Here is a 72089-nt window from a genome sequence, read left to right as displayed (position 1 = left end):
CCATTGGTGCTTCCTTCAGCCGGCACAAGCTATAAAAGAGAGAAAGGAAGGAATGCAATAAAGAGTTCTGACTATAAAAATGTATACAGGTATGCAAAAGAGAACTAAACATAACAAAACAGTGATGACCATGCAACTTACATTGTAATTCTAAAAAGTTGGCATTATAAAGACTGTGTCTGCTGCAAGAGAATCAGAGGTTTGCAAAAATAGATCATTGACTCATTCAATCACACATTTCAAAATGATACACATATTTATCATTTTCTTTGGGTGGAATGGGAGCAGGCGGAGAGGGGCAAAACTACAGTCTTTACTCGTCCGATTAAATCGAGGACGTTTGTCACTCCAATGAACAATGCAAGATAACAAGGATTTACAGTGAAGTAAAGCTTTAAAGGAGGGTCTTTGCTACAAGCTTTTCATCCCACTTGTACTATAGCATTCAGTCTCGAAGAAAATATCGAAGGGATGATGCTCAGAAGTTGCAAGTTACATTTTAAAATGAATGGGTTAATGTGTTAAAGCAAATAGCAATAAAACTGTTTGGAAGTATGCATCATAGGGTAACTGTAGACAACTACTGTATCTGATGGCAATCATTTTCTAAAAGATGTATGTTCCTCAACTTACGAGCAGTGAACTCCCCGCACCTGACCTTTAACCCACTGAGGATGGACTGATTTTGCTATAACACACATTTCCAACAGACATCCGCACGAGTATTCTCGGGACTCGTCTTCAACGGGTTGAATGCCATCACAAAGGTTGCGGAAGATATAAGATATCTATTGCTTCAAAATTTCATGCAAGCTGCGCATTATTATTTCATCCTCCCTAATTTTTTCTTTCATCCTGAACAATCCTTTTGAAACTACATTGTACATGAATGCCTTCTGAAGATGAAAATGCTGAATAGACAGAGAAATGCACGCATCGCCACGGAACAAGGAAGTTCCTTTATAGTTGTATTATATAAAAAGGTCAATCTTCTTCTTGTGTGTTTCTCAGTATAAAGCCATCTCACAAGTGAGTCAACACACTGTATCCAGTGGAAGGGACTACACAGATTTTCTTCTCCCCTTTTCTCATGTATGCACTGTGGTCACTTGTGGATGGTGGCTCCACAAATGCTTCCTGCTGATTATGCAGCATCCATTACACACTCTAAGCCAGTCCTAGATTCAAAGGAGTTCATACACCCAAGGAGCTAATGCCTTTCATCTTCTCCCCTCCCTCGCCCTTTGTTAAGCTTTGAGGGGCTCTAATTACAGGTTGGCCTAATCCTTCACACCAAGTACCCCCTCTTTTGAGGTCCAGCATTGTCCCTGTCTGTTGACCATTAGTGGGGGCTGAACAATCCTCTAGCAGAGGGCAAGCCATTGAAACACTTGCTGTACCCTTCTGCCTCAAAGTTGACAGTTAACCAATGTGTATAACCCCGTAACACTTTGAACACAGACCATTTAGATTCAGTATGTAATGGAACAAATGGGAGAATTTCATCTATGAAACAAGTTGTTCAGAATGAACTCTTATCAAAGCAGCAGAGAAGAGAAATCTGTATGAATCAGACTTGTTGATAACATTGTCCAAGGGATCGTTCTGGTTAAGACCTAACTTCAGGTTTCTAATATTTTTTGGTGAGATAATAAGAAACTCCTCAATAAGTATGAAAGAGCATGCAATTCCAAGAGGGATTCAACATTTATTTGATGAAAATTGGTTTTGAAATAGCTGAGATATCCAAAACAGTACAATCCTAATAAAAGGTGGGTCCCACCTTTTATTACGATCGCTTTGTTTTACTTTATTTTTGGATGTCTCAGCCATTCCAAATCCGATTTGCATCTAATAAACTTTGAATTCCTCTTACAATGGTATGCTCTGTATTATTTCATAAGTGGTTTCTTGGTATCTCGCAAAAAGTTAAAAGACCAATTCTCATCTCCACCAATACTACTGGTCATCCCTTTAAGAGCTATGACTATAATGATGAAGCCATACATTGCAGATATCAACTGACACTGTCTTCAACTTTGCTGTACATGTTACACTTTTAATATTAAACAATAACAATAATTTGCATATAGCGAAGAATGATCTACAAGATTCTCTGTGCATTTTACAAAACTTCCATCTCATACACTGTACATCAGAAAAAAAAAAATCATTTGCAAAAGGGATAACAAATTTCTAAGTTCCATAAGACTATTCAGACCTCTATTGTATACATACAAGAGGAACACGGCACACCATAAACTTAAAGATACAAAATTCATCAAGACCAAAGCTATGGAGAAAATGTAAATTTAAGTAAAAAATAAAAAGGGGATGACTGATACTATGATACTATGGTATCATGTTATATCAAATCAAGCTGAACATATATATGCATACGAGCAGTGCACCATACACATCAGACAATGGGGGAAAAGGCAAATATACTCGAATGAGATTTACGATGCAAACATTGCCACATTAAATTTTACATTATCTGGTGTATAATATTCATGTAAGACTTACTTTCTTGAGTTTTCTAACAACATGTATGTAGTTTCTCAGGCTGCCTGCAAGAATGTATTTTGAGCGTGTGTGTGTGTGTGTGTGTGTGTGTGTATGTGTGTGTTACTCCACTATGACCATTTAAATAATCCAAGATAAACAGACATACACTTGTATTTTGTGTAATCAGATTCAAATCATAATTTCATTTTCCATCGCATGCAAGCTATTTCAAGCAGAATCAGACACAGCTGATTTGTCTGACAACCAAGGTAAATTTGAGAGAGAGCAATCATCCTGAAAAAAAATGAATGCTCTCTGAGATCCCCCCCCCACCTACCTTCAACAGAATCTTCAGTCAAAATGCTGTTATCTAAGAAAAAAACATACACCTATGCCAATGATAAACACATGCAAATTCTGCATACCTGACCACCTACAATACAAGTGTCTTCTCTTTCCTTGTGACATTCGGTCTGCAATTAAGACACAATTGGGACTTAGCCACGCCTGGGGGCACGTCTACACCGCTCGGCCGCCAAGCATTTTCGCCACTCCAAAAACACCAGCAGCCATTCTCTTTGACGGCGCGGCGGAGTAAAGGGCTGTTGTGTCTCACACTTTACCCTTATTTGGCGACGCAAAGACTGCACCGCCATCACACCTGCGGGACAAAATAATTACCAGCGGAGAAATCAAGACACTTGTCACAGGGACGGACAGAATGAAGAACCGGTGGTGATATAATATCACTCTCACTTGGGAGACCACACTCGAGGATCTTGTGCAAAGTGTATGCTGCATAGTGGGGCTGAATATTAAGCAGCTGCTGTACATACTGTACGACTGTACATACTGTACGACTGTACATACATACACTGTACATACATACATACATACATACATACGTACTGTTGTACATACATGTACACACATACATACATACAATGTACACTGTACATACTGTACGACGGTACATGTACATACATAGAGCTCAGTGAATGCTGGCAATAGTTTAACATCGGAAGAGATACATTGCGAAATCTCGCGCTATCTCCATAAGTTGGTGATACACTTGACCCCTCCAAAGCATCACTGCATGATAATCAGTGTGCAGTCTATCCATATCTCTCTGCTCCTTTGAACCACAGTATTCTCTCAACCTATCAGCCATGCACTCCTCTTCTTGAAAGCTTGCATCACATTTACAATTTGTAGCATTCATCTCTCATTTCTTCAGATACAATGTACTATCCCTTCCTATGCCCAACTATATCTTTTTAATGTCATATTTAGTATATTTTCTGTCATTACCCAAGGAGGTAAGAACTAGAGGTAAGAGGAAAAATTCTAAACTGATCGGGGGGAGAGCTTCAAATAAAGGTACTATTAATATATTGACACATTAGTTAACAATGCATTGATCTGAAAAACATTGCAATCACCTCATTTTTAGATCATGCATACTCAGAAATATTGAGAATGGAATGGGTTATTGACGGAGCTAATGAATTACAATAAAGAAGTTTTTTACTCTATCTACGATGATCGGTAGATGCATGCCACAGTCCTGTGGTACAGTTGGATGCTTCGATTACAAACGTGTGTGCCACTTCTGCTATACAGAAATGTAAGAATACAGAACTGCAATCAGCTAGAAATGCCCACAGGCTTGGCTGACGTGACGAATCTTGGAGACCACGCTTGCTCTCCAGCAGACTCCTACAATTTTTTACTCGACGAAAAGAATGTGGGTGACAGCAAAGAACACAATACAGTATCCCTCCAAAGAGAGAGAGAGAGAGAGAGACAGGCGGAAAAAAAACGCAAAAGGATCCAATGCATGACTCATTTGATGACACCTTGCGCTGTAGTTACTGCACCTGAACTCCTCACACTTGCATCAATATCCCAGCCTGATGACTTTCATTAGCGCTGATGGAAAATCAATTGCGGGAAGTACAAAAGCCCAAACGTTCCCCCCTCGAATTACGGGGCTTCCAAATGGGGGAAGAGCTCAGAAATGGCTTTGAAAGTGACTGCTTAATTTTGCAGATGACATTTTGGCTGCAAACATCTGGATATCAAATTCCATCACTGCTCAGTGATGCACACTTGAGACTCCAGTGGCAACAAAATTTCAAATACACTTTATGTAGATCTATCATAAAAACAACACTCTCAAAGTTTTTCAATGTACCAGGTACCTCCACTACATCAGATGGATTCTTCATAATCAATTTCATGTAGAATTGTCCTACAAATGTAATATACAGGACCACAAAAAGGTATTCACCATTATAAATGTCTTTTAGAAATCTATTCATGATTCCATGTTGTTTGAAACATACATTTATATATAGTTTTGATTCAGACAAATACATTATTACACACGTTATAGAACATATCCCACTTTCCTTCTTTACAAATGTACATATTTGGTTGTTGTTGACTTCTTTTTGCATTCCATCTGATTTCAAAAGACTGTATACATGTGTATATATACAGAAGAGGCAATTTCATGACACAACAATAGATGAGATTTTGAAACTGCTGTCAACTGCAATTACATGCAATTTCTCAATCTATTACAACAAATTATTGACAGATGTCACATTTTATAACATACTGGTACCCATGATCCCTAGTAAACTAGTCAATGAAATCTATAATGTATGCTTTAAAATGATCAGTGAATTGAAACTTACCCATGAAACCACACGGCCATTGAAACAAGGTAATTTGGCATCATCGTCCACTATTTCTTCCTTCACGACCCTGCAAAAAACAAACAACAAACAAACAAGAATAAACATTAAACGTCCACTATCATGATTTAACACAATCAACACTGAATATTAATCATAATAAACAATGCAGAAACATTAAATAGAAATTTGATACAGTAGGTTGCCAGCATCACAGACCACATAATCGCCTTTCTCCTGGCCGATTAATTTGACACAATACTTTGAAATCATTATTTATAAAAGAAAATTGAGAGCTCTTTGAACTTGCCTATCAAACTGAATGCACTGAATGTATACTGATACATTAATGTACATTGTACATCAATTGTTCTACGTGTACATCAAACACGGGAAAATTTTACAGCTTAACTTTTCAGAATGGGGAGGTGGGGCATCTTCAGCAGTAGTGTAGAATGGATATATTCACATTGCAAATATGTATTTTAAGTCTATTTTGGAGCAACCAGTAGAAACATTTAATAGGCATCACATGGTCATCATCTCATGGTGTTGTATATTCCGGAGTGTTCATGAAACAATGGCAATCAACTGTTGTGAACCCTTTATAAATATTTGAGCCTATGAATGCATTTGTGTGTGCTTGTGTGTATACTGGCACATGCTTCTTCAAGAGGATACTAATTTTCTACCATATAAATTTTGAATACAGTAAGAATGGCCTCACATATATTACATTAGTTGTCATTTTCTCCTTTCTTTTTATTGTTTTGTTTGTTTTAGAAATCAGTAATTCCATTGTTATTAAAGATAGTTCTGTACTTCATACTACATTCCTTCATCCCCTGGGCACTACAACATTTGAGAAAAAAACAGAATATACTACTTTCCCACCCATTTATTTATCCCCTCTCCTCCTATCCCCAAGAGAAATTTGTGGTCTACTATTTGGTATCTTCCCAGCCAAGCCATGACTATTCAGTCATGCAATCAGTCAATTCATCTGAGACTCGCGATAGGAGAAACTTCAGTTCCCTTCCTTATCGTAGTAGAGAAAAGGGAGGAATGAACTTCCATGGCAACTTGCATCATCTTTGAGGACAGCATCTTCTGCTTCCACACCCCCCAAATTCCATCCAACTCCGCCACAATAGACTTGCACTTATTGATGAAGAGCATGATCACACGCAAACTAGAGCACAGTGTGAACCTTAGGCAGGGGCAGATCTGCACGCCTGCATGCGGGGGCATGGGCCTGGAATAATTCTTTCGCACGCTGGTACGGGGAATTCATTCATCTATGGCTGTGACTCATCTTCATGTTTAAGGCTGGATGTCAAGGCTAACAGTTCCGGATGGTCTTTGGGAATATGGAGCTGGTTCAAACGTATTGACCAGCAGCTAAGACACACTGAGTGAGTTTACACTGTACAATAGCTCATCACATGTCAGTGCATGCAATATATGCATTACATACAATTGTATTGTCAGCAGCTCGGCTCTATCACTGCAACTGACAATGCCAACGGTTTTATGTTCATCACATCTCATTACAGTCATGAGAGGGTACATGTACAATGTAGGCATACAGCGATGGACTGAGAAGTAAAATAGTCGTCTCCATGAGGTCAAGCAATAGCACTGATACAAGAGGCATCAGTTTTGCCACTATCAATCCACTTACAAAAAATCGTGAAATATTAACATCAAGGAAAGTTGTACGGCATACATGTACCACTTGTACATGTAGATACAATGTACGTACAGAAATAAAGAATGCTTTCAGGTCATGTGCCAGTTGCCTCTACAATGTACACTCTCAGCTAACTGCAAACTACAGATTGAACAAATTTTAGCATTGCATTGCCAGGAAGTGCATTCAGTATGAACTAAACTGTAGACGCAATTGTACAGTGTACATGTGTACCTTTACACATATTCTTGTACCTGCAGCATCATGAAGCAGATACTTTGTAACCAAACATGATATAAATTCCCCCACAAACATTTGGACATACCCCCATAATTGTCTTATTGTGTTTGCTCAGTACACAAAAGTATGCTGAATTGATTTACAACTGTACTAGCGCACAAATTTAACAACATTCATACAAATTATAAGCAGGTTTGTATAAAAATACAGATGTACTGCTTCATCTTATGATATCTGTAAATCCTTATATTTCATGGAAGGAGGCACAGGGAGGGATAAATGAAAGATAAGAAACAATCATTACGGACCATAAATTACAAAATGAAAGGGGATGAATTTACAATCTGGCTGGCCTACTGGGCAATGAGGTCGAGAAACAGTTATAAAGAGTGTTGTCATGCTGCACAATTTGATAGACCACCCTTACACATTGTGCATTGTACATGTAGGTTTACAAACAAAACTATAAAATATCAATGTCTGAACATCTGCAATAAATGCAGGTAATAAATAATAACACAATAACAGCATAGTGTGCATTTCAGGGGGGGGGGGGAAGCCTGATGCCATGGGCAAGCAAAAAATATGTTTTGGCATGCAATCTGACAAAAAGAAAGAAAGAAATAGATCACAGTCTACATCAATGAATATCTGAACACAGCTCAGGAATGGCTCTTAAAAATGGTTTGATGGGGAAGACTAAACAAATGCCTGCAAGAATCAATGTTAGGACAACTTGACAGCATTTATAATCAGCCATTTTCAGACCTCCTGGCAATATACTGTAAAAGTGGATATTTTCGCGCAACTAATTTTTCGCGCTTGGCCGGGTCAGAAGAGTTTGGCATGTTTTTTAATTCCGCGGAATCAAGACATCACGCACAGGAACCTATGGCCACAAAAATATTCGCGGGCTTTTATTTTCGCGCTAGTTTCTGGTTGCGCGAAATGCGCGGAAATTTCAACACCACAAAAATTTCCACTTTTACAGTAAATATTTCCACGTTTATGACACTCACATGATCATGTTATTATGATGAAATCTACCGTTTTCTTCTTTCATAGCTATGAGATATTAAGTACAAAATTGTACAGTTTACTATAAAGGTGATGAATGACCTTTACTACATTGTAGCACTCCTTCAATTCTTCTAACCAATTTTCTATAAATTTTGTAATCTTTCAAGTACCATGGTATTGGTGAGCCAAGCAGGTATACACTTTACACTAGCCAAATACATACCAGGTACATTGTACATGTACATCCTTTGGAATTGCCTGTGTCAGTTTGATACGTGTATTGAGTGCTTTTGCTGTTTACACTTGTATAAACGTCCAAGGTCTCTTGACAACTAGATGCACAACTAGACATCGGTTTACTCACATGCACACACTCTACAGAGTTAATAGAAGGCTTGACACAAACTTTTTTGTGTCAGCTGGTCCCTTCGGGCCACTAAAATCTTTAAATCTGACATTTTGGTGGCCCCCAAAAGATGTAGAACATGGCTGAGATATCCATAAACAAAGAGGTCCTGGGAAAGGGGGAGGGGGGGGGACCCACCTTTATTAGTACCACTTTGTTTTTCTTTGTTTTACCATGGATACCTCAACCATTTCAAAACCAACTTTCATCAAATTAACTTTGAATTCCTCTTAGATAATATGCTCTTTAATATTTCAGAAGTGGTGGTTCATGATCTCATAAAAAGTTAAAATCTGAATCCCCCATCTCAACCAAAACTATAGGTACCATCCCTTTAAGGCTGTCCCAAAAGAAAGTCTTCCCAACCACTGCAAAATATTGTAGTTTGGAGTTTAGAATCAGTAAATTTCAAAATGCATCTGTAGCTGGGCAAGAGCTCCTTTGGGACAGACCCCCTTTAAGAGTTCCCTAGTTGTCTATCGTGATGTCGGCATACGTTTCCGTGGAAACCGGCGATGGGCGGACATTTCTCCTCTCTCAAGGCAGCAGTTTCTTGTGCGCACATATGTGTATGTGCCCTCCACCACAAACAGAGCAGGTCACCGGAAGTTTGTGCCGCGTTCACCTCAGAGCCCGTTTAGAATCCCCACAAAGTACAACTCTCGGAGGTTGTGCTAGACTTGCACTGGGCGTGATCTTTAGCTCAGGGTCACCCAGACGCTTTGTAACGTGACCATTTAGAGACCCTATATCATCTGGGGTGAACACGCAACATCTCTCAGAGGTTATGCCATGGTTTGCGGGACTCTTTAACGGGGTACTACTCCACAAGACTACAGTACTGTACCTCTTAGCAAATGTGTGTGCGTGCATCCATGCGTAAGCTCACAAGGCCAAGGGTAGGGCAGTGTATAACTTGGTATAATAAATCAGTTGCGGTGGCTTGTCAAAAAGGAACTCTTTTCATGTACATTTTGTAGCTGTTTTTTACTCTACTGACTGTAGACTGGTCAAAGTGTTTGTAAACTTTATACTCAAATGACCAAAAATGACCTCCTTCTCTACCTTAACACACATTTTAACATTAACCATCTAAAGAGCCCTCTAAAGTTTTCTTTACTTTAACTAGATGTAAGTAGTCATGAGTCGTATACTGTAATTTCTGTGTAAATCGAATGCAAACTGCAAATTCAGAATCAAGTGTAAGATTTGCCTCTTGAATACACACACCCAGGGCAGGCTGCAGGCGGCATTCGTGATTTGACTCGCGAGTACACAGATAGTCTATTCACCCTTCATATATTCCCAGTGTGTTACAGTGGTCTTTACTAAACATACAAAAGGAAAAAAGTGTGGAGCAGACGTTAGACGCGATATAATAATTCATTGCAACTAAACATGTGAAATGAGGTCACGGCAGCTCCGCAGCCTGCAGGCAGCAGCAAGGGCCTATAAACGTTAGACAGCAGCTAACCCCGGGACGCTCCGTATACACAGTTACACACTGTGGGAGCGTCCTGAGTCAATAGAGTGCTATATCGGTAAGCTTGAAAAACATACACAGTCTGTCACAGATTTTCGCACCTCCGTAGGTTTCGAATATCACGAGGAAAAAACGTACTTTTACAGTATACATAAGATTCTTATCTAATTAATACCCTTCGTTCACCTTGTTCTTGTTCACATTGGTCCAATGATCTTGAAAAAACGTTTTTTTTCACGGCCATATACGGGTCCGTAGTCCTAGTTCCCCATCCCATTCACCATTTTCGAAATCAGTATGCAGTACACTGCGCACGTAAATATTCATGTGCTGGCGGAGTCGCAATGCGTTTAGCCTTCTGACAAGGCGTGCGCGCGCGCACCCACCCAGAAAGCAACGCAATATACAGCGAGAGGGTTTGCCAACAGTATGATAAGGCCTTGCCACAAAGCTACACGACTTGATGGCCAGCGCATGCGCACAAATCTCAAATCCATTTACTGTATAAGATGTAGTTCTCCCGAGTTCCTCTCGACCGAGTCGCATTTAACTCATCAAACCGAGCAGAAAGGGACTATTACCAGAACCAAAAGTTGAACGCAGTCAGTCTTCAACATTACATCTTCACCTGTAAGTCTTCATATTGCGGAATTTTTGCGATTTCATATTGATTTTTAGGCGCTATACTTCGCCTGTCATGATCATGTCTGCTACAATGCGCAGCCCCAACACTGCGTGTTGGGGCTGGTCGCAGTTAGACAGCAGCCAGCAGCAGCGTATCACCATATCGGTGCGGGACCGGACTCCTGCGTAGAAATTGGTCTCCCACTACAACACCTAACTTCAGATTTCGTTCTGTTTTTTTCACTGCTGACAATTCCCTCTCTGCTATAATAATCTTTGACATCATATCTAGCCACAGCATCGTGACAATATTCCTCTGCACATTCCAGGGCACGTCTGGCGAGTTGCGGAGCCATACTGACTCAAATATAACTCACCCGAAGTCATCGTCCATAGATTTGAAGAAGAATTTGTAGTTCGGCCGATTGAGAACATTCTTGAAATCTCCGAGTGTAACATCCGCGGCAGGTATCGGCAATTTCACAAGATATGGAGTGTCTTCATCGTCTATATGATATATAATCTTCGTCTCCTCCATCATCGGAGGGACCTCATAGGAATCAGATCAATATCAATCAACAAAATACTGCTTCTTTTCCAGATATTTCCACAATGTTTGGCCGGCGATCGACTTCGAGCAAGGCACAGTCCATGAACAACCCGCAGTTGTCGTATACCGTCCCACTAAACACACACAGCAAACCGTGGAGAATAACCCCGCATACGAAACGCTGCAATCTTGTGTGCAGCGCTGTATGGCCATAGGTTCACTGTCATGCATGTAGAAACGTAGAAAGCACTCACTGTGCGTGTGATGATGCATTACAGGAGCACCGCAGTTGGTCTGCCAAGTGTTTGCAGGCGCCATGTAAAACTCGGCATACAATAGCTCGGCCAATAAGCAGTTCGACCTCGTCCAATTGCTTGTAAATCTTGCAATTTGCAGCTTGTCATTTGAACAAGCAATCAGTACAGAAGAAACACGATATAAAGTAGGCACCTAAGTATAGCTTTTTCGATCTCGAGGATAATAGTGACAGATATTCAGCTACTTGAAAAATAGAGAACCATACGCCACTGCGTTTCCAAGGCTCATATCAGGGAGGTGGAAGAGACTCTTCCACCTCCCTGTTCGTATCATGCACAGGACCTGCCAGGGACGTGGCAGCCCCAGCATTTTTTTTTTTTAAATAAGTGCTGTCAAAGCGTATCTCTGAATGTATCAGAATTTTGAATCAATGTACTTGACAGTGTGTTCCAATTGTTGTTCTATGAAAAATAGAACCAAGTATACTGTGGTCTGTAGTACATATTAATCGTGACCTCTTTTTGAAATAGAGTAGAATAGACATCAGTTTCTAAATATCTGCCTCTCACCTCCATCGTGTTATTAAAGCTGCACACTCACAGTGCTAAGTATACTCTGTTTAGAGTTTTTCAACGTATTTAATCCAGATCCAGGTCCATATCCAGATATCGACTATATATATATACTTTTTTTTGCCGTTGTTTATATATATGTGGTTTCACTGAGCCAGTGATTGATAATAGGCTACCTACTCTCTAAAAAAATCGAGTGAAAATTTTCACTCTTGAAGGAGTGAATATAAAAAAGAGTGAAGTTAGAGTGAAATTGGAGTGAAGTTAGAGTGAAATTGGAGCGAATTTCGAGTGAAAATATTCATTTTCACTCATTTTAGAGTGACGTCAGGGATCACTCCAAAATCTTCGAGTGATCCCTGAGGTCACTCCAAAATGAGTGAAAATTAACATTTTCACTCGAAATTCACTCCAATTTCACTCTAAATTCACTCTTTTTGATATTCACTCCTTCAAGAGTGAATATTTTCACTCGATTTTTTTTAGAGAGTATATAGTATATATAGCATGACTGGAGCCGGGAATCGATTGATAATTTAATCAATTGAAATGACTTTATGTTGATGTGTCTATTAAATACAAACAGATTTGTATCTAAACAGTTCTATGCTGTGCAAGGATTTATGGTGACACTGGAAGAAAACCTAAGAATGCCAAGTTATCTGAAGATGCACTTGAATTACATACCGGTAAAGTATCCGCTTCAAGGGTCACTGTTTTTGTATGTTAGTTATCGGGGCGAGTTGCTAGCGATAGCTCGATGGTACTATGAGTATGAGGCGCATTAGATTGTCAACGAGTTGTCCCGACTGTTGGCTTCTCCAGCTGAACAAGAACGGGCCATTGATAAACACTGGAAGGCTGTTCCGTTGATCAGACATACTCCACCACGTCAAATACAAAATGTACAATACTTTATACCGTCGGACCGTGCGGGCTCACCGCACCACAATACTTTCTTAGCTTACGTTTTACCAAGGCCTTCTTTGCAAAAATATCATTTCACTCATGGATTGACCATAATTTTAGCCCATTTCTGTTCAAAACTGACGAGAAATAAATTAAGTAAACCAAACGTCTTCTTGAAAACCCCTAGTTCACGAAATCCACCGAAATTTTCGCATTTCAAGGCTGTAATTATTCTTTGTACGGTTTTAATGAAATATTTACTATTTATATTGCCGAGGTCAACTTGCAAGATAAAAAAAAAAAAAAATCTTTGAATGGCAGTCAAACTGTTTAGGACAATGTCTCGAAGATTTCAATTCACCTCCCCCCCCCTCATTTTCCAGTTGAATATCTTACGAAAATACGTGGCTCTTTAATACTCAAGAAAACGAGGTATAATCAACGCAAAGCATGTAACAAATCTCTTTACCAGCAAAAATCATGCTTGTAAAATATGGGTCCCTCAAAGGAGATATTTCGACTATGAATGATTGAAAATAATGATAACAGTAATTAAGAAGTTAGACGAGAAAAATGTTATGTGTGATATCAATTTGAGAATCGATATGTGATTTATCTCAGAAATGCATGTGTATATATACAGCATACGTTAACAACAATGAAGAAAAAAAAAAACAATAACAGAAGTGTAGGCTCTATATGGCTGGGTGGTAGCATTATATACCGCTACCGCAAAATATAATGTTTTCACTCACCTATATGGCTTGATTTCACTACTCCTGTATCATTCTCTTGACTAACGGTTCTGATTTATCAGAAGATCTCTCCGTATATTCCTTATCACATCAGTTACAAATTTAATTTGCTATTAGGAATTTGTTGTTATTCCACAATGATTACATTCCAGAGTATGCGTATTTTCATTCACGTCTGGCTGATTTTGGAACAATTTCTTCTTTTCATTTCTTGTTTATCTTTATGAACCCAGTATATGTGTACATGTATATGTAAAGTATATTCGAGGAGCATTTTGTCTGAGATTCTGTATTTATCAACACCATAAGTATTCCGAAATATGAAAACGCATCTACGATTATAACATCATAATTAATATGTATGATAGGTGATAGGACATTTACTGTGTCTGCTTCAAAGCACTGGAACAATTTACCACTTACCGTTAGACAGTCTCCATCAGTCAGTGTGTTCAAAAAAGCCTTGAAAACACATCTTTTCAGTAGCAACTATAGTTCGTAGCTGTAACATTTATCCAATTATACATATACTGTCATACATGTTTTGAATTGATTGTAAGCGCTTTGGGCCTTGTGGGAAAAGCGCACTATAAATAATAGTAATAGTAATAATGATAATAATAATAATAATAATAATAATAATAATAATAATAATAATAATAATAACAATATGTCCATAAGTCACCCGAGACGTAAAGCATTTGGTTTTTATATAAACCATAATATCTTCTTGGTTAAAATTTGTTTCAATAGCCAGATGGGCGTTCTTTTTGATCATGGTGGTTCCATTTTTATATAGTGATATATATATATATATATATATAATTGTATATATATATTTATTTATTTATATATAAAATAAATGAATAAACTGGTAATGCATATTTTTGCCGATAAAGAATGAGTTTTTTTCGACTCAAATTTTCAGCAGCCTCTGCCTTCTTCAGGAGTCTTGACTTGACATTACCAGTTTATTTGAAGAGTTTGTTCGCAAAAACCGATAAGTCCATTTTTGAAGATTTTGAAGTACGGTCTCTGTCATAAAGTACAAAACAATTTTTAGTAAGGCACCCTGAAAAACATTTTATTTGATTCTATATTTAGGTTTACATTATTCTATATGGAAATGTCGTGTTACAATTTCAAATCAATGACAGCTTTTTATGATACCTATATACTCACGTATGAAACAAGGTGTCTTGGCTCATCTGCAGGTTGAAATCTTGGCTGTACATGGAAGGGTGCTGTTCGTTATTCCGAAGGTTCTTTATTCCGAAGGTTCGTTATTCCGAAGGTTCCTTAATCCGAAACACACAAATTCCCTATACCTAGAGGTTGGTTAATCTGAAAATGAAAAAGGGTTCGTTAATCCGAACATTTTTGTAGCGTTATTCAGAAGGTTCGCTATTCCGAAGATTTTGTTAATCCGAAAATGAAATTCGGAATAACGAACCTTCGGAATAACGAAACTTCGGACTGAAGAGCCTCGGAATAACGAGCCTTCGGAATAACGAGCTGTAACCGTATGGAAGACGATGCCGTCAAGCAAAAACTCTTGTCAATCTATCTCCACAAGCAAAATCTATAACATGCAGTGACCATCATATCACAAACTGTACAGTGTTTCAGTGTTCATAGATGTGTTTACATGTGTATTTGTTGTAAATTTTGAACACCGCGTGTATTCGCGTGTCTTTTCCCATTCTTCAGAATAGAACTGGAAATTTGAGTAATTTCGAGACAGTTTTACGTATATATATATATATATATATATGTGTGTGTGTGTGTGTGTGTGTGTGTGTGTGTGTGAGTGTGACGGAAGGAAAACTTGCAGTATAGACGTTGCAGTGATGTTCAGTCTTGCCTTTATTCCCCAAGCTTTCGGCTGTTTCACCAGCCTTTTTCAAGGGCTTGATGAGACATAAACATAAAAGCAAAATAGCAACCAATTTGCATGCATTTGAACAGAAATAGAAATAGTAATAACAAGAGGCCAATATATATATATATATATATATATATATATATATATATACAGAAATGTAATAAGAAAATTGGTCTGCTCGGCATCTTGATAATAAGTAAAAGAATTAGTAGAAGAAGAACGCCGTAAAAAAAAAAATTAATCATAGATCTTGAAGATCTTAAAAACGGAGCACAGCTCTCAAATACTGAAAGGCAAGGTCACACTCTTGACCTGACGTTTTTAAGATCTTCAAGGTCTATGATTTATTTTTTACGGCGTTTTTCTTCTACTAATTCTTTTACTTTATATATATATATATATATATATATATATATATATATAAATTATATATATATATAATATATATATACATATATATCTGTATATATAATAAATACTTGTGTACATGTACCTACGTAAACCACACCACATAATTTTTTTTTTCAATCACAATTCTGACAGTGCTAAACAATGTATCTTGTTTGATGCGGAAAGGTAAGTAGTATAAGAAACAAGCCTTATAATAAATAATGATAAATCTGTTGATCTTATATACAATAACATTGTAATATTTAAAAAAATGCGTGTATTATGGTAAATAATTTTCACATAGTATAAAAATATAACGATAGGCCTACAGACTGCAGCAAGTCTCTTTAAATTAAATAGCAAGACTCTTTTGGGCTATTTTGGAGGGGACAACTATAAAGTATCAACATGGAGACAATTCGCAAACCATAATACAGATGAGACATTGGTGTGAACTATAGATACATGTATCATTTTATAGAAATTGTATACATCACATCCAACTCATTTCGGGCATACACAGATACATAGATGTAAAAGACAGTGTACCAAAATTTTGTGTAGGAATAAGATGTCAATATATTCCTGAAAATCCGGAGATCAGGCGGTCGTAGGTTTGAATTCTTCTCGATTATGTACATCCATGATTTATTTTGTCAAAGATACTTCAAAAACACTGATCAGATTTCTAATGCTTATAAACGTCGATGTATAAAAGGCAATTTTTCAATCGGATGCAGTAAGACGAGGGCTGAAAATGTGCGGCAGCACACCTCCCCGACCATGGATTACATTCAAATCTTTTCCGACAATTCTGATGTAAAAACTGAAACAAAACAACACGGTAAGCCTGAAACTAAGGTCAGAAAGAGAGAGAGAGAGAGAGAGAGAGAGAGAGAGAGAGGGAGGGAGAGAGAGAGAGGGGATATCTTTCCGTTCACAGTTCCTTGCTAAAACATGAGGTCGACAAAGCTGTGAACTTGACGAACATAACGAAACAAGGTTGATCTTGTCAAGGATTACAAACTCGGTTCTAGTTTAGTTCAGTCTAGTTTTATTCACCATCATTCAAGTACAATGAAGTGCAATAAAAAGACACTAAAAAATAATTGAATTACAAAATAAATAAATTACAACAAAACAAGAAGAGTTTATCTTGAAGGTGAACCCTTGTATATTTTCATATGCTTTATATTCCCTGGAAGAGCATTTCAGTGGTGGTTAATCAAGTTCCCTCGATTGTTTACAGTTAGTTTCTCGTCAGTGTATAAAGTAAGTGTATAAAGTAAGTATATCTTGCAAGTGCTCTGGATCGGCATCTCGCTTTAAAATTATCCCTCTTGAAGCTAACCGAGCTAACCAGTATCCACGATTACTGCACATTATGACCTCGGACAGAACCGGAGATGGTGATATCGGACCGTACATACCAACATTTCAAGGGAAATGTAAGTACAATTACAAGACGAAGTGTCAATCACTTTTGAAAATGAATATTTCTGTGACTATTCTTATCAACTCGTATAACAGCTAATGAGGCCAATGTGGTTGCGTGAAGTAATTAATGCACTTAACTTTTTTTTTTCATCAATCACAAACACGCAGTTCGTGGTATTAAAAAAAATCGAAGTTATATCTAAACAAAACAGCTAACTCCTGGAATTGGTATTGCCGCTTGAAATTGTTGCCTTTGTTGTTACCGTTTTTTTATACCATTGTAATGATTATCATGAATACTGTACTATTATCATCATCACATATAATTTCATTCTCTATATAAGTTGTCATTACAAACCTCCTGAGAACCTCTGTTTTGATTGAGGAGAAAATATGTTTTGTCAAGATTATTTTGACGATGCTCATAACGCCAGAGTACGTGGAATCCGTTCCAGTTAGTGCTAATGCTATCGACAATAATTATCTGATATCATTTGGCTCCCAGCCATTAGCCTCTTCACGATTCGCGAGATATAGGCATATAGCACACATACAAAAACAAAAAACACCAATGACCAATGACCTGTAACAGGAACAACAACGATGGCGAGACATAATACTAATAATGTGAATATTATACAAAAATGAATTACACTGATAATACTGAGCAGTAAAATGTGAATTATCATTATCTTCGGTTCGACAGTGTTCTTCCCAGTCGTATTCAATATATCACCTATAATAATTCCACGTCAAGCATATCGCTGTGCTTGAAAGCGCAAATTTAAACTTCTCTCTGCCATTATTTTAAAGAGGTGCGAACATTGCCTCTTTGTTAATAGCAAAATATACATACTTACCGATGTAATAGATTATCTATAAGAAACTTACGGTCGAGCCACATATTTGCAAAGAAAATTCATCCAGGAATAATTCACAGGGATAATATGAGAAAAGGAAGAGAGAAAATATACCTTCGACATAAAAAAGAAAATGTCTGAAAATCAAGGTTATCCGAGGTACTAAAAAGGACAGATTACGAACATCTTGTGGGCATTTACCAGCAGGCCTGTACAGCGTATTGCACTACCAAAGAAAGTAACCAGCATACATGTAAACATGTGTGTATACAATGTGTGAACTAATGATTGATCGTTGAGTCAATGTTTTAACTGTTTGAACGTCACTGTACAGTGTAAATTAGGCCTTACGTCCATGTGACGGGGGATGGGCATTCAGGGTAATATCTTTGGAGTGACTGTTGCGTAATGTATACCGAGTATAATATTATTATTTTGTATCGTAATTTGTTGTTTTGTTGAATATGACAAGGGCAATAATAAACAAACATACAGCCTAAATAAACATGAAAATAAGTGAAAACGCGCTGGCATTCATTACCCATCTATACACGCCTATAGGGGGATTCACACGTATAAAAATTACTGGGTAACAAAACGAGAAATTTGTAACCCGCTAGTAAACTGAGTTCTTTGCACGAGTGGACAAAAACCCAACAAAGCGCGGTCAGCAGCGCAATGGTAAACCCAAGAAATCTTGCTGTCATTAGCGCGCTAATCTTTGTCCCGCAGATACGTGTGAACGGTCGACCACAAAAACTCGAATCTTTCATATCCCATCATTCATAGCGCACGCCACAACGGCGTGCACTCGACAATGTATGTGAGGTTCAAGAACAACGCTTGTAGTTTTATCGATTTATCGATAGGCAATTAGCGAGTTACTAGTATTTCTGTAAGGGAGAAAGGCTGCAAAAATAAAAACAGACAAATAAAGAAACAGACAAAAAGCCCAACAAACTCTAGTTTCCGAGCGCATAGTATACTCTACTAACCAATTAATTTGGAGAGTGTCGATTAACGGTTTCAACAAAAACAAAGAAAACAAATAAAACAAAACAAAATAAAAACTCGAGTTTCGGGGAGCTTGGTAACCCGCTATTATGGTACGTACAAACGCGGCTACTAAAGTAACACTCGTGGACCTTATACGTACAATTTCCTTCATAATACCCTACTGCAGTACAATGATACAACATGCGCTTGTTCACCCGGATCGTTCGCATTCATGATCATGCATGTCTTGATATTGTGTTTACTATCTTTCCAGTATGTAGAATATCTACGCGCCATTAGCCGGATCCACACGTATAACAACATAGCGGGATGACGACCCAGGATGACGATTGAACTCCAAATCTCGAGATTTTTCCCCCTCTTCACGCGTTTGCATGTACCGACAATATTTACGCAGCTGCCACACAGTAGTGTGATGTTGTCATTTACCCATTATTGTGATGCTCGTTTGAATGATGGAATATAAAATCTGGAGATGAGTAAAGTATTTTCGGTCAGCCGTTTACGCGGTCACCGGGAGCAAATCAGCGCACTATTTCAGAAATCAAGTGCAAGATTTGTTGGGGGTACCGTCGCGATGCTAATCGCGAAAATTAGTGGGATTTTGTGTGCACATTTGCAAAAATCTCGAGATTACGATGGTCACGTAAATCTCGAGATTTGTATCCCGCTTTTTGGCATACGCGCGAAACCTAATAGTGGCTCTTGTGTTTGTGGGGATATAGTTGTGTGCAAAACTTAGAACAATGTACAGTACACTGTATTAAAAAAAAAAAAAAATACGGCCTAATAGTACACCATGATATAGTCTACTGCCGATTCCACAGCAGAGTAGATTACCAAAGGAACTGTTCACACAGTTTGAACAACCACCGTGGATACTCGCTGTGATGCAATCAACGTCGTTCCCCAATGTTCAACTCTTTAGACAGGTGGGCAGTGGTAGCAGCGGGCCAGATGGAATGAGGGCTGGGCATGGTTTTCGCCAGGAACGTTCAGGCTGTGAAGGGGCTCAGCCGAACTTCGGAGAGGTGGATGAAGAAACTTTTCAGGAGAAAGACAGATGGATAAAGCGACTTGTCTCTGGCGATACTTCGTGGCCGGGAATAGAAAATCGGCATGTCCGAACCTCTCCAATTTTTTTAGTGCTTTTGGTTTTGGTTTTGTTATTTTGTTGAACACATCTGCCTGTGTAATAAAGAACAAAACAGAAACATTTTCATATATAATTTTATCATTACCATGGTTCCATGAGTAGACATTTTCTTCAACTAATATACGATTCAATTGCAGATCCCGTAGTTTATGTACCAGAGTAAAATGATATTCACACAATGCCTTCCATTCTGACTAATAAGAAATTCGCGGAATAAAAATAAGCGTCATATAGGCCGATATAGGCCTTACGTGTTTTCACATCCTACAAAAAAAAACCAAACAAGCACAAAACAAAATAAAACAAAAACACAAATACACATGCACACACACACACACACACACAATGCGAAAAAGAACAGGTCACGTTTGTTGATATATTTATTAGAATAACATTACCTTTGTTGACTGGCTTCCAATGCGCATTCCTGTCTTTTCTCGATTTGCTCCTGAGATCTATAAAAAAAAATTGATACAGTGGAATTAGAGATTCATTCTTTTTTCACGCGTAAACGTATATTGAAAGAGTAACGTCGGGTCATACAACGTATCTCATTGACTGCCATGATTCATCGCAATATCCCGCGTTCCCTGTTAATGGAATCAATTGAGTTTTCACAAGTTAATTCCGAGACAAACTTGAGTTTTATTTATTCATTTATTTTTGGTGTCCTGTTCGGATCGCTTACAAAAACGTTCAATTCGAATTTTGATGACCCGAAAAAAGAAATGTATCGTGGCCTACCAATGAAAGGAAACATTTTTTCGACACAGTTCTCCGATGGAACCGTCAAAATATAAACTGTTTAGAAGTTTGGTGGTCTGATTTCATTTTCAGAGGTCCCGAGAAACCACTAAAGTGCCATTTGAGATGTAGAGTATCCATAGCCTACTGAAAGTGTAAAAGGAAAAGACATTGGTTGCATTCATAACCGACAATCTATGAAAAATTATACACGCATTGTTCCCAGGATGAAGAAGGGATTCATCCGGGGAACATAATCATAGCATCCTAAAAAGTTTTAGAACCTGACATCAAGCTGTTCACACTGACTGTGATAAATTATGAAATGGAAATGGAATTATGCAACCTGCAAATCATCTTATAGCTTGTCAAATTACAAAATCTATTTCATATTTCCATTTATTATAACTTTCATAATTATTCAGCACTTCAAAGAAAAGGGCACATCAAAGCAAACAGCAATTCATCATGATGGATCTATGTACAATATGTACGATCTACATAGATGGACAAAACTGACACAGTGAATGAACAACCTACAGTCTTCTAAGGCATATACACAAGTAGAGTCTCAGTCGACTTAATAATAACAAACAGTAATTGAAGAGCTTTGAAAACAAAAGCAAACAAATCATAATACATATAAAAAAGTATATAGGATACTACGCATAGAAAATTGAATGAAAATGACACGCAAACACACGCACATTATCATGATGCATCGGACCACTGAACCTCCGCCAAACGGCCAGCGTTAGTTGTTATGTTGCAGGTATTGTATACTTCATTTTTATGATTATGATATGACAGATTAATTACATTATAAGGATGAGCTATGTAATATGATGTAGAAACGGTTATTATAAATAGGGGCTACTCAAAGGTAGGGAAAAGAAAATGACACGACGAGGGTGTAATGCTGCCGCGCCATTGTGTTCCCCTGTTTCTGATACTACCTAGTAGTATACAGTGTAGATCATCCCCTTCCAAATCTCAGGTAAACTATACTCGACAGAAATTATGATCACCCCTTCCCCCATTCTCTTTGGGCACATATTATTCACTTTTAGAATTAATAACGAATATTCCTTCATTTTTGACTAACGAATCTCCTTTTTGGAATAACGAGCCTTATTTCGTTTTCGGATCGATGCACATAATCTTGAGAATACTATGGACGCTTCAGAATAAGGAAATTTATTTCATTTTCAGATCAACGAACACTCTGCACTAAGGGACCCTACTTCATTCTCGTTTGGCCGATTACCCCTTGCGAATTTCATTACTCAGAAATCTATTTTTCTGAACTTTTTACACGCATAAAACCTTGAAAATCAAGGTGAAAAAATAAAGTAATCAAGTCTTTTGTGGGTCATCCTACATACATCTTTTCTAGCAGGCACAGGATATTCTTCACGAGATAAACTTCAAGCTCTCACATCATGCACTTACGGATAAAGATGGGTCGGACTGACTAACTTCTACACTAAATGCCTGTATACTCACTTTTTCACTCAGGACATCGCGAGCTGGGGTCGGTAGATCCAGGTGTCGCGTCGGTTCATTTCTACGGGATGAAGGCATCTTGTCCAGTTTCAATAATCGCGATCCCTTCGTTGTCCCCTACGCCTCATTTCGAAAGATTCTATATTCTTTTGCGAGATTTCTGGGTCGGAGACGTATTTATACCTCGTCTTGCAAAACGTAACTGTTTCAGTTGCTCTCAAGTCGGAATCCGTAGAGCTCTATACGCAGCATCACACCGAGGAAAAGAGACTATGTGCCCTCAAGTAAACAAACGGAACGACGCGACGGCTGATACCGCAGTGCGATCACAGAACTCCACGCACACACGACGTGCATACAGGTCTGCAAATGTGCCATGAACCCCCATGATTACGCAATATTCCCTCGCTCGCCGCGCCGTCTGTCTCCCAAATTCACGGAGGTGAAAAGGTCAACCTCCCAGACCAAGCCGTGCGGTACACATCGCTCGCGTGTGCGGAAGATAACGGTTGAAAAAGCCCCAAGCCCAATGTAGTCAAATTCAAACGGTAGAGGGAGGTAAGGTCGTATCACGGGGGAAAGTGTGGGTCCCACACTTTTATCGGACGACGTATTTTTGCATTTCTCAGCCATTTCTAGACCAATTTTTGTCAAACAAACTTTGAATTCCCCATAAATTTCAATGCTCTTTCATATTTCATAAGTAGTTTCTCATTATCTTGCCAAAAAATTTCATCCCGACGTGCCATCATCAACCAAAACACGACCTTCCCTTTAAATGATATATCGGTCACTACATATAAAGGTACGTTTTTAAAGTTATGGTAAAAAAAAACAAAATTTTTCTTATTATTCTCTTTATTTTTCTGACCTTTAATCGCAAATATCTCCATTTGGCAAATATGGACTTATTGGTTTTTGCAAACAAACTCTTCATTTCTTCATTTCTTCGTGGAGCCAATACGTGAATTCTCAACGATTATATATATATATATATATACACATGTATTACCGATAACTAATGAAAGGTGCTTGTCACTTTGTTTTGTTTTGTTTTCGCTTTTTTTCCACTATGCTGATTTTTGTGAATTTTGTGACTATGATTATGTGATTGAGAAACGATAAAACTAATATTTAAGGGGAAAAAAGTCAGTGACGTATAGCCTATATAGATAAAGTAATATTTCTTTTATTTATCGAATAATACTCCTTCATTAATATTATGAACAGCAGGGATGGTTGAATCACCGACATATTATTGTCCATATAATGTCGCATGGTGCAATGTTGCATTCATTATTATCATATTGGATACAATAATTATGACTCTAAAATATTGACACAAATACTTTAATTCAAAAAGTGAGTAACAGTGTGTGTACGTGTGTGTGTGTATGTGTGTGTGTGAGAGAGAGAGAGAGAGAGAGAGTGAGAGAGAGATGGAGAGTTTAAAAATGTATTGTCCGATAAAATCCAGAAATTCGCCTTCCACTCGCAGAAAAAAAAAGAAGAAGAATATAAGTAGCATGCTGACAAATCATTATAATTATACTATATAAGAGACTGTAAAAATGAATGATGTCACATAAAATCAATTCTCCAGGGATACATAAAACATATACAAAATTGTCCTTATCAAATGTTAGATATAAAACACTGGAGCTGGTGTTCAACTTCCGGTGCTCATAATTTTGTGTTAAATCAACACCTACGGGCGTCACTTCAAGATACAAAACTGCTCTTCTTGTTCATTTTGAACCTCAACAAGACAAACATTAAACAAGTACTTGATTTTTGGAAACAAAGTTTTGAACAAAATTTTACACCACAGCAACACCAGCTGGTGTGGTCTCCTATTGCACTGGGCGGGTGTTATACCATTGAAATTAACATCAGCAATGTCAAACAAACATCATGTAATGTCATTGTTCAATTAACACCAGCGCAGTGTCAAAAATATCACCAGCTATAGAGTGTCAAATATAACACCACAAAGTACCAGATGAACACTTTTCAACACAATCACTATACTTTCTACACCTGTCGGTGTGGTTCTCTATTGGCACTTGATCGGTGTTAGATTTAACACCTATATGGTGTTGATACAACACCGATCTTTTTCAGTGTAATTGCCAAGTTGCCAACTTTCTCCCTAGAAAAATAAAAGAAAGAATGAGAAAGAAAGGGGATAGGGAGAGAGGTTATTCAAAAGTATAATGTACGTTCTACCAACTTACTTGTTTGAAAGATATCAGGGAAGAAAGAAGTGAAACTTTGCCAGCTTCAACTTTCAATGATATTTACCAATAATTATTAATAGGGTTCTATGCAAGAGAACTGGTAAGTTGCTTTCTATTGTGGCTCGCACACTTTTACTCAGGTGTTTGTGTGGTAATCATCGTTTTACTGTAATACCCGCGGTGAAGGGCGCCCCCTTTGGAACATTTTACGTCCTCTTAGTTACTATTATAGTGGAAAATTGAGCAAAGAAAATGGGATTTCATCGGGATTCGAACCCGAGACCTCCGGATTGCTAGCCCGGTGCTCTACCGACTGAGCTATAGAAAGCCCTAGTTCAGTGTTCGTCCCAGAAACCTTAAATTCTCAATGCTCGAATGGTCAGAAGCTATAGCAGTGTGTTTGTGTGTGACACACACGTACACACTTGAACCTGGCATAAGCCCGAAGGATAATTCAACTTGGGGATAAATGCGAGAAATAACCGAAGTGAGCGCAGCAGCTTTTTGAGTATGTAACAAACGCAAACAGAAAAACTGATCAGAATGAATATTATTTATTAGTGGAAAATTGAGCAAAGAAAATGGGATTCCATCAGCATTTTGCTTACTTAACATTATATTACTCCAAAACATTGACCATCGTGTGATGAAAGATTTTAAAATTGTAACAGGTGTAGTTGCGTATTCTTAAATCAGTTGACATGTAGTTATAGTGTAGAATATAATAAAAAGAATGCATTGTCTTTCAAGTCCCAGACTGGAGACGTATACAATTCAAATATCAGAGGGAAAGGTCGGGTATAACAGATATAGGTTAATTTAGATTATATAGACGCAAAATTTTAGAGATCACAAACTGCTGTTACCGCCATCTGGCAACCAAGTATCGTTAGACAGAATAATAAATTTAATACTGTAACTGAAAACGTCAGTATACAAATATCAATTCAATTCAATTAAACTCAATTCAGCTGAATTCATTTCAGTTCAATTCAATGTTCAGTTCAATTCGATTCACTGCAATTCAATTCAATATAATGATTCAATCAGACGTCAAGATACCATAAAGGTTAGTAAAAAAAAAAAAGAGCAGAGACTTGTCACCTTCGACATGCTGGATGTTAAAAGGTAAGATTGCTATCACTAGATATTTGCTCGTGTTATCAATGCATTCTGTTCCCTCAAAACTGCTGGCGGTAAAATATCGCCACTTATGGGGTACAAAATTGTCACCAACCAGCTTTCTTTTTTCTTCCCCAGCAAGCCCATGTCTTGTTCATTGTCATCAGGCTATTGCAACACGCATCGTAAAAATGAAGAGTTTGTTCGCAAAAACCGATAAGTCCATTTTTGAAGATTTTGAAGTACGGTCTCTGCCATAAAGTACAAAATAATACCTTTTAAATAATATATTGGTCACTACATATAAAGGTACATTTTTGAAGTTATGGTCAAAAGAAGCAAAAATTTTCTCATTCTCTTTATTTTTCTTGACCTTTAATCGCAAATATCTCCATTTGGCAAATATGGACTTATCAGTTTTTGCGAACAAACTCTTCAAATGTTAAATCTCATTATGTATATTTGTCCTTTGTTGTTGTTGCTTTACACTGGCAACATAATAAAAAGCTTCATCGAAAAACGAGCTAACTCTAATTTTGTTGAGTGGAGATATTGTTTGCGATTAACGGCTGCTAAGAAAAAGAAAGAAACAAAACCGAAACAAAACATGGAAAATACGAGATATTTTTTGTAATCTTAACTTTAAGAATATTCCTTGTTGTGTTACAAGTTAGATATCAGTGGAAAATGATTTGTTTTCCTCTTTCAGATAATGGGCTCAATTTTAAATGTTTAAAAGGGGCGCTTAGCTCATTTTGCCATGAAACTCGTCATATCCATGATATCGTATTCATGTATTGGGTACATTTTCATTGTAATATATTGTAATGAGGAACGTAGTAAACAAATGAACAAGACAATAATGAACAAATCGGGCAAAAAGAAATATTATTTCCGTACATAGCACACCAAAACGCTGCGCTCCCATCCAGTCAAGAAAAGAATCTGATAATCCTTTCCGATGTATACATGTACATGTATTATAATTCCCGTGAAAAAAAACATGAACAAGAGAGGGAGCTGTTCAAAATTGCGTTTCCAGCAAGATGCAGCTAGCTGTGAGCTAGCTACGTTCGCGTTTCAATGTGCTGGCTTCTGTACAACCAGTACCGGAACTGGGACGTTGATGATGACTGGCAGCGGGTTTTCCCCGTAGGTTTTCCCCAACGGTGCGATGCGGTCGGTCCACACAGCGAGTTCTGATTGTAAACTCACTCGCCCACCACTGCACAAATGATGCTGCAGATCGACGACCAGCCAGGAACTGTTTTCCAGTCAGTGCGAAGTCCAAGTCCAGGCGGTACTTACTACTACGTACTAGACAAGACGTTCGACGCCCGATTTTCTTATGCTTGAAGTGGTAGCCTGTCGCCTGTTAAGTGGACACCGAAACTGGGTTAGTGAAAAGACCATAAAGAACGGAAGCGGGATTTTTTAGAGTTGATTACTTCCGCCAAGTCCTAAAAAGGGTAAAACTCCTATTTATATTCATAATTCTATCACCAGGAATCAATCTTCGTAGTCACATACGTGAGCTGTGGAATTCTAACGTTACCGTTTTACTGCAACTTTCGGGAGTAATTTACCTAGGCTATAGGCTATACTGCACTGAATGCTATCTCTCTCTTTCTAGAGTCTGAATATCATCATAGATTCATTAATCATGCAAAGTCTAATGATTTCTCTGCAAGCTCTGTGAGTTTCTGAATTGGTCTAACTGCGACCAGCCTCAACGCCGACACCACAGTATAACTAACTGTGTACAAGGAGCGCCCGGGGTTAGAACTGGTCCAGTACCAGGGACCAGGGACTGCCTATTATCTAACACGTTAGAACCGTATCTAACTGTTAATTACCCGCAAACAATAAGTTATGATGCTTGTATTGCCTTTCACCGGGCCGCTCAGACCTCGGTTAATACGTTTCTGCAATCAAGTGTCCACAAATTATTTTGGGAGACTGCAATGACAGTATAGAATCTGTGACGGTGTGTGAGCCTCTGCTCTGTTAGCTGCCATGAAAATGGTGTGATAGAGTCATAGTATGATTTAAATGGTGTTCAGATATCAGCAGTTCAGCTTTTTGTTGCAAGCAGGGTTTTACTCCAGAAATTATTGCCTGCTAATTGCCACACTCATCTGTACAGGTGAGAATGGACACTACTGTTGTGTATTGGGATCGGGTTCTTAGAAGGTATGCTGAAGGAATGGCTTGTGAGTGTGACAAGGTACACAGTGAATATATGACAGGGCTGCCAATGCTGGAAACCAGTTTAGAGTGAGACTAGCTCCCATAGGCCAATGCTATAATTTAGGAGTCAAAATGAGTGAGATCAATAGAAATGCATGCAAATGAAATAAAGTTTTGGAGTGAGAAAGGACCAAAATGCGTGAGTCTCACGCTCAATGCGTGAGAGTTGGCAGCCCTGATATGATGACATAAATGGTATCCCGGGGTACCAAATGAAAATCAGCCATTGATCTTGTTGAATTATTTATTTTTTTAAAAAGGTTGTACCCTGGGTTGCCAAAAAGTGGAAATTATTTTTGTGCTGGAGCTGGAGCACGCTAGCCACTGCATTGCACTGCACTGCACTGCACTGAAGCACATGCTATTGCTAGCACAGCGTGCCATGGATGCATGGTATAACATACAGTGGTATGGGAATGACTATGTACACGCACACACAGTGCATGCATTTCTCTGCGGCTGTCCTCGAGTGGACGTGAGGTGGCGCTATACAACGTGGTACCCCAGGGTACTACAGTACCCCGGGGTAACGCGTGATCGATGCATCATATGTCGAACAAAGTGTACCACTACTAGGGTACTGGTATTTTATTTGAGAGGTTTCTTATGGCCTGTCCTCTCACTCTCTGAGCATCAAATTCCAAGTCTCTTTAATGTTACAATTCACAAGATACAGCAAATATCCACAACTGGTCAATATAGCTAGGTTACAATGACAGGGTGAATGGTGGTTGAGTCTTGATATGATATTAAAGAAAGGTTTTCGATATTGGACCAAACTTCAGTTGGTGCATAATTAGAAACAAGGTGGAACTAGTTTTAGCAAGGAGATAGTAGGCCTACATCCTTGGTGTTTAGTGGGGTTAGACTCAACATCAATTTCACGTAATGAATGGGGGACAGGGTAGAACAGTATGTTTTGGGTTGACCAGACCTAGGCCTAGTCGTTAATCATGGTTTGATTAATACGATACTTGGGCTTACATTAAGATGGGGAGATGGAGGCTGATGTTGTCTGATAAGTAGGATGAATGGCACCAGTCTAACATTCTGGTGGTATACTCAGGGCCGGTGGAGCATTTTCAAAAGTGTGTGTGTGGGGGGGGGGGGGGGGGGGGGGGTTGCTTCAGCTGACAAGCAAAAAAGAAAAAGAAAAAGAAAAAGAAAGGTCTTCAGCAGAAAAACATCACCTTACCGCGTTCACACTACCTTATGTATTCCTTTGTATGGTACAAAAAAAATGGGCCCGAGCCCCCCTGGGTTATGCATTTCTAAAGTTTCGGTGTTGGAACCGCTGGACGAGGAGACTGCTAGAGGTAATTGCGTCATATGTGGACAACAATATAAAGAAAATATAAAGGAAATTCCATAAGAATTAATTTTTTATGAAAATTACACATTCCATGTAGCAGTTATTCCCCCCTGCTTTCTGTAAGCGGTAAGTCAAGTGCTCTTTCATTATGCTAGAAAAATGATTTTTTTTTTGTGGAATTCCCTTTATATTTTCTTTATATTGTTGTCCACACATGACATCATAACTTCTAGTAGTCTCCTTATCCAGCGGTTCCAACACCAAAACTTTTCAAATTCATAATTTTTGCATCGATTGTCCAATTTTCCTCAAACTTTCACTGATGTGTAATGTTGCTGCTTTCACTCAATCCATATTTCTCTGGGTTTTGGTTTGCTTTAAAGACATGTGCCATCTGTGTGACTTCTTTAAACTCTTCTTACTCGTACTATATCTTTCACATCAATTACTTGATACATCTACTCTATCAGCATAGTAGATTAAGTAGGTTACTCTTTAACCCCTTGTTTGTGAGAAGCAGTTGTGCCTTGTTTAAACTCTACATGGAATTATGCAATCTGGGAGGCAGTTGTTGTAATGTCCTAAGCGACTTCCGTGTTAGTAACCACTCTGCTGAGTCTCCTTCCTGTGACAACATGTTGTTGTTTGGAGAGCCCAATAAAACGGAAGGCACAAAACAAAGTGAAACCAGGGCTGTTTGTACAATTTTATCCTTGCAGTAATGCCAAACATATATACCATCGGATTACCATTTTATTATTGTATGCTCACAGGAATTGCACAAGCAATCATGTTCACTCCTGCCAAACATTGATATATAAATACCATTACCATTTGCTGTAATTTCATGTTGATAAATGATGAATCATTATTTTGTGATATGTTATAAATTGTTTTAGTATCCTTACAATATAATGTAACCAATGACGTGTAGTTACCTCCTCAACTAGAATAACAATTTTGTCACAAATCTCATCCAGGAAAAGAAGAAAAATCAAATGGAGAATCACTATAAGATTAAAAATAAAAGAGAGAAAACAGATTTGATTGGCTAAAGAAACATTCTATTTTCAGCTCCCCCTTATACAATTCATGATTATTTGTTTTTTTACCTGTAGGACAGATATGGCATGTGTTTTTGCCTCATTTATTTTCAAAGGTTCTCTGTAATACAGTATACAAATGATGCACAGGATAGAGTGTGTTAGTGAAGGTGCGCCGCACTTTCACTAATGCCACGAAATAATCCTGTGCATCATTTGTTTTATAAAATGGGTCGAAAACTAACAGCATCATTCACGTACCTTTGTGGGTCAATACCAGTCAGCTACATGTAGCACTCGCTCAAAAGTCAAGATGTCCGAAGATGTTCGTCCCAAACATTTACGCACGTCGCACTAGGAAATCCCGCACATAAGTACTGTACGTACGTATAAGAGTACACGTACGCCACGTGTTATGCACAAGAAAGGCCGCCGGCTGTTGTGGCAGCCCGAACTAGAAGTTGTTTACAGGATTGACAGCGTGTGACGCACTTGTAACAACTGATTGAGTGCGCACTGCTAGTGTAAACATTGTGACGTACGTCAGGCCGTGCATTTACTAAGAAATTAATGCACGCACACGTGACTCATTTCAGCGCTTCCAATTGGCTACATTCTTGAACCCATGTTATAAAGGTATGTAATACTGAACTGCAAATTACAGCCACCTAGGTTATTTATACAAATAATACACAGGTGAGAGTGCGTTAGTGGAGATGTAGCGCACCCGAGGGTATTTACAATTGTGAAACATGCATGAGGCGAAGCCGAGTGCATGTTTGTAAATACCCGAGAGTGAGCTGTATTTCCACTAACGTCACGAACTCAAACCTGTGTATTATTTGATTTATAAAATGGGTTGAAAACTAACAGCATTTTTCATGTACCTTTGTGGGTCAATACCAGTCTGCTACATGTAGCACTCGCTCAAAAGTCAAGATGTCCGAAGATGTTCGTCCCAAACATTTACGCACGTCGCACTCGGAAATCCCGCACATATACTAAAGTACTCTACGTATAAGAGTATACGTACACCACATGTTATGCACAAGAAAGGTCGGCTGGCAGCGCGAACTAGAAGTTGTTTACAGGATTGACAGCGTGTATAGTAGCGCGCGACGCACTTGTAACAACTGATTGAGTGTGCACTGCTAGTGTAAACATTGTGACGTCAGTGACTTTACGCTTTTTTGCACGGCCGTGCATGTTAGTAAGAAAATAATGCACGCACACTTGACTCATTTCAGCGCTTCCAATTGGCTACATTCTTGAACCCATTTTAGAAAATATGTTATCAACAGGGAATGAAGCATATGTGAATGCCACTCTTATTTTTGTCTCCAAAATGAATACTGTAAAACATGATATATTCGTGGCATGAATTTTTCGCGAATTGGAGCCGATGGCCTTTTTTGCGGCATGAAATTTTCGCAAACTGCCACAAGCATTCAATGCACAAAGTAGTGTAGACAAGAACTTTCGTGTGCATTCTAATTTTGCGAATCTTGGCGCTCGCGAAATTTGCGAAATTAAAATGCACGCGAACATTCCTTGTTTTACAGTAATTTGGAAGTTAGAAATGAATTGGGAATGCCTTGTAGCAAAAGCTGGCTTGATTATGACGATATCATCACATTGTTATAAATGATTGGGGGGGGGGGATAGATCAGATTAATATTAAATGTACATATTAACACTTAGTACATACCTTGTATAAAATAAGAAAGGCTGCTCAGGCCTAACAGCCAGAAAGCTTGCTCAAGACTTGCTTGATTAAGAATCAACTGTGAACTTCACATGAAAACTGGATTCTGGGTATTGAAGTGCATTTAGTATGCATTGTATAGGAGGATGAAATTGTGTGTGACTGTATTTATGAACATCATCTTAGGTTGAGCATCCATTCATAGTTAAATCTGAGTAGACTTTCCATTCAGCAGCAACTTTGAAAACACACCAAACTGCCATGTATTTATTCTTGATGACATATCACGTACTGTATACCCCATGTGTAGAAAGAGTCTAATTCTTAACAAATCGGGACTTCCCATCAAGTTTTGTGACTGGTTAATGTCGCATTTGTGGAGTACAGTACTAAATGGAGAAATGTATGCATGCATGTCTCATTCATAGCAGGGTTAGAGTTGATACTTTCGCATATTTATAAATTTATGAATACCACCTGACTTGCAAAATTGGTGATAATAAAAACCTCTCAAAATATTTGGTGTATACAGTATATCTGTGTTTTTTGTTTTTATTTTCAGAAATGTGGCTTAGATGCAAGCAAGGTAAAAAAAGAGATCTAAGCGTGTAAAATTAGGATTTATCACTAGCAGATGAATATTCTAGTTGATAAAATAATATGGGCAAAGTGTAAGGGCTTTCGCTATTCACTCCTAACACAAGAACATGTTGTGGATGCATTACAGAGAAACCTGTAGAAGCCAGTCAACTACCTAATCTCCGAGGCAGCCACTCGTAGCCATGTCCCTCCGGCCAGGCCTGAGAGTGGTGCGCGGGCCGGACTGGAAATGGGAAGACCAGGACGGAGGGGCGGGGCACGTCGGCACAGTGGTCTCCTTCGGGGACGACGGGACCCAGGGGGATGGCGCCATGAGGGTCAATGTTAAATGGGACAGGGGTCTCTTGGGGGACTACCGTATGGGGTTTGAAAACGCCTTCGACCTTCGCATTTTGGACAACGGTTCAGTAGGTGAGTGGATGCAATTTTTTGCTTTTCCCTCGTTGGCCCTCCCTCAATTTCAACGTTGCTGCAGTGATGTGAAAGAATGCATCACAGTCCTAGTCAGTCAATTGGTATGATGGGCAAAAAAGCAGAAGACTTTTATGCCTAAATATTTCACCAAAGCAAAGAGCTCATTAGAAAAGTTTGACTGCTTGTCATATACCCATGGAAAGAATTGACTTCGACTTGTAATGCGAACAATGAAATGGGAATTATTCTGGTTCATTGTGTCTCAAACAAATTACACACTTGGTTCTCGCAAAGCAATGGAATAACCATTGCTTCATCAGCTTTATTTGTTATGTAATAAACCTCTTTTAACAAATGTTTGAACAGTCAGTGCTCTAAATTTCTTCAAGAATTTCTTCACCATTAGTTGAATGTTGCTTAAAAGCAAAAAACTGAATGAAATTAACCCCAACTCTGCAGGCGACCACCATGCAGAGGTCCAGTGTAATGGCTGCAATCTTTCTCCCATCCACGGAATGCGCTGGTGCTGCGCGGCCCTCGAAAACTACGATCTGTGCTCTAAGTGCTACCACGAGGGTAGGAACTTCACCGAGTACATCTTCACTAGAATCCTCATTCCCGGGGCCAAGGGGTAAATGATTGAATGTGTACCATGTTATATTACCTGTTGCATCCATAAACCCTTTAGCTACCTTTGGGATGGACGCAGTCACATACTGTATACGTCACATACAATGTATTTAGCTCTAGTCTAATTTTTCGCAAATTGAGACTCTCCGACAATTTCAGGAGTGGTTGAATTCGCAATCTTGAAGTACAGTACAAATGGACAGAGAAATAGGTACAATGTATGCATGCATGTTACATTCATGCTGGGATCAGAGTTAATACATTTGTGTGTTGTCATGTTCACAAATAGCACCTGACTGGAGAAATTTGCATTTAGATGAAAACCTCACAAAATACAAATGTAGCATATTGACCGATTCTGTGACGCGCTATGTGTATTTTTGGCACTGGGCGCAGCCATAGTGGGTGTCTCAGCCGACCCCACTTCCCACTCCCCACCCCTCTCCCTACATTAGCACGCGCGCAGAATGAAAAACTGCTTTAGTCAATGGGCGTCTCGTACTGAGTGCGCGAATGCTTGCTTAGTGCGCGAACCTTTGTTACAAGTGCGTGATAAACATGTTGGCCGGGGTAGGGGGAGAGCAGGGGGGGTCGGCTGAGACACCCACTATGGCTGCGCTCAGTGCCATGAATTGTCTGCTGCCCTCAACGAACCCGAATCGGTCAATACAGTACCTGCCAACTGAATGAAGCGACATCCCTGAAATATACCCTTTTACTTTGGAAATGCCCTACTGCATCTGAAGTTGACTTCACCATTGTGGAAGGTGACAGTATACCCAGAAATCGTACAGATATTTTAGAAACAGTTAGCCGCAGCATTGATACATAAAAAGGATCATGAATAGAATACCTACACTCACTGAAGTTTGCCATGTTTCAGGTTCTGACTGTAACTAAAAATTTCATGCGATGACCTCTTGTTTGGTTCTGAGGGGTAAGTTCATTAAAAATGACCCATAATGCATCACATTATTTCTCGCATAACTTTTAGAGATGCTGTACCACCAAGGCGAGGCTCTACGGTCTCGGAGGTCAAAGGTCTCTTTCCAGGGGCAAAGGTCAAGCTTTGGACAGGCCGTCCAAGTGATCCAAGTGATGGTGAGTGTGCCAGTTGGTTGTGGGCATGGGTTTTCATTTGGTGTGGAGAATTCTTCTCCCAAATGCTCATAGAATTCGATCAGACCATGCTGTTACAAACTTGAAGTCTTGGCAATGGTTGGGGTGGCAAACCCACTGCATTCACCCTTCACGCTTGTGACTGTGTGTTCTATGTGCATTGCATGCAGTAATGTGCCAGCCAATAGCAGTATGCCTCTACTGTAAAACCAGACATTTTCATATGCATTTTAAATTTGAGTGAGCCAAGATTTGCAACATTTAAATGCATATGTAAGTTCTTGTCTATATGCATTGAATGCCAGTGGCAATTTGTAAAATTTCATGATCAATGCGAAAAAGGCCATCAGTATTTTACTGTTCAAAACAAACTATGTATTCTCAGACACAGACATTTGAATCTCTGAATGTCATGACAGATGAAGGGTGCTGTATAAATGCTGTTCATCATTATTGTCATCATCATCATCATCATCATCATCATCACATTTGCACAAAATCTCTTTTACTGTACACTACACTAAATCATATCCTGCCAATGAAAATGCTTTTGGTCTGCAGTGGTACAGTACATGCAAAGCATCATGCAAAGCAGTGGCTTGAAAGTTTGCTTTTTTATATACTTGTACATTGTATATTTATACCCCCGTCACACATAGTGTGAAGGGGGTATATGGGAGTCACCGTGATGTTGGTCGGGCGGGCAGGCAGGCGGGCGGTCGGGCGGTCGGTCTGTTGCAAAATCTTGCGTCGCGAACTCCTCCTACAGTTTTGAAGCAATTTAAATGAAACTTAATGTAAATGATGATATTGAGGCATAGATGTGCAGGAAATGGTTTTTTTTGTGTTTGTCGGACAATGCGTTGCCATGGTAACCATAATTTTACCAAAACCTGTGGATTGAATAACTTCCATAGTATTTAAGCAATCAATTTCAAAATTGGTATCTAGTGTATGATGATCTATAGGTGTAGTTATGCAAGATACTCTTTGTGTTTGTACTTGACAAAGCGTTGCCATGGTAACCGCATGTTTTCTTCGAGATCTTGTGGAGTGAACAACTTCCACAGTTTTGAAGCAATTGAAATCAAATTTGGTAGGCATTATGGCCTTGAGGCATAGATGTGGAACACATAATTTTTGTGTTTGTCGGACAAAGCGTTGCCATGGTAACCATGATTTTGCCAAAACCTTGTGGATTTAATATCTTCCACATCATTCAAGCAATTAAGGTCAAATTTAGTATGTATGATGATCGGGAGGTGTAGTTATGCAAGACACCAATGTGTTAATATAAGAAAAATGTGTTGCCATGGTAACCACTCATTTTTGTATCAAATTGAACCATTTAATCTATGAAGGTTAAATTTGGTGTGTATGATGCTCTTTAAGTGTAGTTTTGCAAAATGTCCTTTGTATTTGTATCAAGCAATGCGTTGCCATGGTAACTGCATTTTTTTAAAAATCCTGTGGAGTGAACTTCTTCCATAGTTTTCAAGCAATTGAAACCAAATTTGGTAGGCATTATGGCCCTGAGGTATAGATGTGGGACACATAATATTTGTGTTTGCCACACAAACCGTTGCCATGGTAACCACAATTTTACCAAAACCATGTAGATCGAATAACTTTTCCATCATTCAAGTAATTAAAGTCAAATTGAGTATGTATCATGATCTAGAAGTGTAGTTTTGCATGACACCAATGTGTTAGATTAAGGAAAATGTGTTGCCATGGTAACCACTCATTTTTGTATCAAAACAACCATTCAAGCTGTGAAGGTCAAATTTGGTATGTACATGTATGATGGTCTTTAAGTGTAGTGATGCTGGGGGAAAGCATGTTTCCATTTGCTGTAAGTTTTATACTCAGTGTCAACTTTGTAATTGTACAGTAAACTAAAATTATTCTGTTTCCGATTCGACAAGTACACAAACTTGGTATTAATGTCATATTGCCCTCATGACATCACATACTATAAAGCAACACTAGAGGCGGGGGTATTAATCACCTTCAGTGATAATTCTAGTTTTTTTCCTGTTGATATGTAGATAGTTTCTCTTACAAAACAAAGTTTCAGCATACACCCCATTTTGCAGCAACATCCCATACTTCTGCCTGAAACCCCTCACTCCGTTCAATCACTCTGCAGAGAGGAGGCGCAGGCTTGGAAAAATCGACCACCTCTGTGACTGGAAGGAGGGGTACGCAAGCACGGGAGCTGTGGTGGATTGGCCACCGGACGAGCGTGGCATCCACTGCATCGGCTTCGAGGGCAGAATGGACCTCCGGACAAAGGAGTCGGCGTCTGGAGGAGTCTACTACCTAGACCATCTTCCCATCCTTGGTAAAAAGACTGGTTTGATTGATTTATTGTGAATGCAAAATGATATCATGAATCACAGATCACTTTAGAAAACTGTTGACAACCTAATTGTCCCCCCAAGACCTTTTTTATAGCTCTTACTTCATTCCACTGCGAGTGATCTGACAAGTTTAAAGTTATTGTTTGTTTGTTTTGCTTTATTTTTTCTCTCTTTTGTTCTGATTTGTGAATATTGTTGATATTTTGCATTTTGTTGAAGTTTTTGAAGCGTGTTGAGTCTGTTTAGAAAAGATGCTATATAAATGTTGGTTATTCTTATTATCATTATTAATCAGATCAGGAAACTTTACATTATTGAAGGAAGACCCCTGTCAAGTCTAGATCTCAGACAAGTCCCTTGTGCCAACTGTACCATACGGTATCCTCTTTGGTAGGAGCTTGGAATTTATCGAATTGTGATTCTACATTTTCACAGTGTACTCATCTCATGACCTACAAAATAATGCTAAACTAGAAATGTCGCTATGGCGACTGGTATGCCTCCGCCATAATGCATGATTCTCCTAATAGATCTACATGTATAGTACATGTGGACAATGTGTGATTACATTTTCACAAAATTGGCAAAATATTAAAATGACAAGTTTGTCACAAATATGTTGAATGTTCACCTTCCTTGACCTAGGTTTAATTGGATGAATAGGAGAGCATGCATTTGGGGATTTAAGGACATTAACTTGACTTTCACCCATTCATAAATTCATACATTGAGTAAATTTCAAGGTATGGAGAAAAAGTGCAATTTCTGTATTGAATAGTAAATTGTTACCATTTTCATCTGGCCTTTGACCCTAAAATTCATAAGATAATCACTGTCAGGCAGAACATGCATAAATAAGTTTCAAGATAACTTGAGTCACTTTTGAGATATGGAGGAAAAAGTTTCACTTGATCTCTGACCTTTTGACCTTTGAGGCAAAAAAAAAAAAGAAAAAAAAAAGAAAATTCCAAGAGAATCTCTATTGGGTTATACATGCATACACCAAGAAAAAAAAAGTAATCATGCTGGCATTGCACAAATATGAGGGAAATGGTAAAATTTTGAAGTGTTGCCCTTGACCTTTGACCCCTGACCTTTGACCCCACGAACCCTATATTCTCTAGATAATCACTGCCAGTCAGTACATGTATATATGTTCCATGAAGATACCTTGAACAATTTTCAAGGTACGGAGAAAAAAGTGAAATATTTATATTTCTGCTTGACCTTTGACCTTTGACCTTTGACCTTTGACCTCATAACCCCAAACTTTCACCATAGAATCTTAATTGGGTAATACATTGTATACACTAAGTTTCAAGAAAATATCTTCAGGCAGTGCATAGATATGGTGGAAATAATGAAATTTTACGTATTGAACCTTGACCTTTTGACCTTTGACCTTGAGCATGTGCACCCAAAAGTTGATAGGCACAACTTCACCCCCTAATACACGTACATGCCAAGTTTCATCAGGGTACCTCAAAAGGTTTTTTAGTTAGATACGCTGTACACAAAATTCATTACGGACGGACGGACGGACGGACAACCCGAAAACATAATGCCTCCGGCACCACTTCGTGGCGGAGGCATAAAAATTGCATACACATGTTGGAGACCATAATCTAGATTTCAAACAAGAGAGAAGGGATGGGGGATGTGGAAGACTGTTGCACCAAAGTTAATCTCATTCAAAATATTTGATTGCTTTGGTTTGGTCTGGAAGCAATATGCATGCATAATGTGTACTTTCGTTCCATGTGTGATGATACATTGTACACGCAAATTATACAAAATTCATTAACATGTGCTGAATCACGCAGACAGAAAGACCATTGTCATTCCACTCACGTGACACACAGCTTTTGAAATCTATTATAGGGACATACATTGTGAAAGAGATCTACTTCTTTTGATTTGTTTATTTGTTGAAGTGTTTTTGTTAGCTTATAACTAATTTTGATGTAATGCTGATCTGGGGCCTGTTTCATAAAGAGTTGCAGTTGATCTTACGCTCGATTTATTGAGCTAAGTTGTTGAATCAAGCATAAGTTCAATATTGAGTGTAAGTCCTGTTTCATAAAGATACTTAGGCTTGATTTCAAGAAAAATCAAGCGTAAATTTCAGTAGATTGAGCATTACTTGCGATCAATCGCAAAGTTGTTTGTGAAACCCAGTTTGTGATTGATTGCAACTTATGCTCAATCTTTATGAAACGGGCTACTGAAGTGTCAAAGATCGAATAAGAATTCCATTTGCTTCAATGTCTGATTTCCAAAGGGAAAGCCATTAAAATGGAAGTTGTGGAGGGATTGGTCGTCGGGAGTCATGTGACCATCGACCTGCCGAGGGAGCTACTCGTGGATCTCCAACAAGGACATGGGGAGTGGGTAGAGGGCATGGAGGAGGTATGAAGTATGGTGGTGACAAAGCAATCAATGAGTACTGAAAAGCCAGAAGTTTTGGTATGCATGAAACTGTCGTGAAATTTGTAAAGATCCAAGATTCACAAAAGCATTAAAATTGCATGCAAAAGTCCTTGTCTACACAATGCATCAAATGCCATTGCAATAATGTACACCATAGTTAGTACTGTACTAGTACTCATACATACTACATGTAGAAGTGTGCATTATTATTTGATTATGTTTTGTTTGTTTTTAAACTACACATGTTTAGTAGCAGGCATTCAGTTGTGTGTTTTGTATCAATCAGCAGTGTGTGTTAACGCATCCCTGTGTTAGTACTACAACATGTGTACATGTACCAGTAAATACATGTGTACCATGGGTACTCATGATTTTTTTTTCATGGTGGTAGGCAATTTGCAAACGTGTCATGCCACATAAAACGGCCTCCAGTTCCAATCACGAAAGTTTTGTGTGGCAAATTTTTAGCTGTTTACAGTATGATTTTCACATATTGTTTATTCTCTCCCATTGACTTCTTCTGTAGGCCTATTGGTCAATGGGAAGGAGAGCTTATCAGTGATTGGTTACAATTTTTGGTTAGTTTGATGGTGGTTTATACGTGAAACCTTGAAATCTATTGGCATACCAGTGTTATGCTAAAGGCAATGATGATAGTAGTAATAGTAGTAGTAGTAGTAGTAGTAGTAGTAGTAGTAGTAGTAGTAGTAGTAGTAGTAATAATAATAATAATAATAATAATAATAATAATAATGATAATAATGATAGTAGTAATAATAATAATGATAATAATAATAATAATAATAATAATAATAATAATAATAATAATAATAATAATAATGATAATGATAATAATACAGGGTACTTACAATGCGCCAATTCCACATAACTAATGTGCTTAAGGCGCAGTAGAAAAAGTGAGTTATGAAGTACAAAAATCATTACACAAACATGAAAATGAATGACACAATAATGATGATGATAAAAAAAATCATAATATACAATTCTACTGGAAAACGGTTACGAACAAATGAGTCTTGAGGTTAACTTCAACAATAGCTCACGTGTCACAGCTTTTTGAAGCATTGCATATTTCAAGAAAGGTGCACATGAGATTCTTATATTGTATTCATGTGCCTGACCAAATAAACAGATAATGTACACACACACACACACACACACACACACACACACACACACACACACAGACATAAACACAAATATGTCTATTCATTTACTATAGAGTAATTGATATTAATCTCAGGGTTTGAACAATGCAATTCTGCAGTAATTGCAGCATGCGGCTGGAGATTACTCCATTTTGTCTTTGACTTCCTTTGCCAGGACATCGGACACGTCGGCGTTGTCCGAGACTGGACGAATGAGAGGGATGCAATCGTGGAATTTCCCCATCGCCGAAAAAAGTGGATCTTTCACCCGGCAGCCCTAACAAAGGTATCCTCCTTTGATTCGTTCGCTTTTATCCGTCAAGGCCCAGATACCATCTTTCTGTAACATGATGCTAGGCCTTTCTATTAGAGTTTCTACTATTCAGTCTTGTTATTTCCTCAGGGAGAGGCAGAGACTCTAACTCTCCCACTTTCGACGAGAGATCTCTCGCTGAAAGTCCATTTTCGAAAAATCTCCTGTACTCCTGCTTGAGATTCAATTTCTCCCGCCCTGGCTCTGTGTGTCCGTTTTAATATCATATATTATATTTATTATATTTTATTATATATTGTATTTTTTCTAGCTTGAAATGATCTTTCCCCCACCCAAACACCTTTTTTATATGAAGTGAAGTTTCATTAAACCAAAATGTATGATTTTTAGTGCCATCGTATGTTAAAAAATAAGCCTTAGATACCACGAGAGAGCATCTAGTACCCCAAGGGCCCAGAGCTTCCAGGGCCCTTAATTGAGCCCTGGACCCCGGCCACACTAAAGGGATCGTACAGTTTTGTTTGAGATCTAATTTCAGGTTTCTAACATTTTTTGGTGAGATAATGAGAAACCTTTTATGAAATATGAAAGAGCATGTAATTCTATGAGGAATTCAACATTTATTTGATGAAAATTGGTTTTGAAATGGCTGAGATATCCAAAAAAGAGCGATTCTAATAAAGTGTGGGACCCACACTTTCTTACGATCACTTTGCTTTATTTTGTTTTTGGATGTTTCATTCATTCCAAACCCGATTTTCATCAAATAAACTTTGAATTCCTTTTAAAACTTTATGCTCTGTACTATTTCAAGTGTTTTCTTGGTTTCTTCCAAAAAGTTAAAAGCCCAATTCTCATTTCAAGCAATATTGTACCATTCCTTTAAAGGGATCTCGTGCACATCATATTGGAGTCTCCAGTTTGCCAGGGGTTTCAGGCAGGAGAATCTCCAGATCAGAAGGTGCTTGGGGTTGGAGTCTCTGGAGAGGGAAATATGATCTGTCAGAATCTTTGTGCTTTGTAACAATTGTTTGTTTCAGGTGCAAAATTTTCAGAAGCTTCAAGCTGAATTGACAACAAATACTTAAATGGACAATGCATATTAGAAGATTGACATCCCAGCTTTTCTCTCTCAAATCGGCTATAATTTTTGACATCCAGTATGTAGGTAGCGTGGCAGGAGTAACAACAGGTGACGGCCCAAACGACCGGAGTGCGAGTGACTCAGAAGACGAGGAAAGACGTAAGCAATACATATACAAAGGGTGTTATTTTCCCTGTGCACATATTCAAGTGTCCTGTATTAAAGTTGTGTTTGTTTCATAAATCACCCGAGATTTAAAAAGCCATGTACTGTCTGATGCACTTGAAAGCATTTCACATCTAGATGATTTGTCATATTTCACCGAAATTATCTGATTTTTTTATCTTTATTGGGATCAAACTTCTAGGACTCTATCAGGGTATTGTGATGACGTTTCTATGACATCTAATTTTTAACCACCATGTGAATGAATCAAACTATACTCAAGCTTTGAAATGAATCCTGAGATATATCTAGTCTGATGCACAATGTCAGTGAAACCTAGTACTCGTAATTATTGATATTTTATTTTCGCTGTTTTGTTTATTCAATCAATCACTGATTCATTTTCTTTTCCTGCACAGAGGACTCCATTGGCATGCGAAATGTCGTGAAGAGAGTGACTTTGTTTGCTGACACGCAGGAGCTGAGCGAGGGCGCAGACATTGTTGCCATCAAAGCTGCAGAGGGCAATCTTCAAGAAGTGAAGGCACAACTGAGGCGGCACCCCTCATGGGTACGGATACTCTGTCTTTCCTTCCGTCAGCTGATGCAAAAGCATCCTTGCCTCTCGTATAGACAAGGTTCTGTGACGAGAATAAATGTGTTGCCTGAGGGGCAAAAGCAAGTTGCATGTGTACTGAGCGCATAGCTGTAGGGCGCGATACGCACACACCATACCAGCCTGCATGGCTGGCCTGATGCAATCGCACGCAATGGTGGGACGTGGATATGGGATGTAATGCTCATGCACTTGCCCACACATATGGATGCCCCCATACACAGTCCATGCCCCTCAGTAAGTTGAGCCGTGGCTTGATGACTTCATTGGAACCTCATCTATATCAACTCCTCACTAGTGTAAAGGGTGAATAATTTTGCTTGCCACAATTTTTCATGCAGGGGTCATGTAAGACAGTTCTTGTGTGTGCTTCTAAATTTTTCTGCTTGTAGACAAACTGCCAATGGTAATGGGAATTCATGTGAAAAAAAATAGATAAAAACATTGATGACAAGATTTTGTTTTGTTTTGTGATGAATCATTTCACGAGAAATGTGTGAAAATTCTACCTACTGGGAAACATTACCTGTATATGGTATGTTTGCTTTTATTGTTGTATTCGAGCACTATCTCCCTCCACAATTATGCTGAGTAAAATTATAAAGTAAATCAGTGGCGGATCCGGGGGGGGGGGGGGGGGGGGGGGGGGGAGGATGGAGTGCAACCAGCGCACGCCCCCCTTTATTTTTTGTAGAAATAAAAGAAATTAAAAGAAAAGAATGAAATGAAACCCAGTGGCATCAGAAATATTAGTTGCACCCCCCTTATAGAATTCCTGGATCCGCCCCTGTAAATGATGGCCTCCATTCATTCTCGGGCTCTTTAACCTGTTTAAGACTAGTCCGAGTATACTCGGGCAGGTGTCTGTGGGAAATGTGTGTTACAGCAAAATCAGCTTGTCCTCAATGGATTATAAACATCTTCTTGTGTTCTTACACTGCTATAGCTTGCAAAGCGATTTACTGATTTTTAGGGAATCCTCCTATACCTGTGTAGTTTGTTAACCAGGCAGAATATTTTCAATGTTCACGATTATCTAATTCCACCAGATTGCAAGGTATGCCAGTGCATCACACTTTTGTGAAATGGGTGCCGAAAATAGTGAATTGGCAAATGAGATCTAAATGTATATTTCCATCATGGATCTGGTAACACTTACATTCAAGGTAGTCATGCATCCACAGCAAAAATGTCTTGCAAGAAATTTACAAACAATCATGGAAATGGATGTTGGCAATTACATATACTTTTACATTGCAATCAGATAATCAGATTACAAAGATTCTGACACCTGTTCATATAGAAATAATGGGGCAACAGCCCAAATTCCATTTTGATACAGTGAGGATGAAATAGAATATTAGAACCATCCTGCTTTTACTTAATAGTAGCAGATAGTTGAATTGCAAACATATGTACTGTGTTGTGAAAGCGAGAATGCAATTTGCACAGTGAAGCACAGTATGAGTGGTGGACAGAATACCATTGAATGAATATGATGTCCAGTTGGTTAGCAATATTATTTTCTTTGAAGTGGCCATATTTCTTAAAAGGCAGGACCACTTCTTTTAACGTTTCTTGTGATACTACAACAGTACATTAATTGTTTGAATGTAATGAATGTGCTGGGTAGGTCAATTCCCGCCATGAGGAGAAAACCCCCCTACAGCTAGCAGCATTCCGTGGGTTCCTGGATGTCGCCCAAGCCCTGGTGGAGGCTGATGCTGACCTTGAGGCCAGAGATGAGGATGGGGACACTGCCCTCATGTTTGCTGTGATCGGGTGAGTTAGCTGGCATTTCTCATCTCATTCATTCATTCATTCATTCATTCATTCATTCATTCATTCATTTATTCATTCATTCATTCATTCATTCATTCATTCATTCATTCATTCATGCATGCATTCATTCATTCATTCATTCATTCATGCATTCATTCATTCAGTCAGTCAGTCAGTCATTCATCTATTCCTACTTCCATTTGTCAATCTGTTGATTCATTTATTTATTCATTCACATTCATTCATCCCATCCATCGATCAATGTTTCCATTCATTTGTATATCAATCGATTGATTTATTGATTGAATGATTTAATCATTCTTTCATTTGTTCATGCATTTTTTTTTCATTCAAGCATGCATTCATTCATTTATCCATTCATCCATGCAACCATCCATTCATTCATTCATTCATTCATTCATTCATCCATACATACATTAATTAATTCATCCATCCATCCATCCATCCATCCACCCACCCATCCATTCATCCATCCATCCATCCATCTATCCATCTATCCATCCATGATTGCATCCATCCATGATTCATTCATTCATTTATTCATTCATTCAGATGGCACTATTTGTCTGATTGATACCTTTTGCCAACTTTAGCTAGTCATGCATGATGAAACACAGAAAGAGATGCATCTTTCACGAGACGTGTGAAGGATGGACCCCTTCTCCGGGATTTCAACCTCGCCTTTCTCGTGGGGAAGTGACAAAGGATCTGTTACAAGAGTGAGAAGTTTCTCTCTCTATCTCTCACTGATACAGGCTTCATAGACTCATCACTGGCCAAATGTGAATAAGGCCCTAGTGAGCCAGAAAAAAGTTACACTCTGACTTTCGTCAAGCAATTCCGAAATACTGTAGAAGTGGACATTTTTGCGGTGGTAAAATGTTCACGCTTTTCGTGCAACCAGACACCAACGCGGAAATAAAAGCATATGAATGTGTTTGCTCGCTATTTGTTCCGGCAGTTCATGTCTTGATTCCACGGAAATTAAAAACATGCAAAACTCATCCTAACCGGCCGAGTGCGAAAAATTACTCATGCGAAAATATCCGCTTTTACAGTACTAAAATTTTCATAATACCTCAAATTATACCCTAATGTCTACCCCATATGAGAAGAACCTGAATTATGTCATTGATTGCGTAGGTTTTGTGTCAAATTCAATTCTTGATATGTAGCAATTTGTGCCCACCGCTTGATATTCTGCACCTGCGACACTCATATTGTTCCAACCAATAGGAATAAGCCAGAGGTCTTGAGCTTTCTGATCGAGCGTGGTGCGGATGTCGATGTCGTCAGCAACGAACATCGTTCGGCACTCCACCAGGCCGTTTCCCGTGGCTTCACAGAGTGTGTCAACATCTTGTTGGATTGTGGCTGCAATGTCAACATCAAGGTACAGGGATTTGCTTCTTTAACATTGTGCTGATTTTTTTTTTTCCTACGATACTCTCCAAATGACAGTGAAATTTTGCCAAATTAAAACCATCTGATGGAGATGAGGGGAGGGTATCCTTTTCAAAATTGGTTTCTAAGATCGATGTGCAGAGACTCCAACCCAATCCATCTTGTAAACTGGAAATCATCCTGCCCGTAAACTGGAAATTATCCTGCCCGGACCCCCAGCAAACTGGAGATTGTTTGTGTGAATATATGCACAAAATGAGCACAAAGCGCGACATCCCTCATCAGGGGCGGATCCAGGAATTCCATAAAGGGAAGGCGCCTTTACAGAATTAAAGGGGGGTGCACATGCGCCCCTTCATTTTTTATTTTCATTTCTTTTGTTTTGACAAAAAATAAAGAGGGATGTGAGCCCAGTGCGCCTCCTCTGGATCCGCCACTGCTCGTGGCTGGAGTCTAGGATTCTAGGGTTATGAAATGCTTTGTGGTGCTATCTTATCTTTATTGTGAATACAAAATACAGAATTTAATATGATATCTCCACAATCTCTAAGATTCATGAAAGTAAACAGCACATGAAAGTTATTGTCAGCCTAGTTGCATAGGTGAGGATTCAAGTGCTGGATAGAAGTGCGTAGTATGTTATTTGTAATACATGTTCAGAGTATGCTCAGGTGTGCGTTCAACAAATCCCTGTATTATTAGTGCTTTGTACATGTAGTATACCCATAATTTTTTCATGGTTGGCACTTCACTTAAGTTTCATACCACAAAAATGCAGTGGACTCCAATTCCCAAAAGTTTCATGCCGCAAATGCATCTGGTTTTACAGTGCTTGGGGTGAATAGCAGCACATCATTGCATGTTGATCATTTGTCATTTTTACTGAAAGTTTTGCATTAATTTGAAAAAAAGAAAGGACAAAAATTAGTGGAGTAAATCCTATTGATGCAAAGGCTCTCTTGTAGCAATTGATTTTATGAGAATTGTGTTCTGGTGTCATTCCTTGTAATATTTTTCTTTTTTTCTTACGTGGCAGGACAAATTTGATGACACCGCCCTCCATGATGCGGTGGCCGTACGTCAGGGCGACATCGTGGAGTTGCTCGTCAACAACCCAGCTGTAAACATGCGGCAGACCAACAAGAGACAGTACAATCCGGTGCAGTGGGCGGCCCTAAAGGGAAACCAGTAGTGAGTGTAACAGTATACAAATGATGCATAACTCAAGAATCCAGCTTCCTAATTGGCTGTTGCAATTTGTAGTTGTCATTCTACCAAGAGTTGCCATCCTAACATCTTTTATGAAATGGGGCCCAGAAAGCATTTTATAACCTTAGAATCCTAGACTCCGGCCACGAGGGACATACATAGCACTTTGCGCGCCTAATATCGTGCATACACTTATACGATCTCATAACTCATAACTGCGTCATTATGAATTGTGTGAGTTAGATACAGTAACTTAAGGAATTGTTTGACCCATAAGGTAGAGCCGAGTGGGTTTAGACTGGATTCAGTAGTTACCACATGTACACTATTCCCTCTGACCCATGAGAAGACTTGTGCATCATCTGTTTTATGGAAAGATGGACAAATTCTTGCCAGAAATCCATTGTTACAATCTTACTGTTGGAAACTGACAGTTACAAATGTACTTTGCAAATTTACTAGATCCATTTCCTTTTGTCTTTCGTCATCAGTAATAACAAATTTGTCCCCCCCCCCCAAAAAAAAAAAAATGTATTGGCCCGAAATAGAAGGAAACATAACAATCCACTTTGAATCCCAGCTGCCCGATTAAGCCACCAAAAGATAACCTAATTGGAAATTAGGTGTCTTTGGTGGCCCCAGACCTACATGTAGTCCTCTGCACCACCACTTATGTTGATCCCTGATACATTGTATATGTGACCGTGCACCTCAAAGCAACATAAAGTCGCACACACTGATTTTGCGTGAGGACTGAAAATAAGTGAAATGGGTCAACCTAGCCGAACTTGACTTTTTCATATGTTCTGAAAGAGCGGGTTTTCTTTTACATTATGCTAAAATTTGGTATCATAAAACGGGCAGGAAAGTGTGTTTTTTTAGCAGTTTATCTCGAACATTTTTGGTAGAATAGTGTGATTAGGTGTGTCTTTAGAGTCCCTTTTTCATTTCTGAAAAACCTTGTCCACACTCTTCATTTTCAACTCTAATAACTTGTGATAGGATAATGCTACTGCTTTGAAAGTTGGCATTAATTATGGACAGAATGTGTTAATGAGGCATGCTTAATTTCAGTTTAATCTGATAATCTCTTCATTGTTGTTACTCTGGTGGTTGACTTCCTGTTTTTTTTACCCATTCATCGCACATCCAGCACGGTTTAGTAAAGATTAAGCGCTTGAATAGACACGGTACTTCAGAGCCTCTTTTCTCAGTTCACACTTTTCTTGAGTTTGTGCTTTCTTTCCAATATTTAGATAGGTTGAGAGAGTCCATTTCATTTGAGTTATACATCATTTGAAAGCTTAAAGTCTGCTCTTTCAGAATACGGTCTTAACTAAAAATTCATGTCTGGCGACTTTTTGTTTGTTTTGAGGTGCAGGGTCACATATGATACGTAAACACACTGTGTGTATGTACATATACATTCATGTATCTTATACTCTAATTTGCACAATGAACGTCTTATTTTGAACACAGCATGAGTCGAGAGTGTCCATCCACCTTGTCTTCCATTAACGAATATAACATATATAGTATATTGCAGTATATTGATTTTTGTGTATTTTGCACTATTTTTGTCTAGTGAGATTTCTATAACCTGCAAAAATATCTTCACAATGTGCTCTGCACATTTTGAACAGGTTATATCATGCACTTCGTTAGTGATGCCTCCCTGGTATGTGTGTACAATGTATGTGCATGCAGTGGCGGATCCAGAGGGGGGCGCAACCGGCGCACGCCCCCCCTTTAATTTTCGTAAAAAACAAAAGAAATAAAAAGAAAAACAATGAAATGAAACCCGAAAGTGGCACTAGAAATATTAGTCACGCCCCCCCCCCTTTACAGAATTCCTGGATCCGCCCCTGTGCCCTAGTACTATTAGTAGTATTCAGTTGAGCGCATGTGTGTGTGCTAATCCCGTGCAGGCAGTCCACATCAAATGGATTGGGCAGTATGTCATGTTTCATACAGGGAAATGTCTTTTTTGTGTGTGAATTGGATGAAAACATACAAGTAAGCAGTAAGCCAGTTCGGAGTTGGCTCATGGGCACATTGGTCCGAATGACCTTTCTTTTTTCTCAGTCAGTTAGGGGCACTTAACTCATTTTCAGAGCGACATAATGCATAAACTTTACATAACGATTTATGGTATTCATCAATCTTGCTCAAACAAAGAATGAACTTGCATAGACCAGATGGCCAGAATGATCCGTTAATTAACACTTGGGAAAGCATCCATTTCATTATCTTGCATTGAATGTATATCAACAATCTTTTTCTATTGATATTGCCAAATACCACTTTTGCTGTCAGGTGGCTGTGCTGGCAAGCAGCATTTATAAGGATTACATGAATAATCATTATACATAATGATACATAACAGAAGCTTATCCCAGTGACTTTAAAAACCAACATGCCTGTTGGTCCGAATGACCTTTTTTCTGCTCATGCGCAGAGTGGAACTGCGAACTGGCTTATTGTGCAGCACTAATTCGAGAACCTGCGAATGTGTTTCTGAGTCACTCGTTAAAAATATATATATATATGTATATTCATTTGTGAGAGAATGTAATGTTTACAGGAGTCACTGGTAGATGTTTTAGTCAGGGTCCTTATACATTGCCATCTTGTTTCCCTCACAGCGCTATAACCCTCATGATTGCAAAGGATCCTGACATGGCCGGGGTGCCCAATGCCGAAGGCTTCACTCCACTCCACATCGCTGCCATGAACGACTACCCTGACATCGTCAGAATACTCATCGTAAAGGTAGCTTGACTTCTTGACCTTTCACCCCTTTACACCACTGCAAAGTTGCAATTAATGCACTCTGTTTCCACACATGACAGCTATGTTTCTACCGTATGTCCCCCCAAAAAATTACAATGGGACCCTCTGCAGTGATATCGTATCAATCCACATACAATTTCAGGGTATGAAACTATAACTCATTGCCCATATCTTACAGAAAACCCCATCCGAATTGCTTCACTGGTCAAAGAGAAATTAGGAGTTTTGTAAAGCATGTCAGGAATCCCTTCCCTCCAAGTTCTGCCCATTGTTTTCACACATTAATATGCAGTTCCAAGACCGTCCAAGTGCTAAACTTGGAAGAACCAGACACATGATATGCTTTATGATAATCTACATTTCTCTTTGACCGCTTAACCAAATTGAATGGGGTTTTCTGCAAAATAGAGCTAAGGTATTGTATTTTAAGGCCCTGAAGTAACAATTAGACAGTTTTATCATATTGGGAGTTATCAATGTGAAAATCCGATTGATTGATTTATTTTTTTGACGTACTGTACATCAAATTTTCATTGATAGATACTTAAAATCAATATACTTTGTATAGTAAGCTTGGGTGTGTATGGTTGCATTAACATAAAATCACAATGGTGTGGTCATTTTTGTTGAAAATATGAAGAAAACTGAAATAATGATAGTTATAGCCAATATTGCATTTATTATTTTTTTTATGTCGTGATCTCACAAAGGCAGAGCAATGTGAATAAGTTGAATTATTGTATTAATGTGAATTAGTTTCTGTTTCTGTAGATGACAGTTGCCTTAACTGAATAGGTAACTGATTCTAGAGTTTTCGTTCCATAGCAGAGAAAGCACGATCACCCCATCCATGTTTTATCGCACAGTGAACACTAACAGCTACTAATTAGTCTCATGATTTGTGATGTGATCATCAGGGCAGCTGCAATGTGAATGCACTAACTCAACAACGACACGCTCCCCTGCGTCTGGCCGTAGGGGCGGGGCACGTCGAAGTTGTCGAAACCCTACTCAATCTTGGTGCTGACGCCAATGTCACCGATGCTGATGGTGACACAAGTCTGCATGTCGCCCTCTTGAGGCAGGTCATATATCCGGAAGTTACTGAGACCATTCCGCTGGAAAAGGTACTGTAAAACATGATATATTCGCAGCATAAATTTTTTGCGAATTGGAGCCGACAGCCTTTTTTTGCGGCATGAAATTTTCGCGAACTGCCATTGGCATTCAATGCATATAGTGTAGACAAGAACTTTCGCGTGCATTTTAATTTCGCAAATCTTGGCGCTTGCGAAATTTGCGAAATTAAAATGCACACGAAAATTCTTCGTTTTACAGTATTCCCCTCACAGGGGCATCCTACAGCCTTCACAGCCTTTAGCAAAAATCTTATTTCTGCACAAAAACACAGCTTAGAAGTATTGGAAAATCTAAATGTAACAAGGATGTAATGGCTGCTTCCGGTAGCTCCAAAGAAATGAATAGCATTTATAAAGGATTGTTATCACACTTTTATCATATTTTGCAATTACAGAAAAATTCTGATGTCTTATATTAGGTATCTTGTGCTTTTAGAATGTAATTACCCACATATGATGCTGTGTATAATCATCAAATTCATTGTAGTGAAATCTAATAGTGATTAATAAAAGATGCCTTCACTTTTCATAAATCAAACTAAATTCCTAAACATTTCCACTGTGAATACAAGAACACAGATAATTTTTTTTTCAGTGGCCAGTGCAGTTATTGTTTTTTGTTGTTGTTTGTTTCAGTTTTTACTGAAACATGATGCAGCCTGGGGGGCGTTTCATCAACGAGTTCGTCGGGGGTTTTCACCGACGAATTTGCTATCAGCCAATCAGACGCAAGGATTTACACTGATAACTGTTAAAAGCTAATGAAATTCTTGGTCTGATTGGCTGATAGCAAATTCGTCGGTGAAAACTCCGACGAACTCGTTGATGAAACGCCCCCCTGAAGATACGACTGTACAATCTTTTGTCTTCTAATCCTACTCTATTTATTCAAGTGGTTACTGCACATGTGTGCACACACACATACATCAGAAAAAAGGAGCAACAGATGATACTCATTAGCCATGGCAGGGTGCTCCGTAACTTTATTTTACCACTTGCTCAGTCGGGCAAGCAGATTTTCAAATTTGCCGTGAAACGCTTGCCCAAATATTGATTTTACTTGCCCAAGAAGAAAGTCCAAAATATAAGGAAATGATATAGGAAATCATGTGTAAGTCAAGGGCTAAATAAAACACAATCATTTGAATAAACAGCACACATTGATTCGCATGCTTAAATGGAGTAGCAAACTTGGTCCGATCAAGTGTTGCCATTGTATTGCATTAGGGCTTCTTTATATCGTGTTGGAAAGTTGCTGAAATGAGATATAAAGTGTGTTGTATCACTAAACAGCCATTATCTTTGGGCTTCTGTATGGTTGATTATGTTGGTTTGTAGGGTGGAATAAGTGAAAATATAGGGTGGCTTCAAAAATTTTTGCTTGCCCAATTCGGGCAAGCATTTGACCTCATTGTTCAAAAGATCAAGAGATCACAAAGTTTCAGTAGTGAGTGTTCAAATAATCCCTTGTTCCCCACATAGTTTGTACACTGTAGAAGATTGGTTCTCTGAAAAGTGAGTTGGCTGTGGGTTGGAGCGAAGACTTATCCACTGTCTCAATCTCACTCCGACAATGTGCAGATTAAGGTGCGTATCCCAGACCAGTCGGTGGCAACATCCGGTCTTGCCCTAGCATGCCTCCTGGTGGAGCACGGCGCTGATCTCCAGCACATGAACAACAATGCGCACACTCCGCTGGAGCTGGTGCCAGACAACAAGATACGCGCCACTCTCAGACACTTCGTTCCCAGGCGAAAGTAAGTTGGATTATTGTGGTTGTCGCATATCCAGGGGCGAATCCAGGACTTCCATAAAGAGGGGGCACCTTTACAAAATTAAAGTGGGGATGTACACATCCCCCCCTCATTTTTTTCTTTTTATTTCTCTTGTTTTGACAAAAAGATAAAGGGGGGGGGGGGGGCACGCCCGGTGCGTTCCCCCTTGGATCCGCCACTGCATATCTATTGTGCATCCTCAAATTCGTTTCAGACAACAGGGTCCTGGTAATTAGTCTTTCTATCCTAGTTGGTTATGAGTTAGAAATAATGAAATTGTTTGTCTTTGTCTGATTATGATTCATTTTCAGATGGCTTAGAGTCATGATTGTAAGCTTGACAATTTTGCAACAATGCTTTCCTAGTCATTAAGCATTCATATTTCCTGAGATCATATGTAAGATGATTATGAATTTCTGTTTGCAATCATTATTATTATTAAAGACTTATTAAAGACTATTTTGGAACAAAACTATCATGTCACTGAACATTCATCCTTTCTTTTTTCTTTTTTCTTTTTTTTTTTTTGGGGGGGGGGGGAGGGTCTGGGGTCTGGTTTCATGCACAAGATTTCATTATGATGTCACCACCAGTCATTACTGCTGGATCTTGTGCCCTTGTAAAGGCCTAAGCACGCCAAGCATGGTGATGGCAATGGTCTGGTATTTTGATACTGTATGCCAAAGGGAACCACATCTGGTTCTGTTTAAAAAAAAAAAATCAATAATGCGGTACAAAGTCTCCCCAGATTTTATTCTTATGTCAAAATCAAGAGTAACAAAATCATTAGTTGAAGCTTTAATTTCTAACAAAATTACAAGCGGGGAAGTGATATTGTATTAAACAGTACAAGACATGGTTCCTTTTGGCGCACCATAGCGAAAAACTGGACCTTTGCCTTTACGATGCGTGCAGTGCCAAGGCCTTAACACCATATGAGTTGATATAGCACGTATGCATCAATCCAACTCTGCAGACCATTTTCCCTGTCCTTAACCCTGAATGAGCTTTGGTCATAAATTGGCATGTACAAGGTGTACACTTGAGTGCCTTCTTTGCCGATTGGCAAAGATATCTGAAAAGTGATTGTCAATGAATAGAGATTATCTAATCATCCTGATCCCTGAATAATGTGTATATCCAAGCGGAAAAGGGAGCTGTGTGTTGGCATGCCTATGGTGAGTGAGGGAGTTAATTGTGAATGCATCTATTGCCTATATCTGTTAGACTACGAGGAGCGCCTTCGACAGACAGGCAAATCCAGTTACCCTCACAGACCCAAAAGCCCCAAAGCTCCAAGCCTGAATCTCCACACATCGAGATGCAACAGCAGAAGATGAACTTCTACCAGAGGCCAGCAGCAGCAGCAGCTGCCACGCCCAAATCCTCCCGGCGGTCAAACGAGAACAGAAACCCAAGCACGTCAGTGACTCCTGAGCAGATCCTGATGCAGATGGAGAAGGAGAGGTTCCTGCAGGAGGAGTATCATCCCCAGCAGCGAACGGAGGTTTCTAGCAGCAAATCTGTCAGTGGCGGCTGGCAGAGCAACGGCAAGGAGTCAGAGGTACAGCCAAGGGAGCATATAGCCAGGCAGCGGGAGAAGGAGGCAAAGCTGTGCGCCCCGGACGTCAGCCCATCGCCGCATCCGAGCCGAGCCGCTACTATCGCCCGCTTCCATGGCCTGCCACAACTCACCCTACCCAGACAGGGTGCCCCAGAGGAGGGGGCCACTCCGGAGGGTCCCACACCGACCCCGACACCAACACCAACCCCGACACCGACCCAGAGGGTGTTACAGCCCAACCTGGCCCGCTGCTGGATGCCGCGCTGCACCGGGAGGGTGGCCGACGCACAGTTTCTTCCTTGCAATCACATCAGCGTCTGCCTCAAGTGTTCCGAGCTCTTCAAGCGCTGCCCCGAATGCAGGGTAACATTAAAATACTGTTATGTAAAACCAGAAACACGTTCGCGGCATGAAACCTTCGCAAAATGCCACTTGCATTCAATGCATTGGGTGGACAAGAACTTTGGTGCTTATTTTATTTTTTGTGAATCTTTGCGCCTTGCAAAATTCATGAAAGTTTCATGCAAGCAAAAATTTCTGGCTTTATAATGTAGACCCAACTGTCATTTGAAGTTTGCATGGCTCATAAATTAATCAATGACATAGCTTCACTGTACAGGTGTTGTACAACACCCCCAGCACTTTGGCAACACTGACCCAACACACTTATTCTCCAGACGTGGCTAGTTGTGTAATAGTAGTCCTCCAGTTGTACGGCTGTCCTTGCTGCAGTGTTTATTTCGTTGGAAAGAAATTCCTGCCACTTCTTTGTGTTCATTTGCTCATTTTATTTTCGGTTTGCATTTTCCGAGGAAAGATTTATGTTGATATGTTCTGTGTAATGAACAGATTGTTAAAGGGAATTTCAAGCATTATGAAATTGGGCCTTTCCAAAAACACACCATCCCCCGAAATAAAAACAAACAAGCAAGTTTTTATACCTGAGTGGTTTCCACGATAGTTCCTATTACGTACACAACGGATTAATGCTGAGCCCCAAGTATCCTTCATAAACACAAGCGTAGATTGGATTTAGAGGATTCTTCGTACTTACAGTAAGAATTGCTGTAAGCTGTCAACCCTGAGTCAGCTGATATCAAAGTGTATGGTCATATTTCTCTGGACCAGTACCAATTTCTTTTCCCTTCCTTTGCGAGAGAAGCTTCTGCCAGAAAATATATTTTTATTTAAATTGATGAATTCTTGTGTCGAGTTGTTTTTATGGCAACTGATTGACTGAGTACCTGTCGTTGACGTAAATAAACACTGATTATTCAGTGTTTGAGTGATAGCCATAATAAAAATAATTGGCTTGCATACTTAAATGGGTTTGAATCCATGACCTCTTCATTGAGTAGACAAGCATCATATCCACTAACAATCTCGGAGTTAGGAGGTTGTGGGTTCGAGTCCCACACGAATGTGTATCCCCATGATTTCTTATCATGGCTATTACTCGCTTTCAAGATAATTGTTACATGTACTTGCTATAATGGCTATTACTCACTCAACACTGGGTAATCAATGTTTATTTAATCTAAGGGCATTTGTCAATCAGTTGCAATAAAATCAACTTGCTTCAAGAATCGAAAGTATTATATGTTTGTGTATAGTTGTACTAGTTAACAGCTGCGGCCATTTGTTGTGTATTGGTTTGCCAAAGGCAGAAGAACGTAACAAGAGATGCACACTGTATTATTATTGTGTACCCGTGAGGCGATCAAGTACACATGTATTTGATTTGAACCCATTTGCATGGACATCTGACCGAACTTGACCTGTGTGTTAAATGACTTGCAAGCATTAAAAAATAACCAGCATATGATAGAAATGTAACTTATGAATACAAAGAATGTTTATTGGCTCACTTTCCAGATCCTTTGTAACACCATTATCGTCGGTTGAGAGTGAGAAGGGTGTTAAGTTGTCTCAAACACTATGGCCCGAATTCATGAAGGTGGTACAGATGAAACCATGGTTTAAACCATGGACAAAAACCATGGAGCACCAAGTGTCGCATGGAATATTTCGTTACGAAATCAGTCATTTCGTTACGAAATCAGTCATTTCGTTGATGAAATTATTATTTGGTAACGGAATGACAACATTTTTTCAACTAAGTGAACATTTCGTCCACGAAACGGTCATTTTGTCGACGAAATGACCAATTTCGTAGCGAAATATTCCGTGCGACACTTGGCGCTCCATAGTTTTTGTCCATGGTTTTTAAACCATGGTTTCATTTGTACCACCTTCATGAATTCGGGCCATAGTGTTTGAGACAACTTAACACCCTTCTCACTCTCACCCAACAATTTACTAACTATGTTTTTAGTTTGTTTGTTTTTTCAAGAGATAGTTTATTTGTTCTGTCTTAGGAGGCAGCATAGATTGAAATTGTCACTTGTCTTACTTTCTGGTGCACTGTGTATCCAGGCGGCTGTATCTGACGTACAGCAGCTTGGCAGAAGGATTGATTCCGTCACCAATGCAGACCCATCCATGGGACAACAAAGAGGACCATTTACTGGTAAGACGATTTGACTGGTGGTAGCAATCCGTGAGGACTTTTACACTTAACAAAGAACTCATTTGTTAGCATATTTCTCAACACATTTATTGCCAATTGGTTTGATTTTAATTTCCATTTTCTTTTGAAAGTTTGAATGCAACTTGAAGCATGTTCCTTCCTAGGTTGCTTCTCAAACTTTTAGGTTATGGGCTGATTTTTCACTGAGCGTGCAAACAATTTGTGAAGGACTCGAATATCTGAAAAAATGGCAAATTTTTTTTTTTTTCGAATGTAGTCTGACAATGGAACCAAAAACCATTTTTGTGCAGTTTGTGTGTAGTTCACAAAAGGCAAATACAGATTCGCGCACAAGATATACACTGTACCTAACTTATGCATGTCTCAAAATACCACAAGCTGACTATCGTTAATTCTAGCAAAAGACTATTGACTGCACCTTTGGCCAATCAGAATCACAGATTCATCAAATGAGGTATATGATAGTTATTAACCCATTGAAGGTGACCCGATTGTGCTGTAACACACATTTCCCATAGACACCTGCCCTAGTATACTCAGGACTAGTCTCCAAGGGTTGATATCAGGCAACATCCAGCATGCTCTCTGTTTGTCAAGGGAATACCCCATGATGGTTAGCCCACGATTTCACAGTGGTATTGCTCCATGATTAATATATTAGTCAGTACATTTGTATTGCACTCAAAAACACACATCAGTACCCACTTGGTAAGGCATACACTTGTTTTTTTCGGGGGGGGGGGGGACCTTGTTATGTTGATGCAACAGATTCTGTTGGTGAAACTCCTCCTGTAGCTTGCCTGACCACTGTGCAGTTAAAGTTGCTTGTTTGTTTATTTGTTTGTCTGTTTGTTTACACTGCAGACTCTACTACCCTGAGTGGCATGAGAACTTCAGAAGTGACAAAGTCTCTCCTGATTATGAAGAACAAGAAGTATAGGGAGGAGCTTGAGTGTTCACTATGCATGAGCAATTGGAAAGACTGTGTGCTGCTGTGTGGCCACCGATTTTGCGAACAGTGCATCAACAAGCTACCAATCGAGGAATGTCCTATGTGTCGTGTAGCCATACAGAAGAAAATCAAGACATTCTAGGTGTCTCTGTGTGTGTGTGTCTGCATGTGTGCAAGTAAATGCAATGTCTCTTTATTCATAAATTACTGTATAAGCTGTTATTTTCGCGAGGGCTTGATTTTCGGGAATTTCGTGAATCATTGGCTGTTGGACAGTGAATTTAACAACACGCGAAAAGGTCACCATGCACTGGGTTAATAGTGCTTCATTGCCAATTCACGGAAACAATATCTCGGGGAAAATATCCGTGACCTCCTCATTCGTGAAAATAGCTTTATGCAAAAATAACAGCTTATACAGTAATATGCATCATGTAGAAGTTATAAATTACATGAAATAGATCTGACAAAAGGGTGTGGGTGGGGCCACACTGTCCCGAAATTGACGGAAAGATGGCAACACAAATATGAGCCTTTGCAAGGTCTTTGGGCAGTTTCAGGGGGGTTTTTTTGCCTGTCAAAGATTTTTCCATCACTTAGGAAGTGGCTGCCAGAGCGTGAGAAACTCCAGTAGCTGTCCTACAATGGCTTAAGTGCCCCTATAAATGACGAGATGTTGATACGATCAGGGGTGCATTTCATGAAGCGTTTTGTCAGACATTTCGTCTGACAAACTGTTATAAGCTACCAAAATCCTTGCATCTGATTGGGTGACAGCAAATTTGTCCGACAAAGTTGTCTGACAAAATGCTTCATGAAATGCCCCCCAGATCCAAATTTGAAAATTTCCTCTATCACGTGTCCGTCTTTGCCAGATTTCAGGACAGTGTAACGCCTGCTTAACCCATTGGGGATGGACTGATTTTGCTCTAACATTCTCAGGACTAGTCTTCAACAGGTTAAAAGAGGGAAGAAGCAGACACAAAGGCCTTGAATATGATTTTATGGACCAAAAATTCCAGATTAGATTATTGTGATTGCAGCTGGTACAAGAATGTCTAGAATTAATGTGATGGACAACACATTCCTCAATATTTTCTTGACTACTGTCGAACAAGATATTTTCACGGCATGAAATTTTCACGAATTAGAGCTGACGGCCTTTTTCACGGCATGAAATTTTGGCGAGTTGCCTCTAACATTCAATGCATATAGCAGGTGTAGACAAGAACATTCGAGTGTGTTGTAATTTCGTGAATCTTGGCTCTCGCGAAATTCGTGAAACTAAAATGCATGCGAACATTCCTCGTTTTACAGTATACACTGGACTTAGCACATGGGTGTAGTTGTACAACAGATGTCCATGTACCCAGTCCCGTTCATGCTGCATTCCCTTACATCATTTATTCTCGACTGTTTTTAGTATTATATACATGTATGTATATATATATATATATTTATGTTTGTTTATGTCCCAGAGTAAGCATAAGAATTGAAGGTGAATATATTCATTCCTAAAGGAGAAATTATCAGATTTACTGTGGCGTGTGTAAGAGTGTGTGTGTGTATGTGTGTGTTTGTGTGTGTTTGTGTGTGTAAAGGGGATGGGGTGATTTGTTGTAATCTTAGAAGTCCCCGAGCAAGGGTAATATATTATTACAATCACAGAATTTTCAAGAAATACTGGTCTATATTTTTGCAAATCATTAACAGTCCCAGTTTGAATACAATATTTTACGTTGAATACCGGTAGAATAAAAAAAAAAAAATACAGATATCCATTGTTATATATATATATATATATATATATTTGTGTGAATCAGGGACCACATGTAATTAGTAGTCATGTGACATGTATAGTATTGTTTCACAGTTCAGGAACTATACAGAAATGAAATATAAATCATGAAAAGTTGTCTAAATTTTGTCACCAAGAGTAATATGTATGGATTATGATTTAGATTTATCAAGTCAAAACTATTGGTATACGTTTGTAGTAGGACCTCGATTATCCTGGACCTCGGATTAATGAATTTTTCTCATTAAAAGAGATATGCTCAAATACAGCACTTTCTAGCATATCATGCCAGGGATATACACATGTTATTTGATACCAATTTACTAATATTATGATTATCTGCATGGCATTGCCATGTTTCATACTTCATATGATATGGAAATAAAACAAAATATGAGTTAAATGTCCCTTCATGTCCCTTATCATGTATTGTTTGATTGATATTGACCTACAGTGAGATCGATATTGTGACGCATCAAATATTGCTGCTGCATTGCACTGTAACCACTGCTGTGCACTCAGTGCCAGTGACAAGCGCAGCACCAGTCATTGACATTGTCTCAGAAACTGACTTCAAAGTTACAGTTTGCTGCGATGATTGAATTATGTCCCGTCATGTATTCACACAATAATGGTTGAACATTTGTTTTGAGTGAGATTTGGCAAAATACATGAAAACATTTTAAAAATGTCAGCTAGTCAGCATCTGAATAGAAGGGAATCCGTATAATTGAGGTCCTGCTGTATGTTTTTATTATGCTGTTAGTCTATCAAAGTCACGTGTTTATTAAGAGTTTCACCTTACATTATATATGTGTAAATGGGGTGAGTTTGAGAGTATTTATGTATTCATATTTGAATCAAGTGTTTCAAAAGGAATAACTAATTTTTATACTATTCTCGTGTTGAAAACATCTGTATTTTGCCATTTCAGTGCTTTACTTATATGTTCTGTATATTTGTGTGAATAATGTTGCAATATTTATATGTTTTACTTACATGTGTATCCTGAACATACATGTAGATCCTGTCAGTCTGTCAAAGTGACATGTTAATTTAGTTTCACCTTTAAAAGGAATGAATTTGTGAGTACTTGCATATTTATTTGGGAATCAGTGTTTATAGAAGGAATAACTCATTTTAATACTATTCTCCTCTTGGAAAACAAAAATTTGTATTTTGCCATATCAATGCCTTTATATGTTATTTTTTATTGATTTGCACAGCAATAATTTATACTATATTACATGTTTTATCTTATGAAGTTAAAAATATGTCCTGAACATAGTTGCTATTAAGTCTATCAAAGTGACATGTTTATTGAGACTTTCACTTTACATGCAATGAGTTTTAGAGTACTTTCACATTTATTTTGGAATCAAGTGTTTCAAAGGGACTAACTCATTGATACTGTTCCCTTCTTGTAAATTACAGTTTATATATTGCCATATCAATGCTTTTTTTTTTTTTTGGGGGGGGGGGGGGTATTTTTGTTTGTGTGCAGCTGCCATAATTTTATACATGTTTGTTTTATGAAGTTTGAAACATATCCTTAACATAGTTGCACTCATGTATAACAGTATGTAAGTGGTTTAGGTGTGCATAGTCCATGTTTGTTCTTTTCTCACCATAAACCAGATTTTCAAAAAACAAAGAGCTCTGCTTGCCTTAAAAAGTGGATTGGATTACAGGCAAGATTCTGTACAGCAATGGTGCAACTAGATGAGCCTCTCTTTCTGCGGAGTTTTGAAAGACCAACTTTTATGTAATATTAAATATAAAGTAGGCTACACACCGCTATCGATGATAGGTGTAACTACTCCAGGATATTACACATTAAAAGAGGGAAAATGGAATGAAAGGTGAGTTTCAGATGCTGATTGTATGCCATGTTCCATTATAGCTGACATTGCTATCCTGGTACTAACCAGAATTATGACTGTATTATGCACAAATGTTTCCTGACATAATGCATAATCGATGCCTTCAACTGAATTCCTGAATTACAATCAGATTTTTCTATAAGGAAAATTGAACAGTACTTAAAAGTTTTTAAACCTAGCTGTCATGTGGGTTCCACTATTGAAATTGTACACGTCTATGTATTGTCGCTTTATTTGTTGCTGAGAGGTGCTTGGTCACAAGACTCGTTTTGAATTGATATGGACTGATTTTAAAAAAAAATGTAATTAATGTCACAATTAAGGAAGAATAAAATGCTTGTAAGCAAGTACTCATGGGACCGCTGATTTTATGTCCCCCCAAAGCACCATGCAATAAAGACAAAGTGCCTTTAAAGCTGCTGCCAATGGGTTTAAAATAACCCCAGACCTCAAGCTTAAAGAAGAAATCCGACCCCCCCCCCAAAAAAAAGAGAAAAATAGTGTTAACTTCAAAAGAAAGAGAAAAATATTCCCTACAGAATGATGCAAAGATGACAAAAATTGGATAAGAAATAAGGAAGATGTGACATTTTGAAATTTCACATTTTTTCGGAAAATATTTCTTGACCAGTCCTTATGAATATTTAAATGAGCGAGTTGATGATGTCATAAACTCACAATTTTTCATGTATATTATAAACGAAATTTGGGAAATTGTTATTTTTAGCTAATACAAGCAAAAGCATCTCCCCATACCAGGATATATCAGAGTTAACATCTGCTCTTTTTTTATTTTGGGTGGGGTTAAGACAAGTTTTATGGCTGAAATTTGACATTTTTGTAATTTCTGTATATGAAATGTATAAGAAATTTTGACAGCATGACATCATCAACCTGCTGATTTGAATATTCACATGGACTGGTCAAGAATTTTTTTCCGAAAAAATTGAAATTTCAAAATGACACATCTTCGTTATTTCTTATCCAAGTTTTGTCATTTTTGTATCTTCCTGTAGGGAATATTTTTTTTTTTCTCTTTCTTTTGAAGTTTATTCATTTATAGGGTGGATTTCTTCTTTAAGAGCCCCTGGTCTTATTCACTGTGCCACAACATATTTTGTAATGATAGCAAGTTTATATATGTATCAGCTGTAGCAATTTGTGAAACATAGGACTAGCTTCAAATGTTGTACCATAGTTCATATACCAGCCAGTGCAAGAGAAGCATACGGTGCCTACTTGGTATTTTGCGCTAATTCCTCACCCTCGTTGATCGATTGCATGCACAAAAATCTTGGCTGACAGTAAATTTTTGAGGCAGTGCTACTTATGTTTTTTTTTCTCCTTTCCAATCATCATCATCATCAGTGCCATCATCATTATTCTTGCCATCGACATTGTCTTGTGATTCCACTATCCCCTTGAATTTCATTAAAATCATGTTTGTGATCTTCACATTATTTTAGCAGGTGTCTGTGTGCCTAAATGATTACATTATTGCATTCTGCTGCTCATCCACGAATTAATTGCAAATAGTTTAATGATTATAGCATGTAGGTTAAGTTGTATCTACCGAAGACTCATTCGTTATACAGTATTTGTTTCAAGTGTTATATGTCAACTCGGTCTCAAGAAAATGAAGAATACACAAATTTATACTATTTCCCCGACGTGTTGCATAAGCCTTTTTCTCCAGCTTTTGCTTGTTTTGCAGAGAATGGCCAATGGAAAGTGTGAAATGATGTTTTTTGGGTGTTGTTTTATGTAACATCCTGCCCATCTTGTATGTATATGTGTGTGTGTGTATGTGTGTGTGTGTGTGTGTGTGTATGTGTGTGTGTGTGTGTGTGTGTTTGTGTGTGTGTGTGTGTGCTACAATTTGACTGACATCGTTCGACATAGACCAGTTCGCAGAACAGCGATGATACAAATGACCCTCAATTTTCAACTATCTAAATAAAACAGTTTGGAAGCTAGATATCCCACACTTACCTAAAACAATCCATTATGCTTTTTTTTTTTCTTTTCACAAGCTCCCTTAAATGTTTCCAAAATGTTCTTTCAAAGCAGCGTATAGAAGCCTTGACATTGCTCATTGTAATTCTGTGTCTCATGTCGTTTTTCTCAAATGACATTTGAGTATATGAATACAAGAACGACCCAAGTCCATGGAAGACCATTTCGAGTAAACTAAAAAAAAAACCTTCATATCTTTTTTATTTGTCCAATAATATTCCATTTAACTGTGATGGGAAGGCAACATTGTATATACAAATTAGAACATATATTATTATGACAATTAACATTTACATTAATTGTGGAGAGGCCATTTTGTGTGTTGGACTTGGGTCGTTCTTTGATTCATATACATGATATTCCGCTATAGAGATGAGAGAAGGATGAGAGAGGGCGCTATAATATGAATGTAAGAATGGCCCAAGTCCTTCATTCCTACATTAATATAAGATTTAACTCATTCATTTCAGGCACTTCCGGGGGTAATTAGGATTTATCATTTATACACAAGATGAGTCCATGCATAAGCTACAATTTCCCATGTCAAACTGAATTTGGCCAAAAATTGGACTTGGGTCGTTCTTATATTTAGGTCTTCATTTCTTTGCTGATGTGCAGAATGTAATTCGGAACAGGCCTATTGTCAAGAACCCACTTACACACCTTGATCAAAAGTAACATCGTTGGTCACACTGAGTAGGATTTAAAGGGATGGTACAGTTTTGGTGAAGATGAAAATTGGGCTTGTGACTTTTTGCAAGATACCAAGAAAACACTTATGATATCGTACAGAGCATACCATTTTCAGAGGAATTCAAAGTTTATTCCATGAAAATCGGGTTTGGAATGACTGAAACATCCAAAAACAAAGTAAAACAAAGCGATCGTAATAAAGTGTGGGTCCCACACTTTATTAGAATCACTCTTTTTTGGATATCTCAGCCATTTCAAAACAAATTTTCATCAAATAAACGTTGAACGCTCTTTCATATTTCATGAGAGGGTTCTCATTTTCTCACTAAAAGAATGTTAGAAACCTGAAATTAGGTCTCAACCAAAACTATACGATCCCTTTAAACTCGAGGTCTCCTATGAACCCTTTCTCTGCCAATGACTCAAATATGTACAATTTTCACGCACGTAACTATGGACAAGAGATGGATGTGGTGCACAAAGGGGTAAAGAATGAGTTAAAGCCTGGAAGAAGTCCACATGAATGGACGAAAGCTAGCCAGCAAGTCAATAAAAGTTGGTAGAAGCCTAAATCTCCTATTGAGTTAAAACCTATTTTGTGTGGTGCGCTACCCTACACCTATAATTGGTCAGATGTTTATTATTTCATTCCTCTTCAGTGATTTAAAAAAAACCCCTAAAACCAAACGCTACAAATGGATGATTCTACTTTTTACCATGTTGAATTCACACAATCTTTACTTGTCTACATTGACGAAAACGTGACTTGGAAAATCTTGAACCCACACTGACTTATCTAAATTCTTGTCAAGAAATATTGGCGTGAGAAGCAAACGAAGGCATTATTTCGACATCATTGTTTTGTTGACTCTGTATGATATGCTACTACACTTGCATGGAATATCATTACGTGTCCACACTGACAAAAAAGTGACTTGGAAAATCCTCAACCCACACTTTATCTCAATTCTCTTCACAAAATATTGAAAACGTATTGAGGAATACATATTAAATGTGTATTGAGGAATATTTTAATGTACATTTGAAAATGAAATGAGAGAATTTCTTGACATGAATTCTAAATTGCCAATACCGGTGTTTTCACTGTGGATCTCTTTGTGCTTTCTGTTTATATTTGTTTTAGTGTGATATGTACAGCGCCTGGCCTTACTTCAGCAATGATTACATTTTGTTTGTTTTTTAGAATCTCTCTCTCTCTTACTCTCTCTCTATTATATATATATATATATATATATATATATATATATATATATATATATATATATATATATATATATGTAGCCCAGCCAGTTGGCTATTAAAGGGGCTTTACCAAATACTAGTTTATGTAGTCCTTTGATTTTATTCCATCCTTTGTGCCCATTTACAAACTGGAAGCACATTTTGATTCATTTGACTTAAGCTATTTCTTTGTCCCATCTATCTCTCAATATGTTCATTCAGGACCAACACCCTCTCACTAGAGGTCATGCGGTCTCCCTACTAGGGTCAGAAACTATAAATTATCCCTTATCTATGAATCATACAGGAACTGCCCATTCACATAGTGTTTCTAAGCTCAGTCTGTTACTACACCTAAAGATCATATTTCAATGTGAATTCCCCCATATTACTCCCACAGGCTGTCCAATCTACACAGATAGCAAAATCTAAAACAAAGTTTATCTTCCTTGTGTGAATAATGTAGTCTAGGCCACTGACCGGCCAAGCCCAGAGTAAATGGCGACTTTTGTCCTAAAACTTGGAATCATTAATGACTGAGGTCAGAGTAAAGATAAACCCAAAGAAAGAGAAAATAAAGAAACGGGAGATTATGCAGACCTCTACCCCAACCACAATATCAATCACTTAGAAAGGTTTGTACATAAACCAGATGCATCAATGGACAGTTCAAGGCAAGTCATGGCTTAGTAATCATTCTTTTTTGAAGAGTTTGGAAGGAAGATAGGCAGAGCCAAAGAATATTCGACCAATCAGAATTTGTTTTATACTTTATGCCCAACCTAAAATGTAATCAACCAATGGTACTTGACAACCACCAGTGACTGACAGGTAAAGTTAACCAATTAGCGTATGAGTTGTAGAGAGAGGGTTTTAATATTAATGAAGATTGTTTAGGATGGAGGTGATGTGAGATGTGGAGGTGAGAGAAAATGATAACTGAATGCGATTTCTCCTTTGGACTCCGAAGGGAGCAGTCATGCCTCCCAAATCATTATAATCCAGAGCAACTTTTCCTTTAGACTCTGAAGGGAGCAATTATATTTCCCTAACCCTGCTAACTTCGAGCAATGCCTTTCTGAGACTTCTTCTCAGGACCCCAGAGGAGCAGAAATGTTCCAAGCATCTTAAAAGTTGCATAACTTCTCTACAAATTTTCAAAGGGATCAGTCTCGCAACGTGAAACTTCAATATGGTACCTTCCTGAGACTTTGTACCAACTTTCTATAGCTCCTATTTTTATCTTATGTACACTTGAGATGCTTGTCTGATTTTCCTGATCCCGGGAGCGGATTATGTTGCATCAGCAGTTACAATTGATGCTTTTGGACTTCGACAAAAGACATTGATTTACATCGTGTCGTGCCCATGTTGCTGTTGCCTATTCAAAGTCGACACCGAGTGTACCCGAACAATTTGATGGAGATTGGACGTCCCGACGAACACTCTAGACCCCTTTTTGGAGCCAAGCCTGGAGCGCCCCCGCCATTTAACATTGAGGATCCAAACCATGGAGACGCCTCCTCCTCCCATTTCGCGTTTCGCTGAAATTATCTAATTTGATGACTTGTGCATCCTCCGAATTATAAAAACGGACAATGGACTCCGTGCACGTTACCGTGAGTAGCACAAAATGAAGTTTAGAGTTTTATAATTCACCTCCATATTAAGCGTCTATAATTTGCATGAGTAACTAAGGAAATAATTAAGATACATCAAAATGATGGTTTCAGCCTATCAAATTTGCAAGACCCTAATATAATGTGGCATCCATGTAAATCAAATGTCAGTTGTCTTCATTTAGTGTAAGGAGTTATAGCGCATGCTGGAGTAATTGTGACGGATGTGGTGGTGGTATATGTGAGAGAGTTAATAATGATGACCAGTCAACTAGTGTAAACATATAACTTTACACATTTTCATAATTAAGGCGATAACAGACCAACCAAAACCCAAACCAAATCTATAGCCTAAACCTATAGAGGAGGTAAGGGTTACATATATATATATATATATATATATATATATATATTAAACATGTAGGTTATCAATGTATATACAGTATGACAACAATGTACAACTTGTACGAAAAAAACAAACGAGTCGGGTCAAATCATTCACTGAAAATTATACCTGTAAAATTTATTTCATTTTTTTTTGTTATATTAGACACGACACTTCAAAACTCTTAAAATAAATCACATTCCATCTGGGAGAAGCTCAAATGCAATGTACTACAATGTGACTAATGACTGAAATCAGTAGGCGATACAGTGTTTCACAGTATGAGTTCAGTTTATGCATTCACGGTTGTAGTCTAGATTCATGTCAGCACTACAAACTCATGATATGAACTTCATGAACTTCATATCCGTGTATACATACATATATATATATATATATATATATATATATATATATATATATATATTATATATATTTCGCGGCCAATTTCCTGAAATTGTCAATCATTTCTATTTCATTTGCATTCAAATTCGTATGTTCGAAGCAGTGCAGTGGCTTCTTTGGTCAAACTATTTCACGTTGAATGCTTTCATATTCGTTTTTTGGCAACCAAATCAGTGGTCACAAGTTCAAATTCGGATGTGAGCATTCAATTACGTGTTTGGGCATGGATTTCCACGTTTGTGCATTCAAGTAAGTGCGTTAGGCTCGATAAGCATTTGAAAAGCACTTTCAATTTCGTTTATGAGCAAGCGATTTTCACACAGTCTCGAGCATTCAATTTCGCAGTGCACGTATTACATGTAAATAAGCAAGAGTGACTATCTCCGGCTAATTATCGAATATGACTTCTACTTTTTATTTTAAAATTCATCATGATGATCAGCACTTTAATTCATTTGAACATCAAGATTTTTTCTTCTTTTGCTAAACATGTTATGTAACTTTCAATATAAACTCAGCATTTCATCATGTATGTCGTCACACGGCTTTCTTTATCTCTAATTTACATCTATATTTTAATTAGGTGCTCTTGCTATTCGATGTTACTGTTCAAAAGGTAGGGTAAAAAGAAGTCTCTTGCACTTTAGTCCTCTATAGATTGTATATATATGTATATATATATGTATATATATATTTCAAAACAGGCATATAATATATATACATATATATATATATATATATATATATATATATATGTATATATATAATATGCCTGTTTTGGGTTGCAGAATTATGAAAAACATAACTTCTAAATCTATTAACGTTTCTGAAATTGGCAAGATATTTTAGAAGGTTAAACTTGGTGTTCCTCAAATTGGCAAACTCTTTTGTAAATTTCTTTCTGATTGTGTGCATATTTAATTCATGACTTTAACCCTCTTAGTCTGATTTGTCTCAAATATATTAAGATGCACACTTAGATTCATAGGTAACTAATTTAGTGTTGGCAAAATGATAATTCTTCGGCTATTTCCCCAAGACTTGATACGAGGTTAAAGCGTTGATTGTCAAATTCCGAACCCACTAGATGACTACACGCAGTGTCAAGTCTATACAAATGCTGTGGATTATCATCATCGTCATAATAGTAATTCATCACCCCCACTTTACTCGAAATTTAGCCACAGCTTTTTCTCTCAGAACGGATTATTTACTGTTACTATATTGGGTGCATTATTACGTGTATGTCTCTGATGTGTGAATCTATTAATGCATTTCACATTAAAAAGATTGTGTTATAAAAATACTCTCAAGGAAATTAATTTCTTTTGTTGGCTGCGTATAAATTTTACTATACTTATAGTTACCTTTGTGTTTTTGGAGATGAATAGATTTACCAAAATGTTACCACATATCGTAATTGGGTAAAAATGTATACCCACAAATCAGAAGCAGTAAAAGCAAAGTCTGATATAATCTAATTTTAGTCTAAATCAAATTCTTATTTGACGTGTTATGATTCCATCAAGATATTATAGTGTCTTTGTCGAGGACAGCCATGTTCACTGATGTTTTACTATGACCGATTCCAGCTTTAATCTACTATATATTGAATGAACGAGTTCCCATCTGCTCCTTTTACTGCAGCTTGATAGGAAGCCCATGTTTAGATGTGGCTATAATCAACCAAGAGTTACACGGTGATGATGATGATAATCTAATTTTAGTCTAAATCAAATTCTTATTTGACGTGTTATGATTCCATCAAGATATTATAGTGTCTTTGTCGAGGACAGCCATGTTCACTGATGTTTTACTATGACCGATTCCAGCTTTAATCTATTATATATTGAATGAACGAGTTCCCATCTGCTCCTTTTACTGCAGCTTGATTGGAAGCCCATGTTTAGATGTGGCTATAATCAACCAAGAGTTACACGGTGATGATGATGATGATTATCATTATCATTATTATTATGATTATTATCATTATCATTATTATTATTATTATTATCATTCTTATTTGGCCTGAAATCTGATAGGAACTAAAATGAACTCTCCAACGCGTGCGTTCGCTATAAAAACATAAACTTCAGCGGGTGCGGATATTGTATTATAGCAGTGATGCTACAAGCGAATCATATATAGAACCATAACAGAATTCTTCAAGAATAATTACAACCATAATAGATTTCAGTTATTGAGTACATTTGTATTTTGTGTGATCGTAACATTACCTGCAATGGGATCGTCAATATGCTGAAAAGTGAAATAATCGACAAACAGGTCCTCATGAAGATCATCCACTGAAACGTCTTTTTCCACTTAGTCGCATTCACTTTTCGTTTGAGTACACCCAAATGCAAAATTTAAGATATATTAAACTCTTCTAAGCCGAATGATCCATAATCAATAATTCAAAATTATTCCTTGCAAGGGATAAAATATTGCTGTAACTTAGCCAGTACATGCCTTGCCCAACCTCTCAACAACATCAAAAAGACGTAATGCCACACAAATTCAAGTTAGTCGCAAAAAGACCATGTGTTCAGAAAAAAAAAAAACAAAGACACATAACTATGATAGCAAAAAAAAAAGATGACAATGATGATAGCGACACTAAAAGCGATAGAAATACATTCACTTTCAATGAAAGTCAAAATTATCAAATAGCATTCTATGACGAGTAGCCACCATTATACGACACGATATAAATTGCTCCAAACGACAGAAATGCCTTTACAACCACAAGGTGTTACTATGTCTGATTATTATGAGTTGCGGTTAACCTTTGCCTAGAAGGTATTGTGTAATTAGGCTTGTTCAAATTCAGCAGCAAGCTGATGTCGTGATATCACGGAAGGTTCAACATCAATGCTATACAGTATCTTCGACATACGAATTGTAGACTGATATCTGTGAATTTGCCATATGGTGTAGACTACTATACCAGCAATCAAGCAGTGGTTGAACTTTATGCCTTGCAGCCGTAGGTCTGTTCTCGCAAGGGTAAGCTTTGTTCTTACGTCTCAAAATATTTGCACTATATTTGGCTGTGGGAAGCCAACGGCACGGCAATTATTATTGGACCACACGATCATGTTTAGTCTACTGAAGAAGTGAAGGTGAAGTGTACTTGCCTGGATTTCAAACATTATAGGTTAGGTGTTTTGCCTTCGAATCTAACCCCGACAAACACCTATAATTTTCACCAGCCGAAAAGCAATTTCATTCCCTTTAATCGGTACATGTAGAGTGTTTGTAAATATATTGCACACTGGTTACACTACGGCACACGAACATTTTACTATAGTTTATGGTTTCACAAAAATATAATTCCGTCAAACATTGCTAAAAAGACTAATTGCGAACAGTAATGATAGCTGTACTTTCTGACCTTTCGTTTAAATCATATTATAAGTGGTTTGATTACCGACAGATATGCGTGCAGGGGCATTCTCGAACCGGAAACAGTGAACAGGTATGGATATTCTCTCGCAAAATTCTACAACACACCTATTAAAGCTGAGCAATCAGTAGCCAGTAACTGCGTGTGTTTATCCCCTGTATATGACTGTCTTGTTTACTATAGCCTCGGCGC

The 72089-nt window shown here is 38.3% G+C and overlaps 3 protein-coding genes across 3 annotated transcripts in view; 2 read left to right on the top strand and 1 right to left on the bottom strand.

Annotated features, from left to right (window-relative positions):
• The window catches only part of LOC139727265 (segment polarity protein dishevelled homolog DVL-3-like), an 11524-nt gene extending 118 nt beyond the window's left edge, over positions 1–11406 (bottom strand). The window contains exons 1-3 of the mRNA XM_071638220.1: positions 11057–11406; positions 5214–5283; positions 1–29 (exon numbers count right to left, since the gene is read on the bottom strand). The exon at positions 1–29 is cut by the window's left edge and continues 118 nt beyond it. Of these exons, the coding sequence (XP_071494321.1) occupies positions 1–29; positions 5214–5283; positions 11057–11220 (263 nt within the window). The 5' untranslated portion in view covers positions 11221–11406. The remainder of the gene's footprint in view (positions 30–5213; positions 5284–11056) is intronic.
• A 15938-nt stretch (positions 11407–27344) lies between these two features.
• LOC139727304 (E3 ubiquitin-protein ligase mind-bomb-like) lies at positions 27345–41464 on the top strand. The gene is made up of 7 exons (XM_071638259.1): positions 27345–27476; positions 33118–33401; positions 33864–34035; positions 35029–35135; positions 37306–37500; positions 39801–39928; positions 41294–41464. The coding sequence occupies exons 2-7, from the start codon at positions 33173–33175 to the stop codon at positions 41462–41464; spliced, it is 1002 nt and encodes a 333-aa protein (XP_071494360.1). The 5' UTR covers positions 27345–27476; positions 33118–33172.
• Positions 41465–43066: 1602 nt separating this feature from the next.
• LOC139727303 (uncharacterized) lies at positions 43067–59004 on the top strand. The gene is made up of 10 exons (XM_071638258.1): positions 43067–43212; positions 44891–45039; positions 46297–46453; positions 47501–47655; positions 50319–50445; positions 51384–51593; positions 53187–53362; positions 54608–55307; positions 57381–57474; positions 58360–59004. Exons 1-10 carry the CDS (start codon positions 43075–43077, stop codon positions 58587–58589), a joined length of 2136 nt encoding a protein of 711 aa, XP_071494359.1. The 5' UTR covers positions 43067–43074; the 3' UTR covers positions 58590–59004.
• Positions 59005–72089: the final 13085 nt, after the last annotated feature.

Source organism: Diadema antillarum, unplaced genomic scaffold, assembly GCF_040938485.1.
Source record: "Diadema antillarum isolate AM-2024a unplaced genomic scaffold, OU_Dant_1.0 seq00000124_RagTag, whole genome shotgun sequence".
NCBI classification, from domain to species: Eukaryota; Metazoa; Echinodermata; class Echinoidea; order Diadematoida; family Diadematidae; genus Diadema; species Diadema antillarum.
Note: the sequence above shows the minus strand (reverse complement) of the source record. Positions and strands in the feature narration are given on the sequence as shown.

Coding starts and splice junctions, on each gene's coding strand:
- LOC139727304 (XM_071638259.1), top strand. CDS start 33,173: ATGTCCCTCCGGCCAGGCCTGAGAGTGGTGCGCGGGCCGGACTGGAAA. Junction 35,136..37,305: donor TCCAAGTGATCCAAGTGATG/GTGAGTGTGCCA, acceptor ATCACTCTGCAG/AGAGGAGGCGCAGGCTTGGA. Junction 39,929..41,293: donor GGGTAGAGGGCATGGAGGAG/GTATGAAGTATG, acceptor TTCCTTTGCCAG/GACATCGGACACGTCGGCGT.
- LOC139727303 (XM_071638258.1), top strand. CDS start 43,075: ATGCGAAATGTCGTGAAGAGAGTGACTTTGTTTGCTGACACGCAGGAG. Junction 45,040..46,296: donor CTCATGTTTGCTGTGATCGG/GTGAGTTAGCTG, acceptor TCCAACCAATAG/GAATAAGCCAGAGGTCTTGA. Junction 46,454..47,500: donor GCTGCAATGTCAACATCAAG/GTACAGGGATTT, acceptor CTTACGTGGCAG/GACAAATTTGATGACACCGC.